This window comes from Melospiza melodia, chromosome 3 (assembly GCF_035770615.1).
Source record: "Melospiza melodia melodia isolate bMelMel2 chromosome 3, bMelMel2.pri, whole genome shotgun sequence".
In the NCBI taxonomy this organism is placed as follows: domain Eukaryota; kingdom Metazoa; phylum Chordata; class Aves; order Passeriformes; family Passerellidae; genus Melospiza; species Melospiza melodia.
Window position 1 is genome coordinate 105,387,718 of NC_086196.1, and position 52,536 is coordinate 105,440,253.

Consider the following 52,536-nt stretch of genomic DNA (forward strand, 5'->3'; position numbering starts at 1 on the left):
CAGCTCTTTGTCACTGTGGGGTTTAGATAGAGAAGGTGATGATTTCTGCAGTGACTGGTCCTTTAGACAGGAATGTAAATAGTTGATAAAAATATTCCTCACCTGCTGAGCCTTTGCTGGATTCCCAGTGCCCCAGGGTCCTGCCCAAGGACCCTGCAAGCCTCCTCTCCCTGCACTTGGCAGGCTGGAGGATGGCACGGCTGTTTGCTGCCTCGCTGGTGCTTTTGTAAAGACACAGACAATGTCTGTTCCCAAGAAAGTTTCTTCCTTACTTTCACCATTCCCCTCCCATCCACGCCCCTTTCCTTCCAGGGTAGCATACAAGGAGTTTCGCTTTGCCAAAAAGGTCTCACATGTGCACGCTTGTTTTGTCCTTTTTGGTCAGCTGAAGCATGCAAAGGCATTTTTGGCTCCCCACTTCTACAGAAAACATGTAGAACTGACTGCTGTAGGAATTGCCTAAAGTCAGATTTAAGGAAAAGAATAAATCCTGAATGTTTGATGCCCATAATGTGCTGGAATTGGATTGGGAGAGCAGCAGTTCGTATTTCAATCTGTGAAGTGATGTGCTTTGGTGTCAAATCTAGGTGAGTGGAATTCATGTATTAAATCAGGTTTATGCTTATGTTGTGCTGGTTTCCCTTTGAGGATAACCAGAGCACAGCTCTTGCTCAGTAATAAAGGTGTAGCAGGAAAATCTGGTCCCTTACAAGTGGTACTCATTTTGCTTTTGAACATTTTACTATTTCCACTGCTTAGGTTTGGACAGCAGATGAAAGAGTTCAGCAAACCTTATTTCTCACTGGTCTCTTTTCTAAGTTAGCACAGCATTTCAGTTTGATGTACTGCAAATTTTTTTTCTCCCATGGAAACATTATAAACTAGAGAGCATACTGACTGGAAGAAAATGGCTGCTAATCTTCTGAAACTAATGTTTAATCAGTGATGGAAAGAAAATAAGTAACTAAAAAGCTTCATCCAGCTAATTAAATAAAGCTGGTTATTCTGCTGGAAACAGTTAATGAACCTCAAGTAATAAAATTATTTTCAGAAGATTAAAGAAGGAAAAAAGTGATTACTTATTTAAGACTAAATAATTACAATGTATTCTTCACTATAAGAGGTTATAGATGCCAAAGACTAAATAACCACTCTGCTTCTGATTCTCCATAAAAGGGTGTTTCTCAGGAATTATTACATCTTATGTTGAGCTTGCACTGAATTTTCTTCTCTTAAGATAATCTCCAATGATCTCTAAGGGAATTTGCCTCCCTTGGTGCCTGTTATTATTCTCCTTTTTAGGGCCTGGCTGGATTTGATTGCCTTTAAAATGAGCTGAGGCTGTGTTAACTGTGCAGAAGGGATGGGGTGCAGTGGCTCTGACCACAGCAGGAGCAGCTCTGAGTGAGCCCTGGGTCCTGCTCTGCTGCTCAAGCACTGCTGGGACAGCCCAGTTTGGCCTCAAATCCTCCCTCAGCTGCAGCTCAGCTTGTCTCTGAAATGCTGCACATCCCTCATGTTCCCAGATTACAGATAAGGAGGAATTTCTCTCAGAAAGGCAGCCTGTAGCCGAATTACCCTGCAAGTGCTGCAAGCTTCCATTCTGGGACCAGAGTCTCCTTAATGCTGGGTGCTTTGGAAAAAAATCCTGCCTGGCTCTGTCCTAATAATCCCTGTAATTTTTTTCCTTTTAGCACCTGAGAGCTGGCATGTGATGTGCTTAAAGAAACCAAACTCCAGGGCCCCCGAGCTGGGAGGGGGAAGCTCATGCAAAGCTGCCATCCCAGGCAGCTACAGACAAATGATTTATTTATGAGGCACATCCCTGAGGATGGGGCAGTGCAGAACAGCCTGTGCTGGGGGGAATCCCTGAAGGAAAGCATTCTGCTGCCATGCTGGCACTGGCTGCTGCACTCTTCTATGTCCTCCTGGCTGGGGTCAGAGCCTCCTCTGCTCCCTGGGGCAGGCAGGTGAAGCCTGCCTGTGCCCACGAGTGATGGGTGTGTTTGGCTTGGAAAGGCTCTGTGCTGAGGTGGGAAGGTTCCCTGCTGGTCCAGCTCTCCCCTGCTCATCTCTGCAGGGCTCAGGCTCAGTTTGGGGGTGTGGAAGGCCAGAAAGTTCTGTGCATTGGGAGGGAATGGGACTGGCTTCCACCTGCCTCCCTAAGCCTGGCTCAATACCCTTCCCCATGCAGGGACATCAGATTAAACCCACAAAAGGCAGAACAAGTCCTCTGCTTCTCACTCCTTTCACTTGCCTGAATTAAATTCAGTGCCCACACCACACACCTTCACTGCCTGCTCCATCCCCTTTGCCAAAGCACCCACCCAAAACGTGGATCCAGCTCAAATGATCATGGAAATAAACATCTCAGCCATTTAAAATTATATCTTACACTTGAGAGAGACATGCTGAGGACATAGAGAAACAATAGATTTAATTAGGCTTTTAAAATGTGACACATCTATTATATGTTCTGTTACAGCTTTAAAAAAGTCTCAGTTTCTGTATAATAAATCTTGCTGGAGTACTACCATTTAATTAAATGGGAGTCAGCACTGGGAACAATTAAAATGAGTTTATGCACTTTCAGGGAAACCCTATAGCAAGATGTGCAAAATAGCATACAATAAAATGAAAAATTAAGCCCTTAGTGGGTTTGAGCTGCTGCATATAAGAAATTTGATAAAAAGCATTTTAAGAAAGTAGGCAATTTTACAGTGTGGCAAGTAGTCTGTTCTGCCTCAAAGGTACCAGCCCATGTCCCTTGGATTTTTGCCATTGGCAAAGACTCCAGATGGACGTAGGCATCAATACTAATAAGTGAAATTCATCCCTGAGAAAAAAAAAAGTTTCTTTGAAACCCTGAATAGGAGTGGATATCATCTAGCAGAAAATATTCATCAATAGGTGAAAAAATATCTCTGTTCTGAATAGTTTCTGAGCTGCTTCAATCAAGAGTTTCTCTGCTTATGGGATTTACTGAAGGCAAACTTATTTTTTAGGCTATCGTTTGTACAGAAACATATGTAAGCAAATAGTGATGCTATCTTAACTAGAACATGATATATACATTTTATTGCATATTAAAATCCATTTCAACATTGCATTCAGCCCAGGGTTTTTAGTGTTTCCCCCTCTCTGTCTCAGTATAAACAAGCAGCCTTGAAATGAACATCAAAACTAAATGGCATTGAATATAATGAAGCAACATTGAGTCTAATGAAGCAGAATTGCTATGTAAACAGGGATGCTTTTATCTCATTGGAATTTTTATGTCCTTGCATGTCTCTCAGCTACATTTTTGTAACCTGATTCTTAGGAAATGTCTGATATCTCTGCATGATTGTTAGCAGAGACCAAGACAGCAGTGTAATGTGTGGCTCAGCTGAGTAGTGTGAAAGTACCACATCGAGTTTGCTGCTTTAGAGGCAAAATGGTCATCACCCTCATCCTCATCTTGTTACAGGGGGCTGGCTGTAAAACTTGGTAACCTCCAAGTGTGAATAGGTCTGCTAAGAGGAATGAGTTGCAGGCACTCAGGGATTGGGTGAAAGTGCCACTTGGAAGCTCCCTGCCTGTGAGCATTCCAGCCCTTTCCTTGTCTGTTAGTGCCTTTGTGGAGGGACAGGCAGTGATAAACACAAACAATAACACCAAACCTCATAAATCTTTTCTCTGGGCTGAGAACCATGCCTCCCACTGTCTTGCTGTAGCATAAGCCTCTGCAGGACACAAGCTGACCTTCCTTTGGCAGGGAAGAGTGAAACACCCAGGCACCTGCTCTTTGTCACCCTGGGCTGTTGCAGGAGCTCTGAGAAACTCTGTGCTTCCTCCATTGCAAATTAAAATACGAGTAAAGACCTCCCTCAAATTTCCTTTTTATTCCCACCTTCTTTGGTTCTGCACTTGGAAGTCATGCTCTTTAATAAATATTGGCTTGCACCTGAACATCTCCCCCTTCCTCACAGATATGAGCTTTTTGCCCTTTTGGACAGCAGCTCAAAATTCAGCATTCAAGTTAATGTGCTGCAGCTCCTCATAGAAGAGTTGGGTTGAGCAGAAGCAGGTGAATAAATGCAGCTTTTTGGCAGTGTTGGACATGGAAGAATTTGTCATAATACACTGATATATGATGCCCTTTCACATTCTCCACTTGAACTTAAAAAAGTGTGATTGCAAAGTAAATTAATGGAATCTTGTCTGCAATGTAGTCACTGGAAAAGAGAGAAGGAAGCCACTGAGGTATCTATTGCTGTAAACTGTCCTGTTCTGTAATAGCTACTTCATATAAAATACCATCAACACTGCCAAGACTTGCAGCTGTTCTTAAACCTCTTGCTCCTCAAAGTTTCTGTATGGTTTTTATGGCTTTTATTTGTTTGCTTGCTTTTTCCCTGAAAATTTGTGTTTCACTAAAAGTTTTTTCCTGATCTTTGACCTGTTGCATTTCTCTGTGTGCTGCCTTTTAGTGGGCACAGTGCACAGAAGAGCTGTGCCATAACGTTTTCCATATCTGTGCATTTATATAGGCTGAGAACTTGGGTCTTAAAATGCATTCCTCTCCATGGGTTGTTAAGTCTGTAGTCAGAAATTTAGGAGAATGGCTAGCTGGCCCAGCTTCCAAATATTGAAAAACCTCAAAGTAATGTAGCACATAACTGAAATCACATAAAGTTTGGATATAGGGAATGAAGCTTCTGGCGCCTCATTTTCATTATGAAGATGGCAACCAGAATGGAAAATGTCACAAGAATAATTCACATGTGTTTGGTCTTTAGTGCTATAATTATCTAGACCTTCTTGCTTTGGGCTCCCCTTTTCCTACATAGCTTTTGGGAAAAGGTGGGTTTGGCTTTTAATGGCCTAATAAATACAAGTAATAGCTTGTGATTTGTTTAATATTTTGAACTGAAAGGTCAAGGGTAGGAAGATTAAAAAGTCACTGGGGGAAATGCTCTCAGTAAAAGCCATCTCTTGCTGGAAGTAATGCAGCTTCTTAAGTAAGCATAAAATCAGTTTAAGGCAGCTCCAAGCCCAAATTAAAGCAGAAAGGAGAATAATGTTAGTGTATAGATACTACCTGCTATAGAGGGGTAAGTGAAATGAAACACCAGACAGGGAAATCATCCTTAGTACCCCCATAGGGTCTCTGCAGTACTGATTATAACATTTTTGTAGGATTTTTGAGCATGTGCAGCTGTCTGAAAGTCTGGGAATCTGAAGTAATGACTGAAGTGTTCTTGTGTCTCTCTGCTTGCAAAGCTTCAGATGAGACTGAGCCATGAAGCATTTTATAAAAAGCTACCTGCTGCCAAACAATTGTCTCAAATTCCAGCATCTGCCCACATCCCAGCTCCTCTCCCAAGCCTGAGCACCCCCCTTCCCTCCTTCCCTTCTCTTTTAAATGTGACAGATATGGAGGAGAAATGAAAGGGCTCTTTTGCCAAGACTTTTTTCCCTGCTCAGAATGTGCTCAGTTGTGGAGGCTCTGCCTTGCCCCACTTCTCTCCTCAGCAGTGCTGCAGTGAGTGATGCAGTAAAGCAGCTCTGATGATTCAAGGCTGCTTCTGCAAGTGCTATTTGTGCACTGTTAGAAATGGAGACCTGAGACAGATGGGTCCTTTTCTTCTCTCAAGGATACTCTGGAGGGTTTGCACATTTTCCTGGAGCCCCAGGCAAGTGCATTGCTTGCTTTTGTCCAAAATAGGCCCTTTCCATCACAGAAAATGGGATTGTGCCTGCAAAGATCTTGAAATATGCTATTAATTTTGCATATTTGTTCTGAGTGACAGTGTGGGAGCCTTTTCTCTAGAAAAAATTTTCATTACAGAAAACAGGCTGAGCAGACACATTATGGGGGTATCTAGTTGTGTATTTGGTAGGTAGAAGACAGGCTTTTTATCATTTTGGTGAAAAGAAGTGAGGAAACAGGATCTGGGGCATTGTTAAGAGCTCATTGTGCATTTGAGGATATCTGCTGTTTTATTGATATTATAAAATCAGCACCTCGTGTGGCTCTGGTGAACGTGGAAGCACAACCCAGGTGTAGGAGGCTGAGAGCTCAGGTAAGAGCTGCCTCCACCACTGCCACAGGTCTGCTGGGGGCCACACACACAACAGCTTGGTGCTGAAGGTGTGATTAATACCAGTGTGGTATTTTCTCTCAGCACTGGAGGTGGAAATGTACCTGTAATTATCATCCCCCAAGTTAAGCATGTTACCCAGCAGTGCTAGGTCATCCTGACCTTCCGTGGTGGAAAGAGAAAACACCATTTAGTACTTCTTTTACAGTTTTTTGAGAGCACCTATTTTTCCCTGGGATGTTCTGAGCTGTTAAAGCCAGCCCTCCCACAGGGTAGGATCGTGCTCTTCTTATTTAGTTGCAGAAAACGTTTACCATATACAACAGCAAATCACACAATCAATCTTCATGTTAATCATTCTCTGCTGGAAGCTATTTACTACAAAAACTTCTGAAATTTTCTTACTAGCTGGAGAGCTGACTGTCACAGCCAAAAGAGTGATTCATTTATGCTTTATTTTTTTTTAATAAAACCAAAATTGAATGCTTTGAAATAGGCTTGAGTATTTCAGATTGGATAGGTAAAGGCTGAACAAAGAGACACCCAGAAATTGTCTTCTTCAGTAGGGCTTCTCCTTTAATCCTCCCAGATCTAATTCTAGCTAGTCACTTGCCTCAGCCTTTATTTGCTCCCATGTTGCCATTTAAATGACAGGCCTCTGGTGATTTGTATTCACCCTGTGGCCATGGTTTCCTTAGAGTTAGCTCTGGTTTGCACCAGCAGCTGCGGCTGTGCCTGGATGTGCAGCTCCCTTTGTGCCAGAGCAGTCTCCAGGGTAGGTTTGAATGTTGTACTGCCCATGAGCACTGGGGCAAGTTTTGCCCCTCATGCTACAGAGCTGCCAGCTGGTTATGTGATTTAGAAATTCAAAAGTTCTGCTGAGCCTCCAAAACCTGCTATTTCTGGTTTTATTTTGTATGAAACACACTGTTGTATTATCTTCTGTATTGATGAATTCAGCTCTGAGAAGCAAATGCTTATATTCCTGCTCCTGATTCAGAGAATCACAGAATGGTTTGGGTTGGAAAGGACCTTAAATATCATCTAGTTCCAACCCCTCTGCCATGGGCAGGGAAACCTTCCACTAGACCAGGTGGTCTAGTGCTCAAAGCCTCATCCAGCCGGACTTTATATAGCTCCAGGGGCATCCACAGCTTCTTTGGGCAACCTGTTCCAATGCCTCACCACCCTCACAGCCAAGACTTGTGGCACATACTCTTCTTCTAGAATATTTCTCCTCCTGATGAAAGCAGAGAGCTTTGGTCTGGTTACAAAACGTCTGGTGCTTGTTTCTGATGTTCCACTGCTCCCCCAGAATGCTGCAGTTTGCACATGGGGAAAAAAATTACATACCTCAAAATCTCTGCTAGGATCCAGCCTGGTTAATTGTGCTGCAGATCTGCAAAGCCAATTGCAGCAAATAAGAAAAATCATCACTCTCTGCAGCTTACCTGTTCACCTGCACGGTATAACAGGGCAGCAAAGGCACCAGTGGAGTGGGGTACATCAGTGTCCAGCTTGTGGAAACCCTGCTATATGTGCAGAAAGCCTCAGGGGCCAAGTGAGGTTTTGTGCTCTTTTTGCATCACCTCCATGTATGTGAGAGTTCAGACCTCTTGCTGTGCTCTGTGGCCATTCTGGCTGTGCTTAACATGTAGAAAGGACAGAGAGACTTGTGCCAGTTTGGCTTTGAGGGAGTTGGAAGGAAGTGTCAGTGATTCACAAAGGTAAAAAAAAAAAGAAATGAAAAAAAGAAATGGCAGGCATGTGAAGCTATTGGATGTCTGTGGTAGGTCCCTTCAGAAGGGAAATGTATGGATGCAACAGAACTGAACAGGGATTTGAGTTTTTCTGGAAGGGAAACAGAGAAATTTGCTTTTAAATATGTCTCTGGTACAGAGCTGTAACATTCCTCACCCTCTGCTGCACTGTATATTTGATTTGCTTTCCAAAATCAAACAGCTTAAGGTTTGAGTCACCCTCCATTAAGCTGAACAAAATGAAAATGCCAACACTTTTGGAACGTGTTGGTGTGGGCCTTAAATTGGAAAACAAACACAGCATCGAGCTGCCCTTCCCAATGTGAATGGAGAGAAAGAAACTATTTAGTGAAGTGTGGAATTTGGAGGACTGTGTCTTCTGCATTGCTCTCTGTGCTGGGGAAAAAGCACTGGACAACAGAAAACTTCAGTCTTTGTTGAATGAGATTGGCTTCTCTACTTGTTTCTGATGTTTCTGCTCTTGCCCGCTTCTTTTTTACCTTGTTTGCTACTCAAAAGCTGATTCACAGGAGGAGGTCTGATAACTTAAAGCAGAATTATCTGGGGCACCAGTGAGAACAGCTCAGCCCCCGGTGTGGGGGTGTGGGTTTCAGCCTCTCTCACCATCTGAGTGCAGCTTTTCTGGTAGGAGACGGAAGGAAGGTGGGAGAAGGTTTGTCCTAAAGTGTTAGGGCGTGCAGCACGGAGCAGAGGATGTTTTGGCAGGTGTACACCTGCAGGCTCACCATTAGCCATGATTGGATTCCCTCCTCCTCCTCCTCCTCACCACCTCTGCAGATGGCCACCGCAGAACGTGCAGGCAGTGAGAGCTCTGCCCATCCAAAGGCACCTGGGAGGATTAGGCTACTGGAAAATTATGTTAAATTGTGAATATGGCCAGGAAAGCACCAGAGGCTACAGGTGAGCCCTGAGCTATGTGGGGGAAGAGAGAGTGGGATGTCAGCCGAGGCATGCAGTGCTGGGTTTTCCAAGGGGCATGAGGTGCCTCACACAACCCTTAAGGCAAACCAGGCTCAGTTTCAGCAGGGCTGTGATTCCCAGCTTAATGAATTTAGGAGCCATGGTGATTGCCTCTGAAAGCAGCTCTCAGTTCTCTCCTGTGCCAACAAGAGTGCAGGCAGTGCCTGAGCTGCAGTGTGGTCACACTCAGTGCCCCTCTCTGAGTGACCCTCTGTGACCAGAGCCCCTTGTGGCTGTGACACCACCACGTTGTCTTTGAGTGGTGGCACAAGGCAGGAGCTTCTGTTGGCCTCACGGGGATATTAATGGGATGAGGGAGCCCTCCATGGGCTCAGACAGATCCCTTCTTGGGTGAGGTGGGCAAGCAGCTTGTACATTTGTCTTTTTTCTTGTGTCCCACCTTTCTGTCTGCAGCATAAAGAGGAAAAGTGGTGGTAAGTCACTGCAGCCTGATGGAGTCATGGACACGGGAGTAGATCTCTGCTCTGATTAATGACTTCTATCACTTAAAAAAGGGCATTTTAATGTTTTAACTACCCATTTCATAATGATCTGAGTTCTCAGGTTGGACCACAGGGCTGATTAATGCTCACCTCAGGTGTGCCAGAGGCTCACGTTTATTACACACGCTGCACAGCCATTAATCGGCAGCGCAGTGCGGGCTGTCGTCCCCGATTGCTTAATTACATTGTCTCCCCCTGCCCAGGGCTTATGTGTGTTGTGCAAAGCCATAAATACTCCTAGAGCCCCATTTCCACTGAAATCAATAGGAGTTTTGCCATTGTGCTGCCATGAGAACTGTGAAAGCAAAATAATGCAGATAACTGTGACTTTTGAGTGGGAAGAGGGGCAGCAAAGGACAGGTGAATTGTGAAAGATTGAACTTAGAGGTGGTCTGAAAAAATTACAGGATAAACTGAGAAGTGTTAAAGGAGCCATAAGAGTAGGAAAGATAGAAGGCAAAAGGAAAATTGGACAAGAAGTAAAAATAAATAAGAGGGATTCCAAGTGGATAAAGAATAAGAAGTGAATGAGGCAACAGGGATTCTGCAAAATGTAAAGGGTAATTTTGCAGCAGAAGCAGCAGAGGTTGAATAAATAACTGAATTATGTGTCTCTTTTCACAGAGGAGAATGGGAAAATTCAACGTGTCAAAAGCAGGGAGGTTCCAAGGCAAGGGACATCCATGTGGAACAAGAGGTGAAGAACAGGAGTGAGCCCAGCACTGAGACAAACACTGGGCACCATGATTCCTTTACTGGTTCTCCTGGGAATTTCCTCTGTGCTGCAGAGATGGTCTGCTTGTCTCTCTGTACTTCATCCAAGGTGCTGCTCTTTTTGTCCAGTGTTTTGGTTGGAGGCAGGATCTGAGCATCTGTTCTGCTTCTGCAGCACTATAGTCACTGCTGACCACCAAGAAACTGCATTAGAATAACTGAATAACTTATTCAGTTTTGACTGAAAATTTAGACAAAAGAAGATAATTTAATTTTTGGCAGCCGTACCTTTTGCTTTTATCTTCTAGAATAATTTGCTATGGCAGATATTTGCCAGTGTTTGAGTCAGTCTAGCCCTGGATGTTTATCAGCTGCCCATCAGAGAAATCTGTTCGAGTCTAACAGCAAAAGAAAAGTCTGCTGAAAATTACTTTGATGGCTAAATTAACATTTGGTCAGTTTACAAACACAGTGGCTGGCAGGATTTGGAAATACATTGGTCATTTGACTTTCTCTTGTCATAAAAATGTTTTAAGTGCAGCAGAATAAAGAAGGATGCATCAGATCTTAATGGTTATAAAAATTTATCTCGAGGACCTAAAAATTTATCTCTGTAGACCTAAACTTAAAAGTGCATTATTTTGTATCACTAAAGGGCTGCTCAATGTGGTCATAATTTTTGCCACTTAGTTAGAATCAGGAAGAAATGTGAAAACATGAGGAGGTATCCTTAAGGAATTTACCTGAGAACAAAATGCTGTAATAGCTGAAGAATTCAAATAGTCATATCTAGATTAAAGAAATAAAAATATCCTTAAGGATTATGGGTTAGTATAGAAAGTTCCAAAAATTAGTTTGACAATCATACTAGCTGAGTAAATCTGATTCCATATAAATCAAAGGTCAATAGGTAGGCAGGGAACCCTGGAAAGGTTTCAAGAGAATAAAGGAACATTTGTTGGGAGGGAATGAAAAGATGCTTGAAAAGAAAAGCAAGAACAACAACAAAAAAGAAAGAAAAAAGGAAAATATCCAAGCTTTACAGGCTATTGCTCGTAGCTGGAGCAAAACCACAGTGCAAGGATGATAATGGAAGGTTAGCCCAGGAGCTGTTCAGCTTTGGAGCCTTGTTGCCAGGATATTTTAGGACCACATTGCTCTCTCTTTTTAAGCAGTGTTAAAATAATGTGGGAAGTGTGATGTGCAATCCATCCCTGGACAGGGGCAGTTCTGGCTCCTGCCGGGGAAGGAACATGGGCGAGGGCAATGAGCTGGGAGCTGCAGCTCCTGCTGGACAGGTGGGGCTGAGCCCTGGAGGATCTGGGCTGGCTGCAGGGATGGGGACACTCCTGGGCAGAGACATCAGCTCCAGAGATGGCACAGAGCTCAGTGTGAGGTAAAAGCCTGAAGTGAGCTGGTACAACCACATCCCTGCAGCCTGGAGAGGCAAATTCAGGTGCGGTGGACACTTGGACATTGCATCCCTGGGACACTGATAAGGCTGTTATCATTTTTCTCCATTGAGTTTTTCTTTCAGTGTGGATGAAGAAGTATTAAACCAAACCACGCTATTTATCTGTTTAAAAAAGCTGTTTTGACAAAGACCTGCTTACAGCACTGAGGATACATTTTCTTTTTCCTTTCCAATAATAAATCTTACATAAAATTAAGGCATTGGCATTACATCTCTGTTAGGGTAATTTACTCCCCACAGTAATTTTGACTTAGTTTGTTCTACATGGAGTGATATTTTAATCATCCTTTCAGTGCTTATTGATGAGGGTTTTCTGCAAAAGATGAGAAGATTAGTTTAAAATTATCCCTTGTGAATTTAAAACAATAACAAGGAAGTGAACACAGTCTAAAACAAATTAAGAAATGTATTGAACTTAATAAAAGGCCGATATTTTATTCAACATACAAAAAATGACTGCAAGACTTGCTGTGATGGGGCTGCACATACTCTTATCAAACTATGTTCTTTTGTTTCTTTTTAATTGAACAGGCACAAATCTCCCTCTCTCTAAAGGTGAGTGATGAATGAAATAAATGGCTTATATTTTGTCCAATAATAAAAAAGCATTACCTTGACTCAGATATCATATAAAATCTGTGCCTCATTCCTATACCCATCACCTGGGAATAATTTGCATTTCCTCACCCAGCAGGAGGACCCTGGTTTCAAAGTCTTGTCCTCATCAACTCTTGGCTCTTCCTCAGCATGTGAGGGGTTAGATTTCTTCAAAGATTAATTAACTGCCAGGTCAGAGGGAGTGGAATATCTTCCTTGAGCACCAGGATCCCTGCAATGCTGCAAGGATACTGAAGGGCATCCTTAAAGGCTGAAATTACAGCTTCAAACGACAATTTATCTTTTTTCTTTAACTTAATGTGACACAGCCTCCACAATCTCCACAGTCTCCTGCACTGATGTTAAGTGGCAATCAGCCAGATGAAAGAAGTCATGGTGCCAGAGTCCTTGGATGGCTCAACTGTCTCAGAGGTTTGAGACCTTAGTGAGTCTCTACCCAGGGTGAAGTCTAGTTATCACAAGCTAAAAAAGAATATCACAGGGCAGTTTTTGCCAGTATTTCCCAGGCACTCAAGAGAACGTGGATTAAAAAAATGTTTCAGCTTTTTCCAAAGTGGGAACTGAATAGGTGTATGGAACTGGTTCTTCAAGAGCATTGGTGGCAGAGGAAGCTGAGATATGAGTGTCTGCTCTGAGGAGCAGCAGGGAGTCTTCCATGGTGGCCAGATTCCTTCTTGCACTGTGTCCCTAAATGCCTGGATGGGGATGGAGGTTTTGTGTGGGCTTTTTCTACCCTTTCTGTCATAAATTGTGGCTGCATCTTGCAGCGTCTTGCCAAGCCACAGCTGTCCATGTCTGTGCATGCACCTGTACCTATATAAATGTACACAAACTTGGCACAAACTCTTCCGGGTCTCCTGGGCTCACTCTTGCTTCGCCAAGTTGCAAACCCTGTCACTTTGGCTCACTGTGTGATTTGTGAGTTTTGCTGAATTCTTCAGAACTGCTTGGGATTTAAGGCCCTATTTGAGCGTAAAATGTGATTAGCTACAGTGAAGTGACTTTTTATCTGGCTGATGCACCTTTCTTTCAATTTAGTTGATGAATGTGCAGCGTTAGGCTGGTCACAGGTGTTTCACTTGTGATCCTAGGGAAGCAGCTGGTGGGACTTTTGATGCTGATGTGAAATGACTGGCTCTTTCTGCTGGCTGCTGACCATGTGGTTGCTGTTCTGTGCTGAGCTAGGATGTGGAGAGGCATGGTCTTTGGACAGCATGAGTGGTGAGAGGTCTCACTCCTCACATTCCTCACACCAGTTTAATGTTTTGGCTGGGGAAGGATGCTCATCAGTGGAGCAGTGGCAATATCTTCAGTGCACCCCGTTCAATCTGCAGGAGAAAAGATTTTGCTGTGCCCTTTGCATCTGAGTTAAGTAATGAACCCTTGTACTGGTTTAATTATACCTATTTACTTCGTGTGGGCCCTGCAAGGCTTAATTAAGCGTTTATGTATTTGCTTTGAGAGGCTCCTATGGAAAGCAATGGAAAATTGCTACATGTTAATCCTTCCATTGATTCACATTATGGTGCCCTGGCGTGCTGACTTTAATCATTTGGGGGTCCATTTCCCTGGATTGAAAGAAAATACTGGTGCTTGTCAGATGGCTAAAGAGCACCCAAGTGTAATGTCCAGCAACCTGAGCCGCTGTGGGCTGCAAAATATAAAATTGTGTTAGCCAAAGCTTTCCCTCCATCCGCTTCTCTGGAGTAACGGATAGCCAGGAATTATTTACCAGATATTCTGCATGCTACTTCAATTTAATTATGTCTTTGACTGGAACAGAAGGCGTATAAAGCGTGCCTGTGTACTCCTGTGGAAGGATTAAACAGGAGGAACGGGTTCTGCCTGATTTGCAGAGCCTGTCGGGGACGGACCTCGGCGTACATATGTTGATGGCAATAAGATGATCATTATCCAGCCCTTGCCTCCTCTGTAGGTAGAGAGGTAGGGATGCCCCCAGGGTTTAATTCCCAAACTTTCATTTCCTTCCTCTATTTTCAGCTGCTATTAACTTTAAAAGCTTTTTTTCTTTGCACAAGGAAGGATTATGCACAGCGCCGACACCTTATCACTCAGCTGGGTTCGCCGATTGGCTGAAACTCAAAAGTCTTTACTAGTTAGGCTAAAACATTAAAAATGTCTTTTGATAAATGATCTGAAGGGAAAATCAAGCAGATGGCTTTTAGGCCTGTCTCACGATGCAACTTTGCAGGGAAATAATAGTTTCAGTAATGGGTTATAGAGCTTTATTTAAATCACTAAACTCTTTAGTGGAGAGGGGTGAATCATTTAGGCTTTTTTGGGGGTGGTTTTTTTCTTCCCTTCTGTTTTTTCAGATTTCTCTCCTTGAAATGAACTGAAGCACACTTTGAAGTGCCGTGAAGTTATTCTTTCTTCACTTTTTGTAATTGGTCCATCGGTTTTCTGCTGCTGTCTCAGATTTTTTATGGGTGATATCCCCTGACTTTCCACAGCCTGCTTCCTGATGGATTCATTTACTATGTGTGTTGCAGGGGCAGGATTTATGTGCCTCAACCTGCTGCCTGCAGCTAGAGATCTCCTCTATTATACTGGGTTTATATGGTGAATTACAGCTTCTGGGAGGCTTTGTGGAAAATTGTAGGAAAGTTCTAACCAGCTTGTTTGGCCTCCAGAGGGATTAGGCAGATGCAGCTGGGATGGGCAGGTCCTCTGTGTGTGCTGGGAGGGCAGGGCTCCCTTCTGCAGAGCCCCAAGGTGCCCAGCTTTGGTCTGCAGGCATAAATACCAACCCCATGGTTTAGCTGTGTAGGCAGGGCTGCAGTTGTGGTGTGGCTGGGAATTTGTGGTTGTTGTGTGAGACACAAGGGCCAAGCTTTTGGAGGGGCAGGAGCTGCTTTATGCAGTGCAGATGAAGAGACGTTGTAGAGGAGCTGTACTTTTACATGTATTTTATCACCCAGTCTCTAAGGAGCAAAGCCCTTTAACCTGTTTCCCACTGAGCATTCCAGAAATCAAACGTCAAAGATCCTTAGCTGCTTTTGAACTTCTGAGCCAAAAAAAAATGCTGCACTTGTACAGAAAGGCATCATCCTCCTAGGGATAACACTTTCCTCTTTGAAAAATCCACTCAGCCCAGCACTCTTCATTAGATGTTGGTGAAATCTTTGGAATAAATACTGGATGTAATTGTCCAGATGCTCTTATTTCTGCTTTTAGCAGAAAATAATGACACATTTAATATTACCCCCTTTTATTTTTTTTAATAAAAAAGTAAAGATATGTTTATTCCAGCATGGTGCTGCTTCAGTGTGAGCTGGAGGACAGATAATGGCTATGCTCCATGCTCCAGCACACTAAATGCTTGAGATGATGTCTTTGTTACTGTCTTTTCACAGATCAATGCAACACCCTGTTGAGAACTCGATGCAGAAACATGAAAATGGCTTACTCTAGGTAAGACAGCTGGAATCCTGGAGTGTTTCAAAGAGTCTGAAATCAGAAAGACTAAAAACGGGCTCCAAGCTACCAGCAGTTTGTTGTCTTGGGGGCATTGTTTTTTTGGCACAGCTTCTTCTGGGAGCTGGTCCTGCATCTGCTGGAGCACAGTGCCTCTCCCTGGCTGCCTCAGCAGAGCCAGAGAGGTCTGTGCTCAATTAAATGTGGAGGAGAGAGACAGAACATGAAACCTGAAGGAATGTTGTGTAGGGGCTGTGTAGGGAAGGAATGTGTAGTAGGGGGTCAATCAAAGCTGTCATAGTTGTCCAAATTGTGCTGGCAGAAAGAGTAAAGATAAGAGGATTTTGTTAAGTCTTGTAATATTACAGTGTAGAATAAAATGCAAGTTGCCTCTCATCTCTGCTGTGCCAGGAACTGAGAGAACAATACTCCAGAAAAAGAAGTCCAGGCGAAACAGTGAACATGACTTCCTATGCTAAAACATGGTTAAACATGACTTAGTCATTATCATCCTCAGTAAAAATAGTTTTCTCCTGAGAGATGGCAGCTTAAAATATAAGGTCTTAATCTCTAAATGGAATCCCTCTGGGCAGAACTTTTCTGTCAGCCTGAACCCCTTTGATTTCAATAGCCCTTTGTGGTCCTGGACACATCAGTCTGGCCAGAGGTTTAGATTCCTACTACACACTGGTATAGTAGCTTTTCATACATTTTGATTAAAAACCCTGAAACTCTTAACCTCAAATGATATGGGTTCTTTATTTTGTTGGTTTTTTCCCCCCCCACAGTTCACTCCTTTGTGTAGTCCTTGGTCCCAGTCTTTCTGGTCTTTCTCAGGTGATTGCAGGCACTGACATTTTATTTTTGGATCATGTAACGGAGATAAATACAACAGGGTGGTAAATTAAACTTCACAGGTAATTTCAGACTGGAGACTCCAGTCAGCACCTCTTCTTTTGAGGGTATAGCTCCTCTTGACCCATGAGGGCATCTCATTTTGTGTCTATAGAGGATGGCAGCTTGGCCAGGCATAGAGCATCCCACGGCACTTAGCACCTGGAAATACCCCATGCAAGGGAGGGTTGGTTCTGTAGCACAATCACACGTTTTGCCATCCAAGACTGATAGAAAGTCCTTGGGAATGATAACTCTGGTGAGCAGCAAACTTTGGAGATAAATGGTACATTGACTTTGCCATTTGCATTTACTGTGCAGCTTGAGATGGCTTTTAATTATTCAGAAGAGGCAGAATGTTAGTCACATCTATCTTTGTTCCTCCCCCTAAAGCAAACCCACTCTGTAAATTTTCCTGTGACCACTATACCAATATTTCCCTGTTACAGCTCCTCTGACTTTCACCTAGTTTTTTCCCCTTTCCTTTGAATTTTTTTGTTAGATCTTTGAGATGCAACAGAATTCAGCTACATAGTATTTTTTTCTTATCAGCTAACTCAGAGCAGATTGATCAGGTCTATTCATGCAGGGAACAAGGAGAGGAACAGAAACACTCACCAGTGCTACCGGCACATATCTGGAAAAACAAAGTCACAGTGAAACAGCCTCATCAACATGACCATTGAAAAAACTCCATCCTATTTATTCATGTTGGCAAGAAATGGGTGCTCAGTGTCAGCAGGGAAATTCCTCAGTCTGTTTAGAGACACCGTCTCTGTATCTCTTCCCTTTGGCATCCACTGCTGCCATCAGCATGGGCCCCTTCTTTCTCTTTTTCTTTGTAAGATAAGACATGCCATTTATTGCAATATTTGCCAATTTTTTGGAAAATGCACTGTGAGAAATATGCAAAGCAGAAGGGAACTGAGTGTTCTTGATGTGGGGTTACAAATGTTTTTGGCCAGTCCATTTAAGAACAAAATGGCATTTGTTTGAGGAGCTTTGAAGGAAAGAATGGAAACCATGTAACCCTAAGAGAGAATTCAGATTTTAATTGCCCAGGAGTGAGGTATTTCATCTTGCACATGCTTCATGAAGGAAGTGGTTTCAAATACTTATTTCATGTCTGTGAAAAGTCCTCCTCGCACCAAAAACACCAACCAACCAACCAAACAAACAAACAAAAAGAAAACCAAAAGTTTTACAAAAAGTAAAAAAAAAAAAAAAAAAAAAAAAGATAAGAAAGCAAAATAAAAATTCTTAACAGGAGTTTTAAACACTGCAAACCATGTGGTGGTGCTAAAGTTACAAAAGAAGAATCCTCGAGACACACTCTGACAAAATGTGCAGAATGTGGCCAGATGAGATATGACAACAAGTACAAATTATAGCAGTGGCAAACCAGTAAACATGGAAATCTGAGTAAATCAGTCATTTCAAATCTATTTGCCAAACTGTGTTTATCCTCTGCAAAACCTCACCATCTCCACAGGAAGCACTTCAGAGCAATCTCTGCAGGGCATTTGCTGGGTGGAGTAAGGATCAGGATGCTCCACAGCAGCCTTTTTGCAGGCATTACAGCTGATCTTTCAGCCTAATTGAAATGAACAGGGATGATAACTGCATCTTTTTTTTCAATTTGAGTACCCACTTCCCACTTTGAAATTGCTACCCAAGAAGACACTGCATACTAGGGATAGACAGATTACATGTTTATGGTTTAAAAGTAAAAAGCTGTATTATTTTGTTTGTTTGTTTATTCCTCATCCTAAGCTACATGGATATCTCAATATTTTATAACAAAAAGACTATTTTCAACAGATGTCAGGTTGGATTTTTCCCCTGTGACTTCATCAGTACAGTCCCATCGATTTCAATGGAGTCCCTCTTGCATGTGACAGCGCAGGATTTGTCCTGCAATCTTTTTGTGCTTATTCTTTCTGTCCCACATTTCTCAAATTGAGAAAGGGCTTTGTTGAGAGGTTAGCCCTATGAAAGACCAAGACTAGAATTTGTAATTTCTTTCTTTTTCTTTTTCTTTTTCTTTTTCTTTTTCTTTTTCTTTTTCTTTTTCTTTTTCTTTTTCTTTTTCTTTTTCTTTTTCTTTTTCTTTTTCTTTTTCTTTTTCTTTTCCTTTCTTTCTTTCTTTTTCCCTTCCTCCCTCCCGCCCTTTTCTGTTTCTTCCTTTCCTCTCCTTCCTTCTCTTGCTCTCTTTCTTTTCTACTTTCCTTCCTGCTGTCTTCCTGATCAGTTTTAATCCCCTAAGTGCAGCCCTGGATTTGTGAGCTGGTTACAGAGATTCTCAGTGATGAGAGCTGATATGGGCCAGATAGCCTCTTAAAAGATATTCTGTGACTAGGGCAGAATAATTGCATTCAAAATCCACATTTAACATTCACTTACAGGCTTACAGCGAGGCACACTGTATGTGCCATGCCCTAATTTGTACCACTCTGGGAACATTTCCCTTGTCTCAACACTTCACGTTGGCTTTTGTAGACAGGAGTTGAAGATCTGGGCACAGACCTGTTTCTGCCTCAGACTCCTGTGTAACCTTGGGCCAATTACCAAATCTCTGTGTATCAGTTTTTCCTTCTGTAAAGTGGTGACTACAAAACCTGTCACAAAGGTACCTGGGGCTGAGCAGATTTAGACGTGGATGGAATGTATCTTGGTGTTCACATGCTATCCATTTTTCAGTTCCTTTTTTCTGTCCTCCTTCCCTCTGGCTATGGACTTTTACTACCAGATGGCCTAAAAATGTTTGTAGTGTTCAAGATACAGCGGGGCCACATTGGTTTTGATTGTATTCTTTCCTTATGATTTATATATTCTGAGTTACTTACCTACTTCTAATGAACATTGACCTATATTTTTATCAGTCATCTGTGAGTGCACCCTCAGGAGTGTGCTGATGACACCAGGCTGAGTGGTGTGGTTGGGATGTGAAGGATGGGGTGCCATGCAGAGGGACTGGACAAGTCTGAGAAGTGGGTCAGTGGGAATCTAGTGAGGTTCAGAGGCAAAATGCTGGGTCAGGGCAAACCCTGGCACCAGCACAGGCTGGGTGCATTGGGAGCAGCCCTGCCAAGATGGACTAGGGGGTGCTGGTGGATGAAAAGCTGGACATGAGCTGGCCACATGTGCTGTGCTCACTGCCCAGAAAAACCACTGCAATCTGTGCTGCAGGGTGAGGGACGAAATTTGGCCCCTCTGCCCCAACCTGGTGAGACCTCACCTGCAGTGCTGCATCAGCTCTGGGATCCCCACCATACACAGGACATGGACCTGTAGGGTGAATCCAGGGGAGGAGCACCTCTCATGTGAGGAAAGGCTGAGACAATTGGGATTGTTTAGCCTGGAGGAGAGAAGGCTCCAAGGAGACCTTACTGCAGCTTGTTAGTGCTTAAAAGGGACTTATGAGAAAGGTGAGGGCAAACATTTTAGTAGGGCCTGCTGTGATAGGACAAGGAGATGGTTTTAAACTAAAAGAGAGTATATTCAGACAGGATATAAGGGGGAAATTCTGATGATGAAGTTGCTGATCCGTTGGGCCAGGGGTGGGAGATGCCCCACACCTGGGAATATTCAGGGTTGGACCAGGCTCTGAGGAACCTGGTCTAGTTGAAGATGTCTCTGCTCATTGCAGGGGGTTGGACTTTAAAGTTCTCTTCTAACCCAAACAATTCTGTGCTCTACCATGAATTCAAGGTTTTCCTCCTCATGGTAGTGGGGGTTAAGCTCAGCTCAGAAGCCATCATTTTATAACTGAGGTTAGGATTCTGGGGTTCTTTCAGCCAGATATTTTGTTCCACATGTACCTGCACTCCATTTCATCTGTTACTGGTTGGTCACTCAGTCTGGCAAGGTCTTCAGGAGATGTTCTTCATAGACAATTCACCCTTACTACATTGAATATTTTCTTTCATAACTTATCACTGAGTTTCATCAGAAATCTTTGCCACTCCATTGCCTTCCTTTGCTCTCCACCCCATTTCTCCTTCCTTCACCCATTTCCCAGAGCACTTATGAATGTGTTGGACAGCACAGACCCAGCACAGCCCAGTTTCCTGGAGAGCTCTCCCAGTGGCTTCTCCCCCATGTGTGAGCTGACCTTTTACTGCTACCTGTGTCTCCTGTCCCTTAATCAAGTAATAATTCAAACACGGGGGTTTGCTCTTATGCAACCACAACTTACTTTCCATAAAAGCTTGTGGAGTGGGACACAGTAAAAAGTCATTAGGAAGGTAGACAGTATGAGCCTTGTCCATGTTCTCCCCTTCAAATACTTTCAATGGGAGCTTGAGAATTGATAGTAATGAAGATTGATGACAAGGTCATCACTGGGTTGTGCTCCAAAATAGTGTTTCAGAAGCTGATCAGTCACTGGTGTTTCAGAAGGTGATGCACGAAACCTGAAATCAGTCTGTGTGCATAAATTCTGCATGCTAATGATGACTTCGTGGTACACACACCCAACATGTTGCAATGATTTTACCTCAAGGCAGGCTCTGTCTGAAGGAGGAAATGGGAAGGGGGACAGGACTTTCTGAAACTGAAAAATACCCTGCTGAATCTTGATCCCAAGAAATAGGGAAATCTGGAAAAGCAGCACTTGCGACCGCGACAAATCCTCTAGGTCATGATGTCTGGTGGAAGCTATTGGAATATTTGAATTTTTGTATCAAGCACATGGAAATGTCTTTATTGAAGAAAATATGCTTATATATACTTTTTGTGCTCTTACATGGGGTTTCTGTCTATTCTTGCATATAAGAAATTATGGGAAGTGCCTCTAATGTCCTAAAGCACTGATTTCTTAGAGAGCTTCTTTGTTCTGAGTTTCCCAGCTAACCTGCTGTGCTATGGGCAGCACTGAGAAACCTGTCTGTGAGGAATTTCTGAGCCAAAAAACTCATAAAAAGCTCAACTGAAAAGCCTAAACATGGTTTCATTTCTGTTTGATTCCTTTATTAAAAACCATATCCTGGATGCCCAGCTTCCCTACATTCCTCCTGATGTGCAGTAAAAATTCCTGTTATTTTCCTGGGGAGAAGTGAAAACATCACTGGAGCCAGATCAGACCTTTCATAGGTCTTTATCAGCATATTTCCAAGTTTGCTTTCAATTCATTTCCCTAAAGATAACATTAGAGATTTCGATTTCTGCCGACAATTCATACCATGCCCCAGTCCAGTGGGAGATTTAGGGAGAGGTATGATTCACTGACATTATGCTCCAGGTTTTACACTCCCTGTTTTCTGTATGTGGTACCTACAGCCAGAATTTCCCAACAGCAGAGACCCAGCCTCCCCAGCTCTCAATGTGAGCAGCCAGCAGCAGAAACGTGCAATCACACAGCAGCATGCTGTCTCGCACAAAAACCTTTATATTCATAATGAGGGGTTTGTTGCAGAAAACATTTGTTTGTGGGTTTTACTCTTTCTAGAATGAGGATTCAATTACTGCTGGTTTTTTTTTTTTTCACCCAGGAAGCAACTGTTTTCAGTGACAAGTTATTATTTCTCTCACCCTTGCTATGGGAGTGCTTTGCTGATATGCACCTCAGTCTCCCTGCCTCGCTCAGACAGGCTCTTTAAAACCATGAGCTGCACGAGTAAGTAAAACAAATTGAAGTAATAAAATGGAGTCCATGTCTGGCTGGTGAGTGCCAGTCGCTGTATCAGCACCTGCTGTCTGCTCCAATGCAGGTTTTTATTGAGTTTCCCAAACATTGCAAGTGTTTGGCTTCTGTGGAATCATCTTCCTGGTCCTGATCCCTGATGAACCTCACGTGCTCCTCTGCACAGCTTGCTCCCAGCAGCCCCCCAAAACCAGCTCTGCTTCTATTGCATGGCTGGCAGCAGCTCCATGACTTCTGCACTGCCTTGTGCATTCAAACCAGCCCTGACTTGCAAGCCCACGGATTTTTTTTGCCACGCCACAAATACGTGTTAATAAAGCGGAGTTTGATGCTGCAGAATATAGCGGTGACATTTGTCTCATGTTTGTCGCTTTGATTGGATAAAGCTCTGGCAAAGGCCGTGCTGAGTGAGATGTGAGCTGGGCTTTGTTGGCTCGGTGTGCTGGGGCACCGTGACAGACGAAAGAAACAATTATCTCACACTGCCACAGTGATGGCTTTTGCTTATTCCTCAGTGAAAGCACAAGGGCCAAGTCCCCGAAACACTGAAGTCAAGGGAAAGATTCCTGTTGTTTCACACAGCTTTGGATCAAAGCCACTGTGCAAAAGCACAATTCTTCAGTAGGTTAAAAGGAAAATACCTTTTTTTTATTTTTAAATCCAAAGAATGAGAGCATGGACATGCTATTTCTAACCCAGCTATGCTGAAATAATGAGAGTGGAGAAGTTTAGGAAAAATTCAGATGAAGACATTCGGAAAAATAATTTACTCATCAACATCCACATTTTCATGGGTGACTGAAACTATTTGTGAGTGTGTGGTGAATTTGAGAACAGGGCTGGGCAAAGGAGCAGTGTGGGGGGCACTTTACAAAAATTTGTTAGAAAAATAACATTTCATTTAGAATTGCTGCATGATGCAATTTAAAAATAATAAAGCAACATCGGCTTTACCCAAACAGACTGCAGTAAATGAATCCCTTCTCCCAAATGATCCTTTTGCCTCCTTTCCCCGGTTTCCCAGCCTAGCCATGAAAGGAAGGCAGGAGCCTGATTGCCCAGCTGTGATTGCAAGAAAACGACTCGAACTTCGCAGTCGCTGTCGCCTCGTTTGTGGCTGAGCCAGAGGATGAGCCATGAGCACTCCCATTAACTGGCAGGCTAATCATTTTTTGCTGCTTGTTATGGAGAGAAACGCACACACGGATGTCTCTGTTTAATTGGATGGAATTCTGAAAGTGCTTTTTGGTTCTCGTGGCTTACATCTCTGGTGCCAGGGTTTTCAGCCCTCGGCAGGGAGAATTAAGGTGCTTCCTCTCCTGGCTCTCCCGACAGGCAGATTGGTTATTGCACCTGGATGCAAATTGAGCCGTCTGCCTTTGCTGAGACAGAGGAAACGAGGATGAGCTTCACTGGAGGAACAAAAGCTGGCTCTGGATGTGTGTGTAGGGGGCTGGGGTGTGAGTGTGTGAAAGCAGGCTGCCTTCTACGGACTGGAGAGCTCTCACACATCTCTAACCCTGCCACAGCTCAGCACCTCTCTGGGATGCCCTTGAGTTGAGAAGAATCATCTCCACTAACAGGACCTTTGCTGTGCTGTGCGCACCCTGTGCCTGCTTTCACCCCACATCTGCCTTTTTGGACATCTTCTGACCAGTTCAGTCCTTCCTTCAGCGCCCTTCCTTTGCCAGTGACGACAGCAGATACTTCAGAAAACATCTTGAGGGAAAATATATAAATACATTACCTACGCAAATTTCAGCCATCAGCAAGGCAGGTGTTTCCCTCCGGTTTAACACTCAGATAAACTTTCTACCATGGATATTTATACCTTCAGCTCTTTCAACATCCTGTGGTGACAAGCTCTGTGCTTTAGTTCTATACCATGTGAAGACAATACTTCCTTATCTGTGTTTTAAACCCTCTGTCTAATAATTGTATTATGTACTCTCTAGCTCCTGGGCTATGAGCAGTAGTTGTTCTTTCCAGGTTTACTGTGGTTGAATATGATTGCCAAGCTAAACCTGCCACATATGCCCTCTCTGCCATCCTTTGTCCAGGCAGAAGTGAGACCTGTTTCACTTTGTTCCTTTGCAGTGCCCATTCCCTACTTGGGCACAGCCATGAATTTCCTCTTTTGCTTCCTCTTTTGGGGAGAAAAAAAAGGGTAGCAGGACTGCTTGATACCCAAGATATGACCTGGAATGAAGGAATATAGTTTGGAAAAATGCTAGGATTTTAGTCCTCTCATTTCCTTTCCAAATATTACTGCCTTTTGGATTCCTGATAGTAAATGAGTTGATATTTTTGGAGAACAATGCAGAACAGCCTTACATAGAATTAGCCAATATCCTATTGTTCTGCATTCATCCCTGGAGGTGTTTTTTTCTCAATATCCACAGCTTCATACATCTTATGACAATATTATCAGCCTGGTACAGCACTGGCCTCAGAAATGGCTGCTGAGGTTTCTGTGATCAGTCTTCTCTCAGTGGTTTTGTCAGGAAGTCCAAAGTGCACAGACTGGGCAGGGGAGGAAGTGAACACACAAAAGTATCTGACACCATCACTCCCACACCTGAGGGTGACAGGCACTGTCTGTAAGCTCACCACAGCAGCATGGTTCAATATATTTTTATATGGATTTTAAAGATTTTTTTTTGAGAAATAAGCTTGCCTTCTGTTAATTTTTTAAACAGTGGAAGTGTATCCATTTTTCTACATAAAATAACTATCTGTTAAGGAAAAAACCCCTTTAATTTTGTGTTAAAGTGTTTATGCTAACTTAAAATCACAATGAGGAGTTTCCTTTGGATGATTATATGATTCCTTTAGGAGCAGACATTAAAATGAAAATCTGTGATGGTGTTCATAGGGGTTCTTGGATGAGGGAAGAGATGAGGATCTGACTCCATGTTTCAGAAGGCTTGATTTATTATTTTATTATATATATTACATTAAAACTATACTAAAAGAATAGAAGAAAGGATTTCATCAGAAGGCTAGCCAAGAATAGAATAGCAAAGAATGATAGCAAAGGTTTGTGGCTCGGCTCTCTGTCCGAGACAGCTGACTGGGATTGGCCATTAATTACAAACATCCAACATGGGCCAATCACAGATGCACCTGTTGCATTCCACAGCAGCAGATAATCAATGTTTGCATTTTGTCCCTGAGGCCTCTCAGCTTCTCAGGAGGAAAAATCCTAAGGAAAGGATTTTCCATAAAAGTTGTCTGCGACAAAAATCAGTTTGTATTCACCCAGATTTAAATGTGATGCTGTGAGAGCAGAATACTGCAGAAACCATTTCTCCAGTGCTGTAGTCATCAGCTTCACTCCTGACCTCACAAAGCAGCTTGATCTGTGGGGCAGAACTAAGGATGCCTTTAAACGAAACCTGTACGAAGTGTCAGGTGAACGAAAGGCAAAGATCGCATTTTTACTTCTGTACACACCCACTGCCAGTGATGTCTGAAAGTCTGTTCTGGTGTGTTGTGTGTGGAACAGGCAGAGGGTATCCTTGGCATATAGGGGAAATCATCTTTAGAAGTGTTTCCTTCTTTTCTTCTGGTAACTTGTGGATAATTCCAGCCTGGACTGGTTTGAGCAACCCAAAATAACTAACCCAGGTTGAACTTAACAAGGCAGCGCTTTGAGGAGCAAACAGGCACCTGAATTTGATGGATACTTTGGATAATTTCATCTCTGTGACTCTCTGCCCATCTTTGCCAAGAGGAATAATGTTCTTTCACCCTATTCAATCCATAAGAAAATTCAGCTGGGGAGAAGTGTCAGATCTACATCCAGGGAAGGGCTTGCAGGTTTCACTTCCTGGCACTAACACTCCTGTTGGGGATGTCACAGGCTGAAACTTGGTGTTGCTTGATTTCTGCCTTGGTATGTGTTGGATTAGACTTCACTACAGTGAAATTGCTTCACCAGGCAAATGCAGGTTCCCTTTGTTATCTGCCTTGAGCATGGGTGTGAGGGGAGAGAGAAGGTCAAATGTTTTTGGGCAGAGAGAAGAGCTGCTCACCTTGTGTGACACCTCTGAGTCCTGAGCTCTTGTGGAGATGGGGAAATGCTGTTCTCTTCTGCTTCTCTTTTGTGAGGAGATTGACCCTGTAAATGTGCCTTAGCTATTTTCAGGGAAAGCAGGCAGGGGAATGATGAGTTTGCTCCCAGATCCCAATGGGATTCTAGTGGTGTTTAGGAATGGAGATGCAAAGACTCTCAAAGTCATCAGGACATACATCCCTCAGAGGATGCCTCGAGGCCTTAAGGATATTTACTGACAGATGTGGAATAATTGAGTGCTGGGAACCTGGGACATCTCCCAGGCAAGGTGGAACCACTGGGAGGACTTTGAAGACATCCTTGTTTTGTGCTCTGTGATCCTAAGTCCCCTTGCAGATCAAGGCCTAACATTCAACCAGGGATGCCCTGCAGAAGACCTCCAAGGGGTTTAAATCCACTGGAAAATACAATGTGTAACTGGATGTTTAAAGACTATGTCACACACAGCAAGGACTGGGATTACATGGATAAATTCAAATGCAGGCCTGCCTATCTTTGAATAGAAATGTCATAAATTGTAGCTCAATTGAAAATACTTTGTGTGATTGATGCTGGTTTAGAGGCAGTAGATAAAGAAGTGTTGCTGGCTTTGAACATAAGCAATATTTATTGTAGTGGCTTTCTATGAGCTGAGTCTTTTCAGGATAGGATCTGCTGGTTAAACAGCAAACATCATGTTCCCTCATGTTTTCATTAAATGTGAGAGCACGATTGTATCAGTGAGAATGAGGATAACACTGTTCAACTCACCAAGTTAAGAGTCTCACAAAAGGCTTTAAAGATAGCAGTACACAGGGGGTGTGGGAATGTGAAACGTGAGCTTTTCTTTGCTTTGGGCTCAGAGGCTGTTTCCCAACATTTCCCAGTCCCCTGCTTGCCAGCAGGGACATTCCCAGGGTCACAACTCTTGCTGCAAAATGCTGTCTTGCTTCTGGAGGAGGGGGCATTTCAAAGAGACAAAGGGTGAATATTCACCTCTTGCTGCTTGCAGAACAAAGGCTCTTTCTGTTTTCAAATCTATTAGGCAAATAAGAAAAAACTGCCAGAAAGATAATTTTCTTTCTGGGATGCAAGCTTTTAAAGCACATCATCTTCTACACCTGAGCTGAGTTGTGGCACCTCTGAATGCCTTGGAGTAGCATCCTGTCACCCACCTCATCATCTAATTATGAGTATTAATGGGACTTTGCAGAGTGCATTCATGGGAAAATGCACTGCATCTCTCTGTTTCCTTCCCCATGACACTGCCTGGGCACAGTGTAGGCTTTATTGGCAACAGCTCCTCTTCATTTGGGATATGTGAAGCCATATTTACAGTACAACGGTTTTAATTACCAATACAGAAGTGATAAAAGGCAAGGAAAGGAAGGGATGATCCATAATTGCCTATTTTTGTCTCTGATCAGCAGGAATTCCATCAGTTTCCTCAGAACTGTTCCCCAAAGGAATGAAACGTATATAAATATGTAAGATGGGTTTTAATCACTGAAAATTCATCAAAAGCAGTGTATGTTTCCATGACTAAAACCTTTCCTGGAGTCATGATAAACATCCCACAGAAAAATGGACCACTAATTAGCAAAGAAAGTAAATTATGATCATCCGTGGTGATATCCACGCTAATGGAGTTAATTTTGTAAGAAAGGGAATTTTGGGACTTGGGCTGCCACATGAGCCTCAAATGAACGAGGATGTGCTCCAGGATGGGCTGAATCCTCTCTGCTGACCATTGTCCTCAGCACAACAGAGGTAAATCCAGCCCTGCCGCTGTAGTGGGAGATTTAGGACGAGGTTTTAAGGGATGTGAAGTGAAGCACTTGCTGCTCCTGGTGAAGCTGGCATCCAAATATATCTGCTTTTCTGGTGGAAACTGGCAGCTCACTGAAGCCAAATCCCTTCCATCTGGAGCAGATGAGAAATCTTCTGTAATTTTACACAGAAAGGAAAAAAAACCCCAACAGTCCAACCTTCCCAAATCTTTGTAAGATTTGGGGGAGTGTCTGCCCTAATTCAGAACAGGAGTGATTTCTTTAAGAGCATAAAAACATCTTAATGTTGGAGAAATTGTTTCCCACACATCTCTACTTATGATTTTATTTCCAGATATAAGGCAATATTGTGTCTCTGGGTATTCTGGGAGCGTGAGCTCACTCTCAAAATGTTCCTTTTTTAGCTTTGTTTGCATGAGTTTTCCTTGTATTTTGTAGTTGATTAGTTTAGATTGATGCAATTAGTGTAATTAAGTGCAATTATGAATTTTGGTGCAAATTCATGTAATCATATATTTACAATGTGTAATTAGGTAATTACAATATGTAATTTGCAATATAAAATGTAATGTCATTACACAATGCTGATTAAATTTCATATAAAAAAAAGATGTCCTGGCTCATGGAATGGATGATATCAGAAGTTCATTCTTTTGGAATATCTTTAGGAAGTCCTTTCCAAATTATCCAACCCCTTCTAGTTCCCATATGGAACCAGAATTCTGCTAAAATCTGATTTTATGAAGCAAACATATTTCCTCATCTCACTGTAGCCAGCTGAAAGAAATGCCCTCACCCTCCACCTACATTTTCCATCCTCTTTTCTATGTACAGACTTTAAAAGAAAAAACAGACAAAAAGAGCTCCAGTAAAACATGCCAACAATTTGCAGCAGCAGCAAAAGAGCAGTAACAAAGAGATTTATGTTTTGGAATTGTAATGATTTGTGCTCCGTTTTATCGAATCCATTTTTCTGTGTAATATTTAATCTCCAAGCAGGGCATTTAAAATGCAGCAATTAAATGCCTTTATATGTTGATGCATCTCTGAGGACCAAAGATGAAGTAAATGGATTCTGCATGTGCATACTTTGAGGATGTCTTCTGGGAAATGAAATCTCCATTTCAGCATCAGCAGTAAATATTAACTGAACACCTTCATAGTCCTCTGTGGTGTGTTCAGAGAGACTGCTCATCCCTGTGGAGGAGGACTAAAGGAATTCCTGTTGTGCTTGACACACTTATTCTCAAGATATTGAGGTTATTGGTCAATGGATGTGATCACAGAAAGTCACTATCATGCTAACCTAGCAAACTATCTGCTGGTAGTTTGCATCAGCATCAAAAAAACCAAACTCCTGGGATTTGGCAATATCTCAGCAGGCACTGCCCTCCATCTGTAGGATCACAAACCTGTTTAAAAACATCTCAATCTCACATTAAGGTGTCTTTAAGCCATTATACTCCAAAGTTGTAGCAGAAATCTCAATTATCTTAACAAATTATTATTGCTTGGGCAGTGGCCGTGAAACTACAAAGTTCAACGTGCTGAAGCTGCTTGTTCTCTTAGAGAAAATGCGATTTAATATTTATTTTGGTCAAAATAAACATGCCTCCTTATTCATGGTAAATAAATTAAAAGACAACAAGGCACCATAAGGTTGAATTTTAAGTTTGATGCTGCTGGCTAGAACAGGCACAAGGGGAGGTGGTTTCATCCATGTGATGAAACATCTTTCCCAAAACTGCAGAGGTTCTGTAGCAAAGGAGCAGAGGGTTTCAAGAGCCCAAAAGGGGCCATGAGGTGCTGTTCAGAGTCTTGAGAGTCTTTGGATGCCAGCCAGCTCCTGGTGCCAAGCCCTCAGTGTAAGCCAGGGTGTATCAGGGGAGCTTCACTGCATCCTTGCTGAAAGGGATGTGATTCCAGGCAGGCACGAAGCCAGCAGCAGGGCCTGAAGAGGGGCCATGTCATTTGCTGCTCCATGTTGACAGATTTCCACTGCAATCAACACCTTGGCACGGCCAGCACTTCCCTGAGCTCCAGAGGAGAGCACTACATCTAACCTGACTGCAAATCCTGCTCGACTTGCCAAGGAAAATAGGTCTCGAGTTTTCAATAGCTGCATTGTGAACCACTCTGAGGAAATAGCTTTCCCCACTGGTTTCCAAATGTGGTCTTCTCCATCCTTGAAACAGAGATTTGAGCAGAATCTAGCCTTAACTTTTATTAGGGCTGAAAGTGAAGTATGAACAGGACCATAAGCAGAGGATAAGAATGGCTGAAAACAGAGGGAACTCATCTGCTGGGGCACTCTGCTCCTTGAAGCTCTTTGGAAAAACAAGATAATTCACAAAACTCTCACAGAAGCACAAGGAATTTGTGCCACTGGTTTCCATTAATGCCTGAGAAGATTACCCATGAAAATATCCACTGCACAGATGGGAGAGTAAATTGTGTAACTCTGCTCTGAAATAAACGTGGATGTTACCAAATAAAGGACAGGTTTGTGCAGAGATCCTGTAAAAACCATTCTGTCATGTCTGGCTGTGAAGCAAGTCAATGGGTTAGGTGATGAGAGGATTTGGACTACAAATAAATGCATGTAATTGAAATAAAGGGGAAAAGCACATCTTTTGACAGCAGAAGTACATGCTAAGATAGGAACTACCCAAACCAGGAATTGCTTTTTTAAGATACAATAGAGTCCTTCAAAATGTCTGTCAAGAAAATAAGATTATCAGGATGGCTTTATCATTAGAAGAAGAGGAATATTAAAAGACCTCAGTTAGGTCTGAATAAAAAAAGATACATTTAAAGTAAACTGGCATGGAGTTTATCCACGGTTGGGTTTGCAGTAATAAAGTCAGTGAGGGTATAAGCTGTGTGATTTACAGGCAGTAAGCTTCTGTAAAATTTACAAACTGCTGTTATAAAATGTCACCTTTTATGATGCATTCCTCTCAGCCTGCATATATAAAGGGCACTGCAATAGAAAGAATAGCACAGGCAAAGCACTTTTCTCTCCTACCTAGCCAGATACCTTTTTTTTTGCTTTTCCAGCAGCAGCAGAGATCTATCATCTGATGACCCTGCACTTGGTTTTTTCTCATTAGTTTTTCTGTTTGTGTAGATGTATTGCTGGCCTTGCCATTGTTAGTAGAAAATTTAGGGTGGTTTAAATGAGAGTTTTTTGTAAAATGCTCATGGATGAATAGAGGAAGACTCCTCCCACAGCCATCAGTGTTTATATAGAAGAAGGGCTTATGACAGAGTTGGGTAATTATCTTTTTTTCTGCATTGATTTAATTGCTTGGTCTACAGCTCTGCAAAACTTAGGTGTGATAGGCCAAAATTAACCTTTTTCTTGATGCTCTGAGTTTCTCCAGCAGCTTGGGAACTCAGCATCCATTTTCAGCCTGGCTAGCTGAATCCAGAAAACCTCCAAGAATGCCCCTCAAGGTGCCAAGTCTGTCAAAGGCTTTGCTGGCAGGGTGACCAGGCATTTTCACCACACTTTTGGACAAGTTCAGGTGCCACAGGTAGGGATAATTTTGGCGGGTGTGTTATCAGGTTTCTGGTCAGAGCTCCTCAGCTGGTGATCTGTGGTGTCTGAGCTCCTTTGGAGACACAGCCTCATCCCTCCTTCATGGCAGAAACACCCAACACATTCCTCTCATTTTCTGTGTCAGCTAAGGGAGTAATTCCTGCCCAGAGTTTCATCTCCAGGTGAAAGCTCAGATATTATTTTGTTGGGCTCTTTGCAGCCCAGTGTGAGTGACACAGTTACCTCTGACCTAAGGGGAAAGTCCTGATATTCTTCTTTCAGTGCCAACAAAGAAGAAATACGCTCTGAATTAAGATTTTTAACAGGGCTGTATTCTGGAAGTTCAGGAAAATAAATCAATAATGGTGGTGATAAAACTGCAGTTTAATGGTAGCTGTTATAGTAAAACAATAGTCAGTGCACAGCCATTTTACCACCCTATGGCAATGGTTTCTAGAGTTTACTCTGACAGATTTATGGTTACCTTCATTTAATAATTTACTTCTCTTTAGCACAGCCACCACCATTATAAGTTTAAAATAAGCTCTTTTTAATTTTACTGCACAAAACCCAATAGGGTATATATCTACTGCTTTCCTAGGAAAATATTTGAATTTCAAATTGTTCATAAGCAGAAAAACAAATAAATACCATTTAGGAACCACCTCTTTTGAAGGAAATTGGATGAGCCTCATCAAATTCAGCAGAAAAATGTGTCTGAGAGCAGGCAGGATGGAGAGTCCTGTGTCTGTGAACCTGCCAGTAAACTCCAAGAGCGTGCTGTGCAATGAATAACAACCAGTGGACTGGTTTAAATTTCTCATAAAGTTGTATTGCAGCAATTCAGAGCTGGAAGTTAGGAGAGCACTGGCATATGGAGAATTTGGAGTGTCCTGGAAGGAGCAGTTTTATATTAAGTGTATAAAGAAAACACAGACCAAGGGTCATGCCAGTACACTCCACAGTTTCTGATGCCAGGGAGGACTGAGAGTGGGATCATTTTTCAGCACTGACTTTTGTGAAAATACTATGATTTGAAGAGGATTGAGTCATCTATGAGTTAGAGAGTTACATGATCAAGACCTTGTATGCAAGAGGGACGTGGAATAAATGCAGTAAAATCGAATGGTATTAAAAAAAATTAAGAAAAATTAGAAAATCAAAGTGGGCAAGTGCTGTGGCTTTGAATGAAGACTTCTGAGAAGCTTTTTTTCAATGAGAACTTCAGCATTATGTGTTGCTCCTGTTGATATCAACTTTGCAGGCAGTGAAGCTGGTCTAAGGCTGGACCTTCCAGGCTCTCATGCACACAAAGTGCTTCTTCTCAAATCATGTTTCAGGGGCTGTGCTGGTGCCTTGCTCTGCAGAGATGCAATGGGGAAGAGATCAGGCTTGGGAAATGCTGTGCCTGACTGGGGACAACAGGAATTTCATGGAATGGGATGTGTCCTGTGGGGAAGGTGACAAAGTTTGGAGGCTGAAAGGTCCCAAAGAAAGAAAACTGTGTACACCTCTTGGCATTAGGAATTGTTGTTTCTTCCTGCACTATCCATATTTCCTTGGATTTTGAGCTTTTGTGACGTGTTTTGTTCCTGGCCTGTGATCACTGAAAGCCAGAAACATGTTAAGCCTTCTAGAAGGGTTTACAGTAATTTGTGGTGGAGCCAGGTGAGCTTATAAAGCACGAGATTAATATTGCTGCACCACAGATTAGATGACTTAAATCAGGATTGCAGTGAGGCTCTGTGTCAGGACTAAAAATAGAGAATGGGCCTATGGGTCCCTTTTGCATAAAGCCATCCTTCCTCTATGAATGTGCTGGCCTGGTCCTGCTGAAATAAATCCCAGCAATTCCACTGATTTTAATGACTCAGAACAGAACATGAGCACCTGCTCTTTCAGGTCTGTCTCCTGCACTAATATCTAGTTTGGATTTCCTTCTGCAGCATATGTTAAATGCTTGATAATAAAATATTTGAGCAAATCCAGCATTTTTTTTTCAATGGAATAACATAAATTAATGATGCATATATCAACAGAATTATATTATTTCATCAGCAAATACAAGAAGTTGGCACTTCAAAGCACAAAATATTTAGCACAAATACATGTTTTACCCAGTTAAACAGGCAAAGAAAAAAATAATGATGCATGTTGGAGCATTTCTTCTCTGTATAGAGTTGCTTTACCAAAAGTCCTTGAACACTGGCCAATATCCTTCAGCAACAAAGGATGTAGCACAAATCTTTTTAGATCCAAGTCTCTTTCCTTCCTTGTTTCTGCTGTCTTGAGGACTAAGTGATATTAATTTGCACCAGAACACTGAACTTGAAGCAAATTTATTTCTATACTTCTGGGGGTTGAAGTGCTGCAATGCCATATTTGTGGAATAGATGGGCAAAAACAGTTTTAGGTGTGATGAAAACACCTGTGTGATATAATTTCTTTAATTTCATCTGCTTACTCTACTATTTTATGTCCCCTTCCTGTAAAAGGAGAAGTTAGAGAATTAGACTGCCTGTCCAAACCCAAATATTATGTTTGTGTGCAATATGTACATGCCTGAACACTATTTTCCCACAGGTTCTCCATGCCTTCAGTGCACAGAAGAGGGGTGCTCAAAGAATGAGTGGATGTTTGCTAGTTCTGTTTTTCTCATTGTTCCCTGAGCAGCCCCATGAATTACTTGCACACACCTTTCAAACCTTACTCAGCAGTTGAAAATAACAATTGTTATTTTCCTCCTGGGCTCTCCTTTATTGTTCATTGGCACTGTACCTAAATGCTTCACAAATATTAAGGCACTTATTTTTATGCCATTCACCTGGACATGCAATAACTCCACTTTAGTGATCATAAAATGCAGTTCAGGGAAAGAGGTTAAAAATATCCCCATCTGCATACCCAGATGGAGGCATGGGAGTTTGGTGTTCAGCACACCCAGACTATGGCTCTCAGCTGGAGCTGCACAAGCTGCAGCCTTCTGTCACCATGGCTCCTGTGCCTTCCTAGGCACCTGGGGGTGCCCTCATTGCCAGAGCCACTGGGAATCTGCTTGGCAAAGGTGGCAAGGGGGTACAGCTTTTCAAGGAGGCTCTAGCCCTTCTGGGTCTGAAAATTGGGTATTGAGATGCCTTGAGCTGGTATCATCCAGCCATGGTCCTCATCATGTAGGTGGAGCTCATCTCACAGCTCCAGGCATCCCTGCTCCTGCTGCAGGAGAGCAAGGAATAAAGAATCTTGTGGCTTTTCCTTGGCAATGCAGGGGTGTCGGGCTGCTCAGTTTCCATCTCAGTTTTGTGGCCCAGCTCCAGATAAAAGCGGGATAATCCAGGAATATTTGAGAGGAATTACAATTAATATATGAAGCTAATGGAGTCTCGGGTTTTTGGTTGCCCTGAGATGTGCGGACATCCTGTGCCTGTGTGTCTGAAGAAAGAGTCAGAGCTCTTGAGTTTTTGGTCTTGAGGTTATTTATTAATTCTTATCTATAAAATTTTCTTTCTGCCCAGCTAAGATCTGCTCAGCAGGGCACCCAAAGGCACTGTGACCACTCCCGAGGCGGTGTCGTCTTTTTATACTAACTACATATAACATAATTTACACCCAATACCTATCAGCTATGTTAGACAGTGCACTTCTACTCTAAACCAATCCCAAAGTGCCGACATCACTGCAGAAAATGGAGAAGAAGAAGAAGAAGAAGAAGAAGAAGAAGAAGAAGAAGAAGAAGAAGAAGAAAGGCTAGACACAGCCAGGTTCCTCCATCTTGTCCCCATAACCTCCATACCAAAAATCCTAAAATCTACATTTTCACCCTGCGCTAATTCTATTATTATACTATTCAAACTTTTGTGACTTTCAGGTCCTCATACAAAGCTGGTAATTTGTTCCACGGGTCATAATCAAATCCCCAGGTGCTCTGGGCTGTGTGCCAGGGTCTCTGAACTCCCTGGTGGAGTCCTCAGCAACTCTGGACACCCAGAGGGATGAACTGAGTTCTGACAATGGAGTACCTGCATTTGGCCTGGATCAAGGTGCCTGCCTGTGACCTTGGAGATGGTGCAAACAACTCCTACAGGCACATCTTGCAGATAGATCAGCTCTTGTCAAGCAGCATGGAAGTTCAAAAATGCCTCTTGCTATGTGTCTTCTTGTTATACAGTGTTCAGTGCTCAGTGAGGGTGTCCAGATGGCTGGCTCCTTCAAAACCGCTGCAAAATCCTGTTCCAAATAAACAGCCCGGAGATGCTGCTGAAACCATAAAGAAATCTTCAAGCTGACATGGTTTTTACAAGTCTGTGGGCTGCAGAAAAGCCAGAAACAGAACTATTCAGAGTTGATACTGCTCTGGAAGAAACCTCCCCATCAGAGCTGTGGGTTAAAACTTAGCAAATAAAATTTGTAATGCATAAGATCCATTCTGCTTACAGGAGTTTCCTCAACAGCTGTTGAGCATCCACGCTGACACATATTCCCAGCAGTTACCAACCCAACGTGGATTTTGGACTGCAAAATCAGGCAGAATCACAGCGCCAGGTGGAATGGCCTCAGGCCAGTCTCTGCAGCCCAGTGAGCCTCACACAGGCTCTGAAGTAATTTCTGGGAGCCTTTGAATGACTTACACTGAGGATATATTAAATATGCCTTAGGGGAAGGAAGGCAAAAGACTGAATTATTCTAAGACCTGCAGAAGTAATATTCAAATGTCTAAGGAATGCTCTGGTGTCCTGAATTGAACCAGAGGAGGGGATCAGTTTTATTATGGCTGATGGGTCTCAAGACATCAGCTAAACTTTCTCTCTTGCTCCTACAGAGGAAAAACATTTTCTTGGCTTAGATGAGGGGGAACCTACCTGAATGGTAGCAATATTGCACAGGGCAGCAAGAACACTTGCTAAAGGGATTAAAACCCCCCACTAAATTCTGTGACCATCTGCCCCCCCAAAAGAAATAAGATAGAAGCAGGATTAAGGCACTTTAGGAAATTGACTGGTGGTTCTGAAGATATTATGAACACCTCTGTCCCCTAAATCATCTATTCAAGAGGTAAGCACTTTTTTGTCCCCCAGAATGGGCTTTTGCTACTCTTTCATCCTAACCAGTGAAAGGAATGGCTGTTTCTAGTGGTGCCAGAGGAATTAGTTAAATGGTTGGTTAGTTGCTTTCTGAAGAAGCCCCTGTAAATCATCAATGGTCACCCAAGAAATACCTAATTTTCATATTATCAATGAGAATTTGGACCGAACTTGTGAAAACATACAGCTTTAAAAACCCATACAATTTTCTGGTAAGTTAAAAGGATAGGGGGAATAGACACTGGGATGACAACCATCCAGGATTTCTGACAAAATGCAGTTACTGCTGAGACAGAAATAAAAACCATCAAAACTCAATTTTAATATCCCGAGACTGTCAGCCTTTTTCCTGACTATAAAACCATTCTACATATAATTCCTTGATTTCATTTTTCAGGGTTACAGGTAGTTTTTACCACAAAGGTGGTTACTGTCACAAAGGTTACTGTCACAGAGTTCCACAGCAATGGTGCATTTTCATTGTGGAGGATTTTCATCTGAAATTATTTATTTGGTGAGTTACAAACCACAAAAATGGATCAGATTAGGGAATGTGGAGAAGTACTAATGCAGATAACTCTGCCAGGTGGTTCAGTCTGGGATGAATTTGAGGGTCATCATCAAGAAAAATCCCTTGAGTTTCAGCCTTGGGGCAGCAAGATCCATTTTCTGCAGGGCGTGGAAAGCGGGTTCATCCTGCAGAACAGATGTTAGCACAGATGTAGTACAGGCTGAGAAAATAAACCAACTCCCAGTGTGAGGAGTGCAGGCAGTATATGGATGTGTACCCATCTGGCAGCTCATGGAGATGGGAGCAGAGATGGTGATGGTGGTTCTTGTGCAGTTTCAGCCCACTTGTATGGTGAGTAGAGAGGTGGCTTCCCTCCAGCTGGGCTTGAAAAGTGGCTCCATGTACATTTCCAGTCACAGTCAGTGTCAAGGAATATGCATGTGGAAACACAGGACTTGGTACCTTTGGCGATGATAGGTGGAGAAACGTGTGGGTGACAATCCTGTCTTTACATCAGCACTGCAGAAAAATGTGTTGTGCCATATTGCAGTAATGACTTACATGGCATCAGCATTCCTGGATTTTTGCAGCCATGGCATTGCTGAAATGAGAGAGTTTTTCTGTCAATGTATTCTTAAATGTTTTTTCCCCAGTCTGAGCTAAGTGTCTAAAGATTTTATGTTGATTTCAGACAGTTCAGTCTCACTGTCTCCTGTTACCTTTGTGTAACAGAACAGCTACCTTAAACTGAGTAGCTTCTGGCTTCTGGCTGGGTAATTTAAAATTCTCAAATGGGAAGACTGGAAGATAGCATTTGCTAAATAATTAATCACATATGATCTTGTTTGCAGGCTGAATATTTTTACTTGTGGGGATAAACGTATGCTTGCATGAAGAACAATCCTTTTGCACTAATCTGTCCAGACAAAACTTTGTTGTAGCCAATATCAAACATCCTGGGAAATCAACATGGCTGCAATGAATAGCTGTTAAGAATACAAATGAGGGAACTTAAGTTTTTTTGGGTTATCTGAAATCCAAGCTGAATGCAGCAGCAGCCCTCAAAGAATTACTTTTTTTTAATATATAAATAATTCACTGTGTGCACAAAGCCTGCATTTTATTTCTATTTAGCTTTGGATTGCTCAAGTTTATTTTCCTGGTATTTGGGAGGTGTGGAAGCATAATATTGGCCCTATCATTGCAAGCAGAGATGTAATTCTGGGAGTGGTGGGAGAGCTTGACTCATGCTGTGATTTCTTCCAGGGAGCTTGAACCATGACAGCTCCTGGTCTCCTGTTCTCTCTGCTCACCCCTGGAAAAGGCAGGGAGCAGGAGGAGTATTTTATGGACAGGGAAGGGAGGCCAAGGACTGTTTTGTGCCCTGTGGTCCTGCTGAGGGGAGGCAGCCATGGCTCAGAACAGCTCTGGGCAAGAGCTCAGGTTTCACTCCTCCTTTCCTCCAAAATGTGTGGCACACCTTGCAGTGCAGCAAACAGGCAAACCTCAGAAAGGGAAGCAAAATGCTGCCCTTCCTCAAAGATCTCATCAGCTCATGCAAGGGATTTCAAATAACTTTGGGAGTTTTTACTGGTACTCCAACTTGCTATTCTCTTCACAAACCCCTTCAGTCCCCAAATAGCATCTTAGAGATCTAAAAATCAGAGCCCCTGGCCCTCCTGCAGGCATAATAAGATTTGTTTCCTGTGTATTGGAGTGTGTCTGTGCGTGTTTAGAGCAGTGAGGCTGGAGCAGGGGCTGAAGGGAGCTGATGTCAGGCTGAAGGACCTGTTTTCTTCCTAAACTGCTGGGAACACGTAATTATAATCGGCACCTTAAAATTTCAAAGCATCTTTCAGAATTGCTTCCACTCCATGGCAATAATTATTGCTGTACAGTCATGAGGAAACTTCACATTCAAGAACGCTTGGTGTAGTTCACTTGATGAGGACATGTGTATTCAAAGACTAAAAGAACAATAAATGGAGTTATTCCTCTGAAGGCATTGAAATTCATTCGAGCTGATGGCCTCAAATGTGTGTTTGTCAAATGCAGGTAATGTTCAGTTATACTGTAAATCACAGAGTACCAGAGCTGGTGCATACTGATGTTTCATAAAAAGGATGTGCTAATGCTGCTTCTGCTTGATTTTGTCACCTCTCTTTAGCCTTATATTCGTTGTCTATCTAATCGTGGACTGAACCTGTATAATTGAATGTGTTTTTTCTTATTAAATGTAGATTTGGTTTGGCTTGTAGCAGAGGTGTGAGAACAGGTCAGGCAGGAGTCTGCCTCAGAACCTGAAGGCTTAAGCTAATTTCACTTTTTTTCTTTTATCAAAAAATTAAGCAGTCTATCCTTTCTGTCTGTTCTTATAGTCCTGAAAACGTGGTGAGCTGAGCTCATATTACAAATCAGGGTCTTAACCATCCCCTGAAATAATTGTGGTTTTGCTAACACATGAAGCATTTAATTAAAATGTTGAAGGTTTATACAACCCTTCAAACCGGGAGTCTGCTTCCAGTTTTTAATCACATTTTTGAAGTAGAAATGGAAGAGTCTGTGGGAGTTTATTTTCACTGTAATAAATATTTCTCCTGGGTGATGGTTCTAGGGGCTCAGAAATTGAGTGGGCTTCTCTAGGATCTTGGCACAGAGTTGGTGTGATCTTATAAGATCAATGGGATTAATAACTGGGCTTGAGCTTTGTTCCTCACCAGTAACCTCCAGCATTGGCTGAAGCCTCCTGCAGCCTCCAAAGGGAGTACTGGCCATGAAAAGGCAGTGTTTGACTACCTGAATCACTGGTTTAACATTTATTCCACTCCTTTTTGGCCTGTATTTAAATTCCACGTCTGCTGAAATGTCTTCTCAAAGTGTAAACCAATTGCTGCTGGGGCTGGAATGAGCTGCCCCTTCCCAAATGAGCCCTGGGAGGTGTTTGGGTGAGCCGCAGCCAGAGCTGAAACACACACAGGGGAGATCTGGTAGGCAAAGCAAGGTGCTCAAACAATTATCAGCTTCCAGGACACAAGCTGAATAAGTGTACCCATCCTTTTGGAACAGCCTGGGAAGCTGGTGAAAGGAACTGGTAGCGCTAGAAAAGAATTAAATAACCCAGAAGTGCAGCTCTGGCTACCAAGGGAAATATTCAATTTTGATTTTTGAGAGAAAAATTTGCTGCTCAGTATAATTTTGCCTGAAGTTTTCTCACACTGTTTCTGCTCTTGGAAGAAGTTATGTGGGAAAATGAGGTTCTGTCCAAGGATATGAGTTTGTCTGAAGGCCATTCATGAGAGTGCATGTCACTAAGAAAGCACTGGCTCCCTCTTTATGGCTTCTGCCTTTTACTACCATGAAGGAAAAACATGAGATGTGTTTAGCATTTGGGGTTTTCATATGTCAAAACTATGAAAAAAAAGGTGATACAGAGAAGGACAAGACCACATTACCCTCTGCAAGTCCTGCAGAATTTTGCCTCCACAGACACTGCTCCTTAACTCAGTTTCTTGGACCCATCAGGGCAACTGTGTGACAAAACTTTGCAGGAGGTGTCTCTAAAGGAGTTTGGTTTTGACAATAACCTGCAATAAGTTGAGGAATGTCAGTGAGGTGGTCTCCAAACTGTCAGAGATAAACAATTAGGTATAAAAATCTCCCTTTTATTTTTTTGCCTTTTTCTTTTTTGATCTGTAATTGGCTTCTAATTTCAACATTTTAAAGCATTTTAAACATCCACCCTAATGTTAATTGACTCACAGTTGGGTAGCATGATGAGCAGATGCCACTTACCTGTTCCTTGGCACCCCGAGCAGATACCACCTGCCTTCTACAAGGCATCATAAACAGATTCAACCTGTTCATTGGCAGTGTGAGACAAAAACACCTTCTGTGTTCCCTGGAAAAATGAGGAGCTGCCACTTGCCCTCTGCTTATTGTCTTGAACAAAGATCTGGCACATACATTCTGCCTTGTGTCAGCAGGAGGGATCAGAGATTGCCATTTATCTCAGGTGCACTCTCACCTTTAGGTGCACGTGGTGTCTCATTTTTCAAGAGCAATTAGGTGCAGAAGAAATCATCCCAGCAGTTACACTAGTGCTGTATTTGTGCCTGGAAACTCAGTCTCAGATCTGTTCATGAGGCTGCTGGATTTTCCCATAAGTAAAAGTTCAGGAAAGGTGCCAGCTGAGGTTAAGTAGTTTGTCATCATTTAACTTGGCTTGTGAATTAAATTTATGGTGGTGGTGTACAAAGCTTGAAGGATCTCTGAGTGTTTTGGTCAGAGGTTCTTGCTGGTTTTGAGGTTTGCTCTCTCCCTCAACCTGGCTGATCAACTGGTGGCCAAAAAAAGGAGTCCACGTTGCAGTGAATACAAATGTTGGCTGGAATGAGCCACTGGCAGCTCCTTTGCAGCAAATGGAACCTGGAGAATTTGCTCATGCTGGAATTAAAAGCTTGAACAGATATAACCCAAAAAGTCTGGAGAGCAAACCAGAGTGTCCTGGAGGTGTTCTAGCTGTTCTGTGAAATGATGTGAGAAGGACAGAATTCATCAGGGATTGTTCTGAGTGAAAGACTCTCGGTTTCATTCTCATCCATGCAAGGTATGCAAAATGAGAAAGCACTGCCCATTATTTACGTCTTGCAGGTATCAGTCCCTGGTGCTGTGACAGAGAGAATTTTCTTAACCAATCCCTTAGGCTATGTATTTCATTTTCTCTTTCTCCACAGCTCTCCCTTTGCTGTCAAGCAGTAAATACACTTGTTATGTGTCCTCACTCCAGCAAATGACAGATCTTACCCTTAAGTATTATCTCTCATTAAGATGTCACTCCTGCCTCTCCTGCCCAAGGCAGCAGCCTCCAATACCTTTGTCTTACTGGCACTGCAAATGCTTCCCTGTCTTCTCCGTGCTGCCTTTCATTCCTGAATACACTTCTGTAAAAATTCATAAACCCCCTCAGTATTTTCCTTTAAATCCCTTTTAAAAGCTCTCCTAGGCCATGTTACCCACAAGAAACTCCTTGATTACAGACCCCTGGGTATAGAGACCATGGCTCCTTGCAACGACCTTGGTGCCAGAGTTCTGTACTGCCTTCACTTCTTCTCCTGTGTGAATAGTGGAGTTTTAATATGACCCAGGCTGCATGGAGCTCCTGCAGACATGGAGCAGATGCTGCAGAATTGTTTGCCTCCTGGAGAGGCCAGAAGAAGCTCTCCTGGGCTTAAACCAGAGCCTAAATCAGAGTGGCAGCCCAGAGGGATGGCACGGGTACGCCTTGTTCGAGCCAGGACAAAACCATCTCAATTTGTTTTTTCCTGTTGCCAAATTAAAGCTCAGTTCCAGCTTTGCTCTTCTACACAGCTGTTACATTTAGAAGCTGGGCTCTCTAAACTACTGATGAAGCTTTATTTTAAACACTCATGGTGCTGGGAGAGCAATGTTAAACTGTGCAGCGAGTGTCCATCAGGCCGTGTGGGCAACAAGATGCAGCTAATACAGAATTTCTGAGCATGCAGGCATCTATTTGAGCAAGCTCTTGGGCACATCAAACTGTCACATAAGATTCCTGTGACGAGTTGGCATGAAATTCAAATTATGGGCAACTCTTGCTTTCCAGTCTGCTGACAATTTATTGGGAATTGCTCTGAGTCTCTGCTGCAGGCCACTCCTTTAGCTTAACATGACCTGACAGACAGTACCCAGTGCTGTGCTTCATGACACAAAACATCACACAGTGCCTCTGAAGAGAGAAGGGGGCAGTCCTGGGGCTAGAAATGCTTTTTAAAGCCTTTATAGGGAAAGAGAAGAGTCTTTATTCACAAACGCTCAGGATGGAGGCACTTGGCTTTAATTCCCCTCTGTATCCTCAGGAAACTGGTGATGTGCTTGTAATGCAAAAATTGCCACCAGTACCACCCTAAACCATGCTTGGGACAGGGGGATATTCAATGACCAAATCAATTGCTTGCCTGGGGCAGCACAGTGACACCCTCAGCCCGGGTGACACCTCCTGGGGCATCACACACCAGCAGCAATTCCCAACCCAGGCTCACGTGGCTCTCAAATGGAAACATGCCTCCAGCCCCTTCTTCTGCAAGACAAATGTAAATTGCACTTAAACACCTCTTCCTAATTTAATTAGGAAATAATTTAAATCTCAACTTTCTCTCCAGGTCAGAGCTGCATGTGCTGCATCAGGAAAAGACCGTGCCCAGAAGGGCAGTTTGGCACAACCATCTCCTTTGTGTATGAAATATCTAACTGCACTTCAGACTTCATTATAATTTATCTTGCTGTTCCCTTCTCTACTTCTGTCCCCCCACCATATATTAGGTCCTAAAAAGCCTGCAAACTCACACAGCTTAATATGTCATAAAACTTTTTGCTACACTCTTTTACAAGCGAGTTTCAAATTAGATCAAATGAGAAACTTAGCTGACTCTGCCCAATATCTCAGCAAGCTTGGGTCCTCCCAGAAGGTCTGTACCTATAAATACCACATTTCTGCAAGCTCAGCAGCAAAGCATAGACATGCAAATGTGAGCTGGCCTCCCTGAACCTGGCAGTGGCAAGCACACCAGCTGCATTTGCAGGCAGTTGCATTGCACAGCAAGCAGGCACTTTGGAGCAGCTCCACTTGAAATGATCTGGGAAAGCCACAACCCTCTGCCTGATCACTGTGCCAGGAAAGATGTTGGTGGGTCCCTGGAAAGAATGAGTGTGCCTTTTCCAATTTCACCACAGCTGTGGAAATAGGAAGGCACAGCACTGTTTTTGGCCAAGGGAGTGCCAGCAGCGGTGGGGAGGGATCAGGGGCTGCTGGTGTGATCAGAGCAAGGAAAGTGCAGTGCCAGTGGCCTTGCATGGAAAAGGCTGTGGGGCTGTAGGAGGAACAGGGTGCTCTGCATTCAGCAGCTGTGCTGCTCTGTCTGTGCAGAAAGTGGCAGCCTGCAGGTCTGGGGATGTGGGCTCATGATGAGCTCAGTTCAAAAGCAGAGTCACGGTAAAGTGATAAGGGAGTCCTGAGGCATCATTCCAACTGAGTGGAATTAAGGTCTTATGTGGATTTACATTCATTTACCAATTTCTGACTTTCAGGACGTGTCTCCTCCTGAATTTAAAAGTTCCATCAACCAACCTCAGCTCTTCACTTTGCAAATCAATCCCCTCTTCTCTCTGGTGGGAATAAAATTGTTATTTGTAAGAGCTAGGATAATACAGGGAGCTGTAATTACCATCCACATTTTTAGTTCATGCTACAGCAGGGTGAAAAGTCCGTGTAATTTTTGAGTGTTCTCCACCCTCTTCTGTTTATACTCTTCTGGTAGTGAAACACAGACCAGTTTCTCCATTTGAAAATGCCTATTTTACTCTATAGAGGTGGTGATAACTCTCTGAGTACTTGATGCAGGTCCATCTCTGCCTGCCTCTTGCAGCCCCTTTGGCCCTGACCCCAGTAGCTGATCCCTGGCTAGTGCTGCTGAGAGCAGCCCTCATTTTTCCCTCCTGACAGAGATGTGCCAGAGCTGAGGTGAACACTTGTGGATTAAGTCTCTAATTAGAAACATGGTTTCAGTGTGCAACTCAGTCTAGGACAGGTGGGAAAGGATTTTCCAGATCTAAGTCTGCAAGGATGGGGCTCAGGAGCCTTCCAAGGGTGGGAACACAGCACATACAGCACGTGGAAGACACAAGTGTAATGTCACATGGATGTGCTTTCCCAAGTCCAGCTCACAAGAGGGAACAGAAACCCTGTAGGATTCAAGGACACCTAGGTCCAAGATCTTACAGGAACTCCCCATCCTTTTGTTTGTCAGTTAGGGAAAAGTGGAGCATGAAAGTTGCTGTGCTGTTATTCTTCCTGTTTTGCTTGGCTCCCTACCCTCACATTGTTTTTAAGGTCTTCTTAAAAAGAGCTCCTCCTCATGTTCCCCTCTGTTCTACATGTGAGTTCTGTGAGATTTTCAACCCATCTCACATCCCATTTTCAACCAGTCTCACATCCCATTTTCTCCCTGTGCCCATCCCATATTTTCTCCCCCTTCCCTAATCCCTCCTGCAAAGATTTGTTTGTCACTTTCTCTTTGAAAATACTTCTAAGCATCTTCTGTTCTTCTCAGATCACCTCTCCCCCTGATAAAATTCTGTAATAAAACCCCTTTTGACAGAATCAGGCCGTTGCAACATTCATTTTTCTTTCCCAGGCTGTGAGCTGACCCTGACTGGGTGTAGGTCAGATTTGGTGGCTACCCAGGCTACCCAGTGGCTGTGAAATCTGGCAGCTAGACAGCCCTTCAGCTATTTGGCCTACATGATGCAATTTGTTTGGTTTATGAGCACCAGGCTCTATCTCTGCACAGAACTTATCTCTTCCCTGGGTGCTGTTGGAAATGGTGCTGTCATCAGGTGTGTTGTAGATGCCATTAAGTGAAGTAATTGTCATTTGACCCCATTGTGTGGGAAGTGTGAGAGTTCAAGGAAGCCTCTGAGGATGGCTGGGCTGTCACAGTGACAGATGGGAAGGATGAGATCTGACTGCCTGATCCTTGGGTGGGCATTAGAAGGACACTATGGTGCTCTGTCAGCCTGTCACTCCTTTCAGCTGTGCTCTAATCTCTCCACGTGGAGCTCAAACCCTTTCTTGTACAGGCTCCAGGTAAAACAACTTAGCACCTGAGTACTTTGAATACTGACTTTTAAACAGCAGAGGTTGTTCCCCTTAACTTGGTTTGTGCATCTTTGCCTCTGTCTCATAACTGATGTTTTCCTGTAGTGGTACCAGTCAGGATTAGCTGGGGAGCTGTCTCAGGAATTGTGAACTTCTGGAGATCTTCTCACAGTGCTGGCTGAGGCTCAAATAAAGATGCTGACTTTGGGATAGATTTATCATCCCCATGGAAAGAGAGTATCTGATGATAAAGGGGAAATTGGTGGCATGGAGGGAAATGAGCGGGTGGCATTCACCCATCAAAGGGTCTCTGGGGGAATCTGTGATGGTGATAGAGCTCCTTCTTTAAATGGAGAGTTTGGGTGGGCACATCTGGGGCCCAAGGCAGAGCCTTAGGATAAAGCACCAGCTTTACTGGTCTGGAAATGATATTTGGAGCCTACATTTGGAGCCTTTTATCAATGTGGTAGCTTAGTTCAAATTAAGTTAATAAACTCATGTGATAAAATCTGAGGTAGATGCACTCAGGTATATTCCTGACTGTTCATGAGAAGGGAATGAAATAAAAACCTTAATTATTCTAGCTCTTAGAAGTTAAATGAAATAAATCCTATTTTATAGGTTTTTCAAAATAGGTGATAGCAGACAATAAGAATGATGGGACAGTGGACTGGATAATGAATGCCATCCTAAACACCCAAAACAGTAGGCCAAAACCTCCTTCTCTGCATTTCAAAAGCATCAAGTTTTTCCTCAAACCTATTAATGTGCAAGACCTGTGCACAACTGAGGTGCAAGATAGTGGAGACAAAGAATCATATTCCTGAAATACTACTGATTCCTTAAAATGCTCTGAAATTAATTCCCTATGTATATGTATCAGTTTGTATCTTCACTTCCATAGCCTTGAGCTGAGTAATTATTAATAAAATAGTGAAATAGTGTATGATTGACTTACAGATCAAAATCTGTGAGTGAGATATTGCTTCCAGTGGGGTGAAAATTCCTTCCACAGCTGGCTGGAGCATTTGGCTTTGGAGTAAGCAATGGCACCTTATGTTCTTGCTCTTTACTATTTTCTTTCACTCTTCTTTTTTTAATGTGTTTTTTTTTTTTTTTTTTTTTTTTTTTTTAATTTTCTTTTTCTTTTTCCCCAATTTCACAGTTCTCTGACTATCACACACACTGTGTCACTGCCTTTGTCCCCTGTGGTTTAGTTCTGGGTCACCTCTCCTTCCCAGTCTTGCACATCTGTTCCCTTGTGATTCTCCACTTTCTCCTCCACAGAGCAGCAACACAAGCCATCATCTTCCTCTTTTTCTGCCCATGGAGGTCTCAAGCAAATATCTTAGAGGAAAAAGGGGCACACAAAAGAGCCTGGGATCCTCCTCTGCTTGCTGGTGAATCCATGTTGGGAAGGAGTCTGGTGGGAAGGAGATGGGCAGTCAGAATGGCTGGGAGGGAGGCAGCTCAGAGATCCCTCCCTGAGGCATCCCTGGGGGCTGGGTTCAGTTCTGTCTGCTCCTCTCTGTTTCTGTGCTCTCCTGCAGCCTTTGCTCTTGGTCACTGTCACAAGGAGTGAGCTGAGGAGCCCCTGGGTGGCCCAGCAAGGCCAGCCCTGAGGCAGCCTGCAGTGAGCAATGAAACTCTGCTGCCCACATCCCTCAGGCGCTGGCGGGGACCCAGACTCTTGGTGAACCGTGATATTTCTTCCTCAGAGGCACAAAGGGGCTCTCAATCAAGCTCTGGCCTCCTGAGGGCCTGCACAAGCATTTTCAGCCTCATCCAGGCCAAGTTTCACATGGATGGCTGAGTCTGGCAGCTCTTTTCACATTAGAGGGATAATCTGCCTGGCCACAAAGAAGTGATAGAACAGCACTGTGAAATATTTGGCATCTTTGTTCAAGTTGTCTTCTCCGGGCCCTGGGAATCAGAGATGTGCCAGTGGATACAGTGCACACTGGAACTGTGCCTTGTTTTAGGAATAGCCCATGGAGATGGAACCTGCAGGGCAGGAATGCAAACATGAGAGGCATCAGCTGGTGAACCAGGGCATGTGAAAAGAAAGCAGCCGCAGAAAAAATAGGAAATAAAATATTCTGGGGATTATTTTAAGATGGTGTATTAGAGGGAAAACATTAAATTTATCAAATTTGGCTTCTAACTTACTAAAGTCAGTCCTGTCCTCACTTAAAATGCTGCCCAAAGCAAAATTCAGTGGATGCTGAACTTTCTGCAAAAGAAACAACCACAAACTGATAGTTTAGAGCCATGGTCATCCTCACATGTTACCAACTTTTTAATATGGTACTATGTTACTATCTTAACAAATATATTACTGTGTTCTGTCTAGATGCATAAACTGGAATTCATTGCAAAGGGATTTTTTTTTCTTTTTCCCCAAGCAATTTGCTGTAATCAGTAAATTCTGACCAAATATTTAGTCTACAGACTGAAACTGATTTTTCTTCCAGAAGTAAGGCAAAAAAATGAGTACTGAAAAATAAGCTTATGGGCATGGCTGTGTTAATCTGATTTTAGACCTAGCTCTCATCATTTTCTTTACCCTGAGAATGATGGACAGGTAAGAAAATATCTTGGCTGTAGCTCTCTATTCCAGCTGGCAGAAAGAATTCTCTTACCTTCCACCAGAATTTCCAATAAATCTATATTTAGTATCGTTCATAGTCTATCACTTGATGAAATTACTTTCCTTCGTGAATGTGCAATAAAGTCTGACAGTGAAATATGTGAGAACATTAAATTCTCAATGGCCATGTTATGAGCAAAGGTGATCCAACAAAAAATAATATACTTTAAGGAGCAGACAGCAGGGCCCTGTCTCTGATCTCATTGACAAGGCTTAGCAGTGGTAGACCTCTCTTTACATTATAAAATCATTCATTTATATGGATGTATGGGAGAGAAGTTATTTTTTCCACAGATGTGCTTTTCCTCTCCCACACAACATTTCAAATGTTTGATTTTACTAGTGTAAAGTGTTTTATTTTTTGTTATATCACCTTTGTTCATGAGGTCTAGTTCAGTGTAAAGCCAGAGATAGAAATTCTATTAATAGAAATTAATGAAAGAAGAGAACCAATGAGTTGACTGATACAGGCTGAAAAAAACTATCATCATCACACCCAGAAAAAATACTCCCCTCCGGCAGACTATGATTTCCTCTATCCCATTCCCTATTTATGTTTGGAAAGCTAAAATTCTGCTGTTTCTCATAGAGAAGAGAATTTTACTCTTGGTAGTCAAGTTTCTCTGAGTCCCTGGTGGTTATTATCTACTCCTCTGACGTGGTTAAAGATCTCCTTCTATTTTAAGAAGTAAGAAAAAGACTGGAATTTACTTGAGGATTAGGGTTTAAAGTGATTGATGTGCTCACATGCCTTTTCTTATATCTGGATATTTTACATATTTTCTTATTACCTCCATTCTCCCTAGGAAAACTGCCCTTGCACAGCCTTCTGCTTTTCTCTCTCTCTCTCTCTCCCTTTTAATTGTGTGTGTTTATTGGATTTCATTTCTGGAGGACCCCTTACAGAAAGGTTTTTTCATATCCTAGTTAAAAGGTGCTACCCTTTTATCACCCAGCTAAGGCTGAAATCCAATCTGAGCCCTCCCTCGTGGTGCTCTTTATTTATGGTATCATTACAGTTTGTTTCAGAAGCACAAACCCTCTGCAAAACTTTCAGGATGCTTATCTAGCTAGGAACGTCACTTAGCCATGGCTGGCCTCCAATCTGATGCCTTAAATACGAGCCTCACATGAAGATAATGCTTTTAATCAGAAAAGGGAGACAAGCTGTAAGAGCTTGTTCACAATATCTGCCAGCAGGGAGCTGTGGTGGATTCAGGACAAAATCAAATTCTTTGTTTCCAGAGAGGTTCGGTCCTTGGGCTCCAAAGGCTTTTTGAACAGCAGGACCAGGTGGCTGCCCAAGCTTGTCCTCAGTCCCTGCTCCCACCCCACAGAAAATGCCAGAATGGGGCTCCTCAGCCCTGGAGAGACGAGAGGGGCAGGGGTGAGGGCTGCAGAAGTGCTGGTGGGGTACAGGTCTGCCCTCCAGCACTGCTGGGGCTCTGGAAGTTTGCTGTGGCGCAGGTGGGAACAGATGAACCAACAGAGCTCTGCTGCAAAGTGTCTGAGGTCCATCACTGCTGTGGGAATTGTGGGGCAATTTAATTTCCCTCTTCTTGTAGGCCAGCACTGGATTTTCAGAGGAAAGGTTTTGGCTGAGGGAATTTGGAAATAGCTGATTATAATAGCTAAAATATTTATATTTTAATATATTTTAATATATTTATATTTATATTCATATTTATATTTATATATTTGTATGTTTGTATATTTATATTTATAGTTATAGTTATATAGTTATAGTTATAAAATAATACATATAATATTATATATTATATAAAAATATATTATATATATCTACATACATAATAATAGATAAAAATATATCTATTATATATATTTATATATATAAAATAATACATATAATACATATTATATATTATATAAATATATTATATATGATATAAATATAATATATATTTATATACATAATTATATATATATATATATATATATATATATATATATATATATATATATATATATAGCCAACCTGGTTTGCTAATTGCTTTTCAATTGCAACTGACATTTCTAACGTGATATCGCAGGTTTAGTTCCAACATTTCCTCTTCTATAAGGGATCAGATAAGAACAGACAGAATTACTCATTGCATTAGGGAAGGATTTACATATATGACTGTAAATTCCTGACTGGTAAATATCAGCCACTTTTGCACTGTGATAATTTCTACAAGCTTGGAGTGATATACTGCTCATGTAGGAAAAAAAACTCTTATAAATAATCTGCCTAATATCCAACTCAAACTTCTGAACTAAACATAAAAGCATAGTAACTTTCCTAAGATTGATGAAATTCTATTTGAGTTAAACATTTCCTCACCATCACTATATTTTGCCCTATAAAGGAGTGTACAGGGAAGCACAACATTTACAGTTTAAAAGAAGCAACTTTCTGTGACATGTTATAGTTCTAAATATGAAGAATTCATTCATCTTAAAGCCTAGCTTCAGCCTTCTATAAAACATAAATATTAATTGACTTTGAATAAAAGACAAATCAGAAGATTTTATCCTTAAAACCCAGTTAGGTTCAGGTATGTATTCAGCAGCATGAATCTAAAATAACAATTCTTACATAAAATACCCATAATGATTAAAATACAATTCCAAACCTTGCTGCCTTAGTCTTTATAGGAGTTTTTAGTGATATGGAAAAACAGAAGTGCTGATGATCCATACCTTATTAAGGATACTCAATTTTTAACATATGCATTCAAAATTCATAGTTTTATATCTACTGGAACTCTGCTGTATACCTGCATCAAGTAAGAAAATATCTCTGCAGAAGACAATATCAAGTCCAAATGAGAAAGGTGAGCACTTCCCACCTAATCACAGAAACAGGAGAAAATGCACCTTTCACAGCAGGACTGGGGAAAGGATGTAATCAGCAAAGCAGGGCAGGAGTCACATGTGCAGGTTTTAAAAAAACCCATTTCTGGTTAAAGTGATGAGCCACTGAGCGGCCAGACCTCTCCTAGGGAGTTTGCAGCAGTCTGAGCCTGCAAAGCAGTTATGTGGCTCTGGGTCCACATCTGTGAGAGAGGCAGAAATTGAACCGGAGGTGTGAAGAGGTGGGAAAATTCATAGCATGCCTGGATGCTCTCACTCAGGGGTTTTAAGTGGCTGTAGATCTCTGTGCTTTATGCCTCAGAGAATTAAATTACAGTGAATTAAAGACTCTGCTGCACAAACTCCAGTGATTCATGGGGGGAAGATTTAAGTGATTATCAGGCTGTTCCCTCCTCTGGCTGGAGACTTCTTCCAGCAGGGTCATAACTTGGCCTGCCTTCATCCTCTCTGCAGTGAGTGCTGCAGTTATCACTCTGTCTTATTAATTGCTTACACAATCAATTGCAGTTTGGATTAACTCTCGAGGCAGTGAACTGTGGCACCAGGAATTAGAACTTCCCCATCACCTGCACTTCTGCTTCAGTGCTGGGGATAAACAGAGAGGACAGGCAGGTGGAAAAGGCAGTGTCCTCTGTCATGCCAGCTAAATCTTAGCAGAGCCAGTGGGCTAGGACCCTGAAGCACCTCAGCATCTTGCTGCAGACTGAGTGTGCTTTGAATTATGTGCATTGTCCCCTGCCTGCAGGAGGTTTGCTTTGACCTTCCTGAGTGTGTGTGTGCAAACAGGACCCTAAAAAGGGAGGCTCTGTCCTGTCCAGGAAAACAGGAGAGGGAGGACAGCTGAGTGTCCCTGCCACCTGTCACCCCAGGAATAATCATGGGGGAATGAACAGGCAGTTTTGCTATTTCCCTTTTTATGTTGTCTGGTTTTCTTACAGAAGCCATGAGCCTGAGCCTGTTGCCACAGGCAGGGATGCAGAGTGACAAAAGATCTGTGTTACCCACTTCAAGGAAAAATATACCAGTGTGTGATAGGTGCAGAAGGAGCTGAGCCTCATGGGGTGTAAGTTTGGGAGTGTCAGAGCACCTTGAATCGAAGGAAGGGAAATAAAAGGGAGTGAGGGCATGAAAAGACCCATACCTGACCTGCAGGGGCTCCCCTGCAGTGGCAGGAGAAGGGGATGCTCTGACTGTTGTCTCTTTCTGTGCCTGCTGAGGTTTCCCATGGAGGGGTCTGCACTGG

General features: G+C 42.7%; 1 long non-coding RNA gene across 1 annotated transcript; it reads left to right on the forward strand.

Annotated features, from left to right (window-relative positions):
• Nucleotides 1–439: 439 nt before the first annotated feature.
• LOC134416809 (uncharacterized) lies at nt 440–22,077 on the forward strand. Its single transcript, XR_010027407.1, has 3 exons — nt 440–587; nt 15,514–15,571; nt 21,961–22,077. It is a non-coding gene; the product is annotated as an uncharacterized LOC134416809 (long non-coding RNA).
• The last annotated feature ends 30,459 nt before the right edge of the window (nt 22,078–52,536 follow it).